Raw genomic sequence first — 71,648 nt, forward strand, 5'->3', positions numbered from 1 at the left:
TATAAGAACTGACCATTGTTTTTTTCTACTTGTTAGAAATGGGATCTTAAAAGACTTGTAAAGTGTAATATTATCCTATATCTCTAAAAGGCTCCAGTAAAATGGTTTTATGTGAGGTATGGATATAGTATGGGATGTCTTCTTTAAGAACTGACCTTTAATTGCTTCTTTCTCATCATAAAAAAGTGTCTTCTAAATCAATGAATGTCCCATATCTCGTTTTCTACTAATAATTGTAATGCTTTGAAAGGCTGAAAATTATAGTAATACAGAGCAGTCAAGGAAAACAATAAGTTACACGAATATTAGAGCAGATGGGCGAAAAAGGTCGTCATAGATCAAATCTGAACGTATAGATGAAAAGCGCTCTGAAAGCGCGTTCCCTCTCTGTTGTTCCTGCTATTGCCGTAATTATAGTAATACACGCGCATATAAATTTCACTCGCGGCTGGCTTGACGGTGTTTTTCTGAAGTGCGGCTGGCTTGACCGCAGTTTATGTTTGTACTGGCTACTGTACACAGGCCACCAGGGCACCATACAGACTTATTAAAGAGTTTGGTGATTTTACATCCGAGTTAGTTCTGGCTGCAGATAAAGTCTTAATAGTTGGTGATTTTAATATCCATGTTGATAATGAAAAAGATGCATTGGGATCAGCATTTATAGACATTCTGAACTCTATTGGTGTTAGACAACATGTTTCAGGACCTACTCATTGTCGAAATCATACTCTAGATTTAATACTGTCACATGGAATTGATGTTGATGGTGTTGAAATTATTCAGCCAAGTGATGATATCTCAGATCATTATTTAGTTCTGTGCGAACTTCATATAGCCAAAACTGTAAATTCTACTTCTTGTTACAAGTATGGAAGAACCATCACTTCTACCACAAAAGACTGCTTTTTAAGTTATCTTCCTGATGTATCCAAATTCCTTAGCATATCCAAAACCTCAGAACAACTTGATGATGTAACAGAAACTATGGACTCTCTCTTTTCTAGCACTTTAAATACAGTTGCTCCTTTACGCTTAAGGAAGGTTAAGGAAAACAGTTTGACACCATGGTATAATGAGCATACTCGCACCCTAAAGAGAGCAGCCCGAAAAATGGAGCACAGCTGGAGGAAAACAAAACTAGAGGTATTTCGTATTGCTTGGCAGGAAAGTAACCTATCCTACAGAAAACCATTAAAAACTGCTAGATCCAATTACTTTTCTCTTTTAGAAGAAAACAAACATAACCCCAGGTATTTATTCAATACAGTGGCTAAATTAACGAAAAATAAAGCCTCAACAAGTGTTGACATTTCCCAACATCACAGCAGTAATGACTTTATGAACAACTTTACTTCTAAAATCGATACTATTAGAGATAAAATTGCAACCATTCAGCCGTCAGCTACAGTATCGCATCAGACAGTGCACTATAGACCCCCTGAGGAACAGTTCCACTCATTCTCTACTATAGGAGAGGAAGAATTGTATAAACTTGTTAAATCATCTAAACCAACAACATGTATGTTAGACCCTATACCATCTAAGCTCCTAAAAGAGGTGCTTCCAGAAGTCATAGATCCTCTTCTGACTATTATTAATTCCTCATTGTCATTAGCAGTGTTGGGCAAGCTACTTGGAAAATGTAGTGAGCTAAGCTACCAGTTACTCTACAGTAAATGAAGCTTCACTACACTGAAGCTACCCCCTGGGAAATGTAGCAAGCTAAGCTACATCAACAGTAGCTTGCTACATCTAAGCTACTTTTAAAATTACATTTTTATGTTGAACACGTTTTATTACAAGTCAATGCTATCTCAGTGCTTAAAACTATCAGTCAAACAGATAGGCAGGTGTAATTGTTTAGTTTAATAGTTTTTTGTGTTCCTTACCAATTTGGCAACAAAAAAAATCAAAATACATGTAATTAACAATGTGCGCACAAGTGTATGCACCTGTTGCATGGGCATGCTTAATATACTGTAGGCTTTTGCAGAACAAAATGCAAGACCTCCAAACAGTACAAAAAAAAAATGGCCAGGCTGGCCCTTATGAAAAGAAAATATATTGCAGTATATTGGGAAATATCATGTAATATATTAGGCATATATTCTTATATATATTTATTTTTTCCAATATATTGCAATATATTGAAAGCGGCAATCATTTGTATATTTTGCAATATATTATATAATATATGTATCATCAATATATTATTAAATGTATTCAAATATATAAAATATTAGAAATAAAAAGGAAAATAATGTATTACAATATATCACAATATATTTTAAGAAATATATTGGTAAATATATTTTCCTTTCGTAAGGGGGACCCTGATAATTTTTACAAGCAGCATCTGAAAACATATTTTCTCTCTGTTATCCCAGTCAGTGTCATGTACTTGTCTAGGTATGGCCACGCCGACTCACTCCTCGGGATTAACTGTTCTCCGACCTCATCCTATGCCATCATTTCATCAAATAATTTTTTGCGTGACTGGCCAAGGAGTGGTACCATCCGGTGCAGAAGGTGGCGGTAATGCATCATAAAGATGGTTGGTTCCTATCCACCGTAAACACGAACAAGATGAAGTAGCGCCGTCGCGTCACTACTGATCCAGGATCAGCGATCTTAGCAGTTGTATTTCCCGATTTGAGTTTGAGCTTCAGAAATGCTTGCGAAAATGTAGCTTGTGTGGAAGCTACCGCACTACTTGGTAAAAAAAAAGAGCTTCGCTACTGAAAAGCTATTTGATTCAGAAAGTAGCGAAGCTACGACCAAGCTACTGAGAAATGTAGTTAAACTAGTAGCTTCGCTGCTTGTAGTGACGCTACTGCCCAACACTGGTCATTAGGATATGTCCCCAAAACCTTCAAACTGGCTGTTATTAAGCCACTCCACAACCACAACTTGACCCCAAAGAACAAGTTAATTATGGACCAATCTCGAATCTCCCTTTTCTGTCTAAGATACTAGAAAAGGTGGTATCCTTACAATTATATTCCTTCTTAGAGAAAAATGGTATATGTGAGGATTTCCAGTCAGGATTTAGACCGTTTCATAGTACTGAGACCGCTCTCCTTAGGGTTACAAATGATCTGCTCTTATCATCTGATCGTGGGTGTATCTCTCTATTAGTTTTATTGGATCTTAGTGCTGCGTTTGACACAATTGACCACGACATTCTTTTGCAAAGACTTGAACACTTTGTTGGCATTAATGGAAGTGCATTAGCATGGTTTAAATCGTACTTATATGACCGCCATCAGTTCGTAGCAGTGAATGAAGATGTATCATATCGATCACAAGTGCAGTATGGAGTACCTCAAGGCTCAGTAGTAGGGCCGCTACTCTTCATGCTTTATATGTTACCCTTGGGAGATATCATCAGGAAACATGGTGTTAGCTTTCACTGTTATGCTGATGATACTCAGCTCTATATTTCTTTGCAGTCCGGGGAAACACACCAATTTGAAAAACTAATGGAATAGTCGATATAAAAAACTGGATGACGAGTAATTTCTTACTACTAAATTCTGAAAAAAACAGAGGTGTTAATTATAGGACCTAAAAACCCTGCTTGTAATAACCTAGAACACTGTCTAAGACTTGATGGTTCTCTCTGTCAATTCTTCGTCATCAGCTAGGAACCTAGGTGTGCTATTTGATTGCAATCTTTCCTTAGAATGCCACATTTCTAGTATTTGTAAAACTGAATTTTTCCATCTGAAATATATATATCTAAATTACGGCCCATGCTTTCAATGTCAAATGCAGAAATGTTAATCCATGCATTTATGACCTCAAGGTTAGATTATTGTAATGCTTTATTGGGTAGTTGTTCTGAATGAGCTCCTTTTACATTATAATCCTCTACGTCCGCTACGTTCTCAAAACTCAGGCAATTTGATAATACCTAGAATATCAAAATCAACTGCGGGCGGCAGATCCTTTTCCTATTTGGCGCATAAACTCTGGAATAACCTACCTAACATTGTTCGGGAGGCAGACACACTCTTGCAGTTTAAATCTAGATTAAAGACCCATCTCTTTAAACTGGCTTACACATAACATACTAATATGCTTTTAATATCCAAATCCGTTAAAGGATTTTTACGCTGCATTAATTAGGTAAACCGGAACCGGGAACACTTCCCATAACACCCGATGTACTTGCTACGTATCCAGACCAGATGGTGGATCAGCACCTAGAAAGGACCTCTACATCCCTGAAAGACAGCGGAGACCAGGACAACTAGAGCCCCAGATACAGATCCCCTGTAAAGACCTTGTCTCAGACGACCACAAGGACAAGACCACAGGAAACAGATGATTCTTCTGACTTTGCTTGCAGTCAGGAATTGAACTACTGGTTTCGTCTGGTCAGAGGAGAACTGACCCCCAACTGAGCCTGGTTTCTCCCAAGGTTGTTTTCTCCATTCTGTCACCGATGGAGTTTCGGTTCCTTGCCGCTGTCGCCTATGGCTTGCTTAGTTGTGGTCACTTCATCTACAGCGATGTCTTTGACTTGATTGCAAATAAATGCACAGACACTATTTAAACTGAACAGAGATGACATCACTGAATTCAATGATGAACTGCCTTTAACTATCATTCTGCATTATTGACACTGTTTTCGTAATGAATGTTGTTCAGTTGCTTTGACGCAATGCATTTTGTTTAAAGCGCTATATAAATAAAGGTGACTTGACTTGACTAATGCAGAATAATTGTTTTTTTAGATTTAACTGTCAATATCAAAGTACTAGATGCTATAAAATGACATTTTTGCTCCAGTCTGGTTTGTATTGTGATGTAATCTCCTGGAGAATCTGGGTTTAGCTGGTTAGTTTCAGGTGTTAGTCCCTGCTGGTCAACGACTGATTAAAAACTGATTAAAAACAGCTGTATGTTTTTATGATAATTTATGTTTTTGCTAGCATTTACAAATGGTTTCCTTAAAAAAATGTCTATGTGGGGGGAAAAATATGTTATAATAAGCAAAACAAATCGGAAAATATCACAATGTTTTTCGAGACATTGTGGGTTATGTTGATGGGCCACTGTCTGATGTGCAAGGCTTTTATTTTGACGGCCCGCTGTCTGAGGCTCAAGGCTTTTATTTTGATGGGCCACTGTCTGAGGCTCAAGTCTTTTATTTTGACGGGCCGCTGTCTGAGGCTCAAGGCTTTTATTTTGACGGGCCGCTGTCTGAGGCTCAAGGCTTTTATTTTGACTGACCTCTGTCTGATGTTCAAGGCTTTTTTTTTGACCGGCCGCTGTCTGAGGCTCAAGGCTTTTATTTTGACGGGCCACTGCCTGATGTTCAAGGTTTTTATTTTGATGGGCCTCTCTCTGATGTTCAGGCTTTTATTTTGATGGGCCTCTGTTTGATGTTCAAGGCTGTTATTTTGATGGGCCGTGTCAGATGTTCAAGACTTTTATTTTGACGGCCCGCTGTCTGATGTTCAAGACTTTTATTTTGATGGGCCATGTCAGATGTTCAAGGCTGTTATTTTGACGGGCCACTGTCTGATGTTCAAGGCTTTTATTCTGAAGGGCCGTGTCAGATGTTCAAGGCTTTTATTTTGACGGGCCGCTGTTTGATGTGCAAGGCTTTGATGTTGACGGGCCACTGTCTGAGGTTCAAGGCTTTTATTTTGACGGGCCTCTGTCTGATGTTCAAGGCTTTTATTTTGACGGTTCGCTGTCTGATGCTCAAGGCTTTTATTTTGACGGGCCTCTGTCTGATGTTCAAGGCTTTTATTTTGAGGGCCTCTGACTGATCTTCAAGACTTTTATTTTGACGGCCCGCTGTCTGAGACTCAAGGCTTTTATTTTTTTGGGCTTCTGTCGGATGTTCAAGGCTTTTATTTTGACGTACCGCTGTCTGATGCTCAAGGCTTTTATTTTGACGGGCCACTGTCTGATGTTCAAGGCTTTTATTTTGATGGAACGCTGTATGATGCTCAAGGCTTTTATTTTGACGGGCCTCTGTCTGATGTTCAATGCTTTTATTTTGACGGGCTTCTGACTGATGTTCAAGACTTTTATTTTGACGGCCTGCTGTCTGAGACTCAAGGCTTTTATTTTTATGTGCTTCTGTCTGATGTTCAAGGCTTTTATTTAGACGTACTGCTGTCTGATGCTCAAGGCTTTTATTTTGACAGCCCGCTGTCTGAGTCTCAAGGCTTTTATTTTTATGGGCTTCTGTCTGATGTTCAAGGCGTTTATTTTGACTGGCCGCTGTCTGATGTTCAAGGCTTTTATTTTGACAGGCCGCTGTCCGATGTTCAAGGGTTTTATTTTGACTGGCCTCTGTCTTATGTTCAAGGCTTTTATTTTGACAGGCCGCTGTCCGATGTTCAAGGCTTTTATTTTGACGGGCCGCTGTCTGATGTTCAAGGCTTTTATTTTGACGGGCCTCTGTCTGATGTTCAAGGCTGTTATTTTGACGGGCCACTGTCTGATGTTCAAGGCTTTTATTCTGATGGTCCGTGTCAGATGTTCAAGGCTTTTATTTTGACAGGCCTCTGTCTGATTTTCAAGGCTTTTATTTTGATGGGCCGTGTCAGATGTTCAAGGCTTTTATTTTGACGGGCCGCTGTTTGATGTTCAAGGCTTTGATGTTGACGGGCCACTGTCTGAGGTTCAAGGCTTTAATTTTGACGGGCCTCTGTCTGATGTTCAAGGCTTTTCTTTTGACGGATCGCTGTCTGATGCTCAAGGCTTTTATTTTGACGGGCCTCTGTCTGATGTTCAAGGCTTTTATTTTGACGGGCCTCTGACTGATGTTCAAGACTTTTATTTTGACGGCCCGCTGTCTGAGACTCAAGGCTTTTATTTTGACGGGCCTCTGTATGATGTTCAAGGCTTTTATTTTGATGGATCGCTGTCTGATGCTCAAGGCTTTTATTTTGATGGGCCTCTGTCTGATGTTCAAGGCTTTTATTTTGACGGGCCTCTGTCTGATGTTCAAGGCTTTTATTTTGACGGGCCTCTGACTGATGTTCAAGACTTTTATTTTGACGGCCCGCTGTCTGAGACTCAAGGCTTTTATTTTGACGGGCCTCTGTCTGATGTTCAAGGCTTTTATTTTGATGGATCGCTGTCTGATGCTCAAGGCTTTTATTTTGACGGGCCTCTGTCTGATGTTCAAGGCTTTTATTTTGACGGGTTTTTGACTGATGTTCAAGGCTTTTATTTTGACGTACCGCTGTCTGATGCTCAAGGCTTTTATTTTGACGGCCCGCTGTCTGAGTCTCAAGGCTTTTATTTTTATGGGCTTCTGTATGATGTTCAAGGCTTTTATTTTGACAGGCCGCTGTCTGATGTTCAAGGCTTTTATTTTGACAGGCCGCTGTCCGATGTTCAAGGCTTTTATTTTGACAGGCCGCTTTCCGATGTTCAAGGCTTTTATTTTGACAGGCCGCTGGCTGATGTTCAAGGCTTTTATTTTGACAGGCCGCTGTCCGATGTTCAAGGCTTTTATTTTGACGGTTCGCTGTCTGATGTTCAAGGCTTTTATTTTGACGGGCCGCTGTCCGATGTTCAAGGATTTTATTTTGACGGGCCGCTTTCTGAGGCTCAAGGCTTTTATTTTGACGGGCCTCTGGCCGATGTTCAAGGCTTTTATTTTGAAGGGGTGTTTGCGGATATCGGGCCCGTGAGCGCAGAGCAGCTTCTGTCCGTCGCGAATTTTCGCAAATAAATCCGAGATCGATATTAAAGCAGTAATGATCAGTGTCCGTGAACTTTAAACGCATCTGCAGGTGAGCTTACAGCAGCACTATAGATGTTAGGCTAAACAATAAACATGTCGAGCACAAAAGATTCATTCTGCATGCATATAGTGTTCATTAAATGTGACAAACAGTAGACACGGAGCTCCAGTTGAACATAGTGGTTAAAGTGTTATATGATCCTGAAAGTGTGTGTGTGTGTGTGTGTGTGTGTGTGTGTGTGTGTCTCTCTCTCTCTCTCTCTCTCTCTGTGTGTGTGTGTGTGTGTGTGTGTGTGTGTGTCTCTCTCTCTCTCTGTGTGTGTGTGTGTGTGTGTGTGTGTGTGTGTGTGTGTGTGTGTGTGTGTCTCTCTCTCTCTCTCTCTGTGTGTGTGTGTGTGTGTGTGTGTCTCTCTCTCTCTCTCTCTCTCTCTGTGTGTGTGTGTGTGTGTGTGTGTGTGTGTGTCTCTCTCTCTGTGTGTGTGTGTGTGTCTCTCTCTGTGTGTGTGTGTGTGTGTGTGTGTGTGTGTGTGTGTGTGTGTGTGTGTATGTCTCTCTCTCTCTCTCTCTCTCTCTCTCTCTCTGTGTGTCTGTGTGTGTGTGTGTCTCTCTCTCTGTGTGTGTGTGTGTGTGTGTGTGTGTGTGTGTGTGTGTGTGTGTGTGTGTGTGTGTGTGTGTGTGTGTGTGTGTACGTAAAGTGTCCGGCGGGGTCATGGCGTCAGGTTCGGAGGCCGTCCACTACATCCACCTCCATAACTCCAGTCAGTCTGTGCTGGAGGCGCTGAGGTCTCAGAGGCGTAAAGGTCTGTTCTGTGACGTGACGGTGCGCATCCACGACGCGTCTCTGCGCGCTCACGCCTGTGTGCTGGCAGCCGGCAGCCCCTTCTTCCAGGACAAGCTGCTGCTGGGTCACTCGGAGATCTCTGTGCCGCCGCTGGTTCCTGCAGAGACGGTCAAGCAGCTGGTGGACTTCATGTACAGCGGCTCGCTGGTGGTGCTCCACTCACAGGCGCTCTGCATCCTCACCGCCGCCTCCATCCTGCAGATCAAGACCGTCATCGACGAGTGCACACAGATCATCTCTCAGAGACGCGCCGCTGTGGCTGGAGCCGTGGGGGCGCTGGGGAGCGCACTGCCCAAACAAGAGGAGGGCGGAGAGGGCAAGGACCAGGAGAACGTGGCGCTGCAGGGCTTCACTTACAGCATGGGCGGAGACTGCGGCCCAGACATGGCCGCTGCGCTGGGGGGCGGAGCTCAGGGGGAGGGCGGCGGCCTGGAGGGGGGCGGGGTCGGCTCACTGATGCCCCTTGGTGAGGTGGGAGGCGGGGCCATGTGTAGAGGGGAGGGTCTGGGTGTGACAGGGGGCGGGGCCATGTGTAGAGGGGATGGTCTGGGTGTGGCGGGGGGCGGGGCCACCAGCTGCTCACAGGAGATCAACTACATGCTGAACCCGGAGCGCGGTGCGAATGTGAGCGCGCAGAACATCGCCGCCAACGAGCGCGGTCACATGGGATCTCCGAGCGGCTTGGGCCTGGAGCTGGTGGAGCGGTTCAGTGAAGACGACGAGAGAGACGCTCATGATGTGGACCGAGACAGACAGACGGCGCACACACGCAAACAGAGACAGCCGCTAAGACTGCAGGTGACGAAACACAGCACTGTTGACTGGTCTGCTCTGTTGTGGGGTTCACACACTGTATCTGGGGGGTGTTGCTGACTGTGTTCAGGTGCTGGGTGGAGAGCAGGTGGTGGTGAAGAACGAGGGAATGCAGGATGGAGACGCTCTGTTTGAGATGGACGAGAGAGGAAACACATCGCATCAACACACCTACACACAGGTAAAGACAGACGGCTCCTCTCAGAAGAGACTTTCACAGGATATGGAGGAATCCTGAGGTGAATCTGATGCTACAAATAACCCATAATTCTTTGCATCAGCGCGAACCTAGAAAAAGAGGTGGCTAAGGTGTATTATCTCAGTAGATCAGTGTTCAGTGATTTGTACACTCAATTTTTAGTGTTCGTTGTTTGCTCATGTTACCTATTGTGTGTACTGATGTTAATGGGCACAACATTACTGTAAGAGATGCACATTTTAGCTTGTTTTTTGTCAAGAAAAGCTTATAGTTTTTATTAAATTTGGTGTACAGCAATGTTAACCTAAAACTTTTACATCAAATGTGATATTTTGCCCTTCTTTATCTCTAGAAAAGGTTTTGTTGGACGTACATTAGAATTCCTCAAATAGCAAATAAAGTAATATGTTTACGGCCATAAAATACATTTTCTTTTTAGTATTTGACACTCCTCCTAATCAGCTCAGAGATCTCTTTCCTTCAGAGAGAGGCGTGAGTGTGTAATGTGATGTAGTTCTGCTGGACTGTCAGTAGAGGGCGCTCTGTTCGCTGCGTCCTGCAGACCGTGTGCCCCATCTCGAAGCAGACAGCTGTGAAACCTGTGTGTGTGTGTGTGTTTCAGGGGGGGTTCTACGAGGACTCGGCCGTGTTCTCGAGTGGTTTCTGGTCTCAGGCGGATCCGCAGGCGTCTCTGGGCTCAAACCCTCGCGGTCGGGGTATCAAGCCCCTCTCTCCTCCAGCGCCGGGCTCCCAGAACCTCAACAGTCAGGTCTGACGCACCTCGTCACAGTCAGGAGGAGCGTGACACTGCCATCTGTTAACATCTGTCTGTCTGTCTGTGTCCTCAGATGCTTTTCCAGTTCCCTGCCAGCGAATCACAGCAGCCCTCCTTCTTTGTGGGCGGACCCATGGTGATCGACAACCTGGCTGAGTGCCAGCAGGCTCCGCCCCCTGCCTCCCTGACCCCGGCCCCGCCCCCCTCCACCCCAGCATGCCTCGCGGGGCCGAGCTTCACCCCACAGGGCTCCGAGACGTCCTTCGACTGCAGTCACTGCGGAAAGTCACTGCGCTCCCGCAAGAACTACAGCAAGCACATGTTCATCCACTCCGGTACGCCCCCAGTGACCCCGACACCAGAGTAGTTCAGGTGTAGCACAGGTCACACACACACACACACACACACACTCCAGAGAACCGCTGAATTGATTATGAATCAGATTTAATCTGCTGCTCTCTGAACCGGCAGCGTTACTAAACCAGTGCCCTTGTGCTTCACTTCTGCAGTGTGTTAAATCTGCCTGTGTATGAAGACTGAATGTGTGTGTGTGTGTGTGTGTGTGTGCAGGTCAGAAGCCGCATCAGTGCAGCATCTGCTGGCGCTCGTTCTCTCTGCGTGACTATCTGCTGAAGCACATGGTGGTGCACACGGGTGTGCGTGCGTTCCAGTGCTCCGTCTGCAGCAAGCGCTTCACGCAGAAGAGCTCTCTGAACGTTCACATGCGCACACACCGGGTGGAGCGCACCTTCACCTGCAGCGTGTGTCACCGCGCCTTCACCCACCGCACACTGCTGGAGAGACACGCCCTGCAGCACCACACGCCCCCCAAACCACCCACCAATCAGCTGCAGCAGGGCGGGGCCAGCGCACCCGGCTCCGCCTCCTAGAGACGAGTGAGGAGAGGAGAAACAATCAGACTGAATCCCAGGAGCTTTAACACACACACACACACACACACAAAGAAAATGACATGCACATAAACACGCAATCACACACACACACACACACATATATACACAGTACTCACACGTACACACACACAAACACACTTACTCATGCAATCACATGCGCACACACACACTTTCTCTCACTAGCGTGTCTGGTGGGTCGCGACGCCTCTTCAACCCAGAAAACCTCATAAACACACAAACCTCATCGAGCGACTCACACTAAAGACAAAGCCAGTCCTGCGTGTGACGCCGGGACTTTAACGTCGTCTTCAGTGTTGTAGTGTTTAGTCTGTTTTGTACATGTCTTCATGACCTCATCAGAAACCTCAGTGACCTCAGGACCAGAAGAGACTTCAGAGCGCATTACCTCCATTTTTATTTCAACATTAACCTCCATTTTTACATTTTTTATCAATTATATGCATAAATCTTAATGCTATTTTTATGGTGAAACGATATGTAAGAGTTTTATGTCTTGGCTTAAGTGCTGTGCGTGCGGGAGATCTGTATTCTGCTCTGCTTGGTTTGGTATCTAGCATGTGCTCGCTTTACGCTGCATGAAGCTGCATTAAATGCATTGTGACGTTTCACGTTGTCCACTCCTTTATTTAGCTTTTCTGCACCTGTTTAATGGCAGGTACATGAAGACTGGTTGATGTTGTTTTTTTAGGTTCTGTAGTGCCACTGTTAGCAGTTTGAGATCTTCAGTAATTATTCTGTAATAGCACACAGCATTAGTAAACTACAGCATTCATGAGCTCTGATAAAGATGATGCACAATAACATTTAGTTTGGGTTAGCTGTAAATATCAAAGTACTGGACTAGAGGTTATAAAAGGAGACTGTATAACCCTCCCGCTCAAAATACCTGGGATTTTCCCAAAATATCCCCTTTATGAGACTCCCAAATGGTGTCTTAACCAATTACATATTGTCTTTGCTCGGGGTGTTGTATATTTCTCCTAATTCATGAATCAGACATTATCTTATCAGTCACATGGTCTGAATTCTTCCACTCTTGCAGAGAATAATTTTGGACATAATTTATAACAACAATATGATACATTTACAAAGTATTGATTGATAGAAACGTTTAAATCATTTATCATTTATTTATCATTACTATATGTATGAACATAGATTTATATCTGACTTTATAGACCTGGACAATAATAATTACATTTTTCCACTGCTTAATCAAATGTGAGTGTTAGATATAAATGTGAGTGTGAGCAGTGTTGAGATGGGAAGTGTGTGTGTGTGTGTGTGTGTGAGAGAGAGAGAGAGTGTGTGTGTGTGTGTGTGTGTGTGTGTGTGTGTGTGTGTGTGTGTGTGTGTGTTCTGCGTTCTTCTGGAGGAACACACAAAAACACACCAGACGACTGCAGTTAGATGTGATTCTGTTTATCCAGAGCTTTGCTCACTTAGAATGAGAATCCTAATCTAACATGACTGTGGTTGCAGATAAAGCAAATTCAAGCCCTAACTTGGAAGGTGAACTAGTTTGAGATCAAATGTTGGTCACTTCTTGGGTGTGGTTGAATATTTCTTTGTGCACCTAAAATAATTGATTATCATTTCAACAGATGATGATTTTAATGGTTGGCTATAAGAATAAATGAATATGTATTAGTTTGTTGACCTGAGGCTGTTGAAAGTGTGTGTCTGTATCTCCGCTGATGTCCAGGGACTCGTGAACACGTTCATATGTGGCAGTGACTCCATTTTCTGAGCAGATGCAGAGCTTTGTGTTTGTGGAGAAGTGTTGAGATGGAGGAACGGACGGACAGAAACACCGCTCGTGTTCGGTTATATGAGCCAAGCGATCGATAAACACTCCAGCTTCATCCTCATCAGCCTCCTCTTCTCCTCTAAAGTTCATGTGTGTGTGTGACCTTTGGGCTCTTCCGCAGTTCTTTCAGTTGATTTGACCATTGTGAGCACGTGCCTGTGACCTTTGACCTGCTGTTAGCACACAGACGCTTCATCATAAAGCTTCTCATCATCTCAGTTCAGCTGCAAACCTGACAGGAATCTCCGACCTGTGGCTCTTCACAAACGTGATGCTCTCACTCTTTATGTTAGTCTTGTTTTTCTAGTACAGATGTCTAAAGATTCTTAAATGAAGATGCATTTACTTCAGATGTAAAATGACAGACAACATGATGAAAAAAGGTATCTAAATGAAGTGAGCTTATGATTCCAATGAGAACAAATACTGTGCCAGTGGAGTCAGACAGTTCAAGTGAATTCAAAGGGAAACAAGCTGATTTTTCTGAACTCGTTGACAGATATTATTAAAGGGTTAATTCACCCAATAATCTAAATTATGTCGTTCCAAACCCGTGAGATCTCCGTTCATCTTCAGAACACAGTTTAAGATATTTTAGATTTAGTCCGAGAGCTCTCAGTCCCTCCATTGAAGCTGTGTGTACTGTTTACTGTCCATGTCCAGAAAGAGAAGAAAAACATCATCAAAGTAGTCCATGTGACATCATCGAATGATTCGTTCATGAACCGGATATCACAAACTGCTTTGTTTTGAACTCTCTCTCACAACAGACACGGAAGAGAAGACAATGCTGAATAAAGTCGTAGTTTTTGCTATTTTTGAACCAAAATGTATTTTCGATGCTTCAGAATATTCTACCTGACCCTCTGATGTCACATGGACTACTCTGATGATGTTTTTCTTACCTTTCTGGACATGGGCAGTATACCACACACACAGCTTCAATGGAGGGACTGAGAGCTCTCGGACTAAATCTAAAATATCTTAAACTGTGTTCTGAAGATAAAAGGAGGTCTCACGGGTTTGTAACGACATGAGGGTGAGTTATTAATGACATAATTTTGATTATTGAGTGAACTTACCCTTTGTAGAAACAATCTATTTTAAAGAAGGCAAGACTTAATATCTGGATGTTTAGATGCTTTTACTGGAAAACGAGAAAAATACTGCGGAAGAATGTTTTTTTTGCAAACAGCATTTGTTTGTTCACACTCATTTGTCACGTGAACTGCTGAAGACGACTGAATTGAGCGAGAGTTGATGTCGGCGTGTGTGTGTGTGTGTGTGTGTGTGTGTGTGTGTGTCAGTAAAGCACTGCTCTGAACGGAGAATGAAGGCCTGAATCATTGATGAGGGTCGTGCTGTAATCCAGTACAGTCTGATAAGATCAGCGAGAGAGCGTCCGTCTGTCTCTCACTGCAACACTGACCCAGGTCATGCTGGGGATTCAGATGCGTTCACTCTTTTATCAAATAAAGAACTAGAACCCGAGTGTGTTGAGTGTGCGGCACGAGAGAGATGTGTGCTGTATATTAATAGTGTGTGTGTGTGTGTGTGTGTTTCAGGTCATGAACTCACTTCACTGTCATTGATCAGAATCTTCCAGACCAGCTGAGGCCCAAATCTCTCTCTCTCTCTCTATTTCTCTCTCTCTCTCTCTCTCTATTTCTCTCTCTCTATCTCTCTCTCTATTTCTCTCTCTCTCTCTATTTCTCTCTCTCTCTCTCTCTCTTTCTCTGTCTCTCTCTCTCTGTCTATTTCTCTCCGTCGTTCTCTCTGTCTGTCGGAAAGTTTTCAGTTTTAATATGTGTGTGCTTTTATAGCATGACTAAATCATAGAAAAGGCCAGATTTATAACTGACTAAAGAAGATGAAAAGGTGTGGACACGGTTATTTCTACAGCTGAGCTTCTTGCATTTTGAATGCAACATTTATGTGAGGAAAGGATTTAAATGAAGTATTTTCTAAGGTTTGTGCTAGTCAGTTTTCTGGCATTAACACCCAATAAAAGCTCGTCTGCGCCCGTTCTGCTCTTGTCAGGACTGCGTTCCTCGATCTGGAAACTGTCAGTCGATCAGTAAGACTTTTAAAGCAAAAATATTGGTTTTGCAGCTGATTCTGCAGGACACATACAAGCAATGCAGAGTCATAATTAGTATTCCTAGTGTTTGTTCTCAATATTTCTTTGTGGATTTAAATTCAGTTCCTTCTGTCTTTCTTTTCCTCTTCTTTTATTTTTAGAAACTTTTCTGCATAAAGCGACTGAAAATGTGAATGATCGTAGAGACTGAAGTAGAAAAGCTCTTGAACAGAAGCTTCTCTGTTCGGCCCGTCTCGTCTCGTCTCGGCCGCCGAAGGTCACTTTCTCTGAGCTGTGCTCTCTAAGGTCCTGTAGCGGCTGCAGTGGAGTGAATGTGTTTAATCCGGGAATAAGGGAAGAGTGGAAATGAAACTGATACAGGAGAACAGAAGCTTGAGTCTCTTTTCCAGCTGCGCGGAGTCGTTCCCGCGGGACGCCGCTGTTTTCTTAACGTCTGTAGTTAAGTAGATTGGGGAAGTCGGGCTGCTCGGTAATTATGGAACAGATTAAAATAAGGAAATGTATTTTAGTTGGGCTCCCTCCTCTGAGCGCCAGAGAAAGAAAGCAGTGGATGTGAAAATACAATCTGAAAATGAGAGAGCAATATCAAAGCGCTCCCTCATTCCCCGACGCAATTACCCGCCATTCTCCTTCATTAGCGTTAACTGATGACGCGCGAGACATGCGTGACCTCTGACCCCAGACTGCACACACAGAAAGTGTTGGACAAAACTGAGTGAATTATGAGATCAGAGTTGTAGTCAGGTTCTTCTGCTTTCATGAGCGAGCCGACCTGTTAGCACTGTATCAGTTATTCATTTTAGAATTCAAACAACATTAAACATGGTTTAAATCATGGTTAAAATGTTTAAAATAATTTAAGGATGAGAGAGAAATGAATGATTTGTTTATTGGTTTTTGTTGTTGTTGTTGTTGTTAAACTACAATGACTGTTTTTTTTTTCTTAAATGTCTATTAATTATTTTTCTTTGAATTATTACATTTGTAACTGATTCCTTCAATTTATTTTCACGCGTCACTCCTAACCCTTGATGCAGCTCCAGCTCCACTTAGACATTCATGAACTTCTGAGAACAACCTAAACTCTAAACATCATATTAGTGCATTAACCGAGCCACGACAGCAGAAGCAGAAGTGCTCATTGCGTGCTGTGAACTGTTACTCAGCAAAATAATAAAGTAGGAGAATGAACTGAAACGAACGTAATAAAACATTTTACGCGTAATGGAAGAGACCTCAAGCAAAGCGCTTTCCGTTATTGATCAAATCACACGAAATATATGAGATGGAAATCTTTGTTTTCTTTCACACGCACAGACAAAGCAATTTGGCCAAATGATGCGCGCGTGTGGAGAGGCGCGGACACTACGGAGACCCGCAGGGGACGATCTGATCCGCGGGCACGAGAGAGTTCATCTTCTGTCTTAAAGAAAGAGATGACTGTCGCATAGCCAGAATATAATCGATCGCGCGACTGTAGGACATTACTGATCTCATGAATAATTCAGACGCGCTGCGGCGAGTAACGCAATATTCACTGGTATGTGTTTCACGCATGGCGCGCTGAGCCATATGTAAGTGTGTGTGTGTGTGTGTGTGTGTGTGTGTGTGTGTGTGTGTGAGAGAGAGAGAGAGAGAGAGAGAGAGAGAGAGTGTGTGCTCTTGTTTTTGTATCATATCAGGACACAACTCTGTATAATGACATGGGTATGACACAGGTATTACAAGGAAAGGGTGACTTATGAGGACATAACCCATGTCCCCATTTTTCAAAACACTTATAAATCATACAGAATGAGTTTTTTTGAGAAAGTAAAAATGCACAAAGTTTCCTGTGAGGGTTAGGGTTAGGTGTAGGGTTGGTGAAGGGCCATAGAATATACAGTTTGTACAGAATAAAAACCATTACACCTATGGGATGAACACACTTTACACAAAAACAAACATGTGTGTGTGTGAGTGAGTGTGCGTGTCTCTGTGTGTGTGTGTGAGTGTGTGTGTGTGTGTGTGTGAGTGTGCATGCGTGCGTGCGTGTGTGTGTGTGTATGTCTGTGTCTGTTTGGGCTGCGAGTGTTTGAGAGCAAGTGTGTGTGCATTTGTGTGAGTCAGAGTGTGCATACGTGTGTGTGTGTGTGTTCTTCATTTGCTTCATATCTTCATTGTGTTTCTCTCACACATTCACTCTCTTATCAAAGCAGCAGCTCGTCTGCTCTCATTACCGCCGCAGAGCCTTTAAAACAGAGATTAGGGTAAAACACACACACACACACACACACACACTCACTCAGGAGGAGCGAACCAGTAAGTGTGATAAGCAGGAAGAGGACAGTGATGAAAGAGGTCGAAAACTGTGTGTGTGTGTGTGTGTGTGTGTGTGTGAGCAGTGGAAGAGAACACACTTGGAGCATCCTGCAGGCATACAGGTCTGTCTATGTTAATGTGTGTAAGTGTGTGTGTTTGTTGTGTGTTTGTGAATGTGTGTCTCAGTTGTACTTCAGTGTCGATTAAAAATAATCTGTCGATTGCTTCAGCGGTTGCCATGGTGACACTGTCTCCACTTGCATTATGTTCCCATGGTGACGCCGGTAAATGACAGATGAGTTCTGTTGCTGTGTGTGAGACTAACACACACACACACACACACACACACACACACACACACAACAACAGCAGAAACAGCTGAAGAGATACAGCAATGAGTTCCTCTGCAGAAGCTTCTAGACACACACACACACACACGGAGCTGCGCCATCAGGCGTCTCTGTGGAAACAAACAACTCATTATGCATCTGAGTGCAGATTGATGGAGAAGCTCAGCAGACTGATGCGTATCACACACGCACACACACACACACTTGCGCGTGCTCAGGTGAGGGAATTGCGCTGAGATCCGCCTGCAGGGAGACACACATGGTTAATGTAATCCATCAGTCTGATCTCTCTGTCTGTTTACTCTCTCCATCACAGACGCACCGCATCACTCTCACTCCTGTGTGTCTGTGGCCCACGGGAACACACACACACACACACACTTCAGCACCAACCAGTTCAGAGTGCTCTCTCTCTCTCTCACACACACACACACACACACACACACTTCAGCACCAACCAGTTCAGAGTGCTCTCTCTCTCTCTCTCTCTCTCTCTCTCTCTCTCACACACACACACACACACACACATGCTTCAGCACCAACCAGTTCAGAGTGCTCTCTCTCTCTCTCACACACACACACACACACACACACACACACTTCAGCACCAACCAGTTCAGAGTGCTCTCTCTCTCTCTCACACACACACACACACACACACACACACACTTCAGCACCAACCAGTTCAGAGTGCTCTCTCTCTCTCTCTCTCTCTCTCTCTCTCTCACACACACACACACACACACACATGCTTCAGCACCAACCAGTTCAGAGTGCTCTCTCTCTCTCTCTCTCTCTCTCTCTCTCTCTCTCACACACACACACACACACACACATGCTTCAGCACCAACCAGTTCAGAGTGCTCTCTCTCTCTGTCTCTCTCTCTCTCTCTTACACACACACACACACACACACTGGTCAATTGTCTGCTCATGCTGTCTATTCCTTTATTACAGCACAATCGTCCTGTAGTGGAAATAGTGTGGTGCTGTTGTGATCTGATTTAGTGCTGGATTTGCTGCTGCAGGCTTACGTGTGTGTGTGTGTGTGTTTAAGAACTGTCGGCTAATAATAAAGGGTTTTTTCCTCTCTGCAGAAAGGCTATTCATCTTGTATGCCCTTGTGAAGGTTTTTCTTGTCAAGGAGAGATGAAGAGAGAGAGACGTGCTGGAGCTGCTGGATGAGAGAAACAGGATCTGCTGATGTGGACGAGAGATATGGAGAAGAGCTGGAGTTATCAGGAGCTCTCCAGTTAACAAAAGCCTCTTTAATAAAACACTGCTGCCAAAAGCACAGAGACGCTAGATCTGTATCACACACACTCGGCCGGCCGTGAGAGGTTCCAGCTTCCGTCTGCTCATTTAAGACCATTGCACTAATGAAGACGCTGACAGATCTGAATCAGGTCAAACATGCATCCCACGATACGACAGTCGAGAGCATCATGTGTGATTCATCATTCAGAACATGTCTCACATCATGCCTGGATTTTCTCTGATTCACCGAGTTAGTGCAGTCTAGCCTCAGCTATGTGTTGTTTGACTCGATAAGGCTCTCGTCTCGGTGAAATCTGTTTTTACACTCAGAAATCAGACGTGATAACACAGGTCTTATATTTTGCTCTTCTGCTGTGATAAAAGGATAAAAATCCTCTGAATGAATATGATGGGCTTATTGCTTCAGTTATAAACTCAATTGTATACTCATTTCTTCCCGACATGACAAACATTTCTCCAAAGATCAAAGCATAAGCTTATTGAAGGTCACTGGAAAACATCGACTCTTTTCCTTTATTTTCTTTTAATGTCTTTCGATAAAAGTGTCTGTTAGATGAAAGAATGAGTCTGTTTCCTCACAAACACCCTGACTTCGTTTCTCTCCTGTGAAAGCACAGGAACTGAAGGTTTTCGGCTGTAAATGTCAAGAGCAATGATGAATATAAAGCACTGTGATTTTTTGATGGCTTTAGTCCTTCCTCTCTCCTGATCGTACTCGTCTGCTTCTGTTTTAAAATAATTACCTGATACACTCTCATTTTAAACTTAATTGTCTTGTGATTACGGCCGTGTGAGGTGGTGTGTGTGTGTGTGTGTTGGCCTGAGGGTCCAGTATCTCAGCGCTGCTATAATTCAGATTGCTCCTCTGTCTAATTGCTTTCGATCGGTTTGCCCTGCCGTGTCATGTGATATTTTCTTCCCAGTATTTAACAGTGGACGACTTACTGATTAAATGCAAGCAGCGTGAAATCACCAAGACACACACACTCTCTCTCCCTCTCCTTCTCTCTCACACACACACACACACACACACACACACACACACACTCAATTCAATTCAAATAGCTTTATTGACATGCAAAAAATACTATTAAAATAGTATTGCCAAAACATTAAGACAACAAAGAGAATGGTTTAACATCTGAACATTTACACACAGACAGACACACACACACACACACACACACACACACACATATATATATATATATATGTATATATATATATATATATATATATATATATTATAACTAATATTTACAGTTTTTGCCCGTTGCTTGAACACTATAGACCCATGCTTAGACTAAAGTAACACAACTTGAAGCTTTTGTTACCATACCTCAAACACATGTACCCATACCTTAGACAAAAGCGCTGCTTTGCACTCTAGTTGCAATTCTGCTACACACTTACTCCTTTATGCAACACACTTGGTCCTGCATACTACACTCTATTTCATACATAAGACACTTCGTTCAAAAATGAAATCTCAGAGTGCCATTTGGAAAACACATGTATCCAAAATAAAAAACACATCAGGTAATTGCTACCACTCAAATACACAACTGAAGACACTTACTTGCAAAACTGAACACCAATCAGCCAGCTACAAAAAGCCCTCAGTTTAGCCATTTCAAGAACTTTGCATGCATGGATGGAGGGAGAGGAAGAGGAAGAGGAGGAGCAAGAGGAAGAGCAGGAAGTGGAAGAGGAGGAGGAGGAGGAAGAGGAGGAGGAGGAGGTTGAAGAGGAAGAGGATGAGGATGATGATGATGAGGAAGAGCAGGAAGAGGAAGAGGAGGAGGAAGAGGAGGAGGAAGAGGAAGAGGAGGAAAAGGAGGAAGAGGAAGATGAGGAGGAAGAGGAGGAGGAGGAGGAAGAGGAGGAGGTCGAAGAGGCCATGCACGGACCCCTATTTCTGATGATATAAGAGCAGCTTTGGTGGAGCATGTGATCAACCATGGCCTGACTGAGGGAAGCTGGGCAGAGAGTCCACACACACGCCGCACGTCTCTTCTGCAGGTGATGGACCTGTGACGACATTCAGGTGACAGCAATCCATGGATGGTTTCCACATGCAAGGGGATATTTTCCCTGGTGCCTAGGGGGAGAAGACATTACTTGAGATGTGGATGAGGCCAACAGACGGCGGGATCCATGAGCCCAGGAATGCACAATTGCCATGATTTTCTGTATTAACAGTATAGTGTTTTTTATATTATATATTTTTTTGCTTTATCTGAGTTCATGTTACTGCATTGTACAGTGCTACAATGTACAATATTGAGCAGGCATATTTGCTTTTTTGGTTGTTTGAAAATGTGCCTCCTGAAAATATGCCTTCTGAATAAAGAGTGAAAATCAAAGACTGCAGTGTTTTATATAAAGTAGACTAGTGTGTTCTACTTCTTCTTCTACAATTCTTCAATTTGACACAGATGTGAATGGTATATTTCCCAGTGTTGTGTCATGTTTACTTGTGTGTAGAGTTTTGGCACAATGAGCGAAGTTTTGCGAAATGTGTTCAAGCAACAGGCAAAAACTGTAATATATAACTAATATGGAAATGTCATATATGCCCATAGATACATATAGCGGAATAAATAAATGAATCAAAACCCAAAATAATAAAAACCCTTTTCCTGCAGCGACTGCGTGACTGAGAGTGTAACGTGTAGAGTGTGTCTTGGTCTGTGAGTGTGAGTGTGTGTCCATCCATGCTGTGTTTCTGGGTTGGGTTTGTCCCTCAGGTCAGGAACGATGCTATGAATTTTGCAGTGATTTCACCAAGAATATAAGAAATTGGAAGAAATATATTTCACTGGGAAATATTTAGTTTATTTTGTGAAAGTAGTGGTTTCTGATGGTTTGGTATTTGGGGCATTGTGTGAGGAAGTGCAGCTCTGTTTCAATCTCTCCCAGAATGCAGTGGGAGCAGAGTCTCTCGTCACGGGAGAGCAAGGTTTGTCTGCCCCAGCCAGTCTCTACAACCAGACTGTGTGTATGTGTGTGTGTTAGTGAGAGAGTGTGTGTGTGTTAGTGTGGGCATGTTTTTGTATCATATCAGGACACAACTCTGTATAATGACATGGGTATGACACAGGTATTACAAGGAGAGGGTGACTTATGAGGACATAACCCATGTCCCCATTTTTCAAAACACTTATAAATCATACAGAATGAGTTTTTTTGAGAAAGTAAAAATGCACAAAGTTTCCTGTGAGGGTTAGGGTTAGGTGTAGGGTTGGTGAAGGGACATAGAATATACAGTTTCTACAGAATAAAAACCATTACACCTATGGGATGAACACACTTTACACAAAAACAAACATGTGTGTGTGTGTGTGTGTGTGTGTGTGCAGGCAGCAGGTTTCTGGTGTCACAGACCAGTGCTTCCACACTAATGTGAAATTCTAGCAATTCTACACAAGATTCTCTTCCACTCTTCTTTTGCTCTTCTTTTGAACTTTCCACCTGATTCTGGTGGCCAGAGAATCAGCTCACATTAGGCTGAACTCCTGCTTCTGTCAGTCCACGCACAAGAACATGATCGATCACAGTAGCTCTGGTTTCATCTGAAATAACTGTTCTTGGTCTTGGTCTTGGTCTTCTTCGTCCTCCTCTTCCTCAGGGGGTTAGGAAGATGCACCCATGCCATCTATTTTGCAATCTACATATGCCATCTATATATTTTGTACATTCACATAATTATAAACAAGTGTGAACAGTTTTGAATTATTGTGTGTAAATGATGACAGCCGTGTTGCAGTTGAGCTTAACTTTTTAACTGTTTATCACAGTTTAGATAGAAATAATATTTTGCCAATTCCGTCTTATTGCTGTTCTTTTATCCACACACGCACACACACACACACACACACACACACACACACACACACACACACACACACACACACAAGCACACACACACACACACACACACACACAAGCACACACACACGCACACACACACACAAGCACACGCACACACACACACACACACACACACACAAGCACACGCACACACACACACACACACACACACACACAAGCACACGCACACACACACACACACACACACACACACAAGCACACACACACACACACACACACAAGCACACACACACACACACACACACACACAAGCACACGCACACACACACACACACACACACAAGCACACGCACACACACTGTAAAAAAAAAAAAAGGTTGCGTCAACTTTAAAAAATAAGGCAACTTATTGCAAGCGCTTTTTTGAGTAAACTTAAGAAACGGGACTAAAGTCCACCCAACTTAATATAATAACTTAATATCACAAGTTGTCTCAACAGAAATAGTCATGTTTACCTAATGAATAACAGATCAAAATATTTTTGTTTACTGAACACAAATAGGCCTATTATCTATAAGCATACACAATTTTTTATATTATTCAAGTCGTCCAAATAAATAAAAGACCATAACACGGGTCAAATAACTATTTCTATTATTGAAAGTTTGTGTCCAAAGCACAAGGACATACCAAGTCTTGTATATTACCTTCTTTACTCAATGCATTTTACACTGAACTCAACACATGGTACATAATGCATGTTAAATAAATACAGTGTTAATTATACCTTCATACGTTAGCAGTCTTGTGGCATGAAGTCACATGTATTTAACATTTTTGTTTGTTTTTAAAGGAACTATTACGTGAAAATTGCTATATTGCGTATTTTAACATCAACCTAAGAATTCCTCAAATCTAAGTTACAATTTTGTCCAAGAACCCAAAACAAGTGCAAGCATCAGAGTAAACCACAAATATTACTCAGTTATTGTAAATGCAATGTACATTTTTGTCAGAACATCGACATTGAAACTACAATTACAATGATATGCCTCTGATCCACTCTTGCCCTTGGACGTACTAGTGTCTACATAGAATCAAATATTAATATATCAGCCTGAAGAAAAGAAAAAAAAAGATTACAATTTAAAAAAAATTAAACTAAAAGCAATTGAAAAATCGCAATGTGTTGTTAATGTTAAGTACTCACTTTTTAACAAACCTTTGCCTTGTTCACACAAAAATGAAAGTTCTTTCATCATTTACTCGTCTATGTTGTTCTAAACCTGTGAGAACTTGGACAAACTTGGCTCACTGTGTTCAAAAGTACCCACTGAGTAAAATTAGGTGTTGGACCTGTTTTTATGTCTTTGGAGACATTGAAAAGACGTCAACTGAGGAGACAGAAAGTTTTTATGGCGTAGTTTTTAATGTTTTCTGTACATCCGATTTAAACGTTCAGAGAACCTCCTTACAAGGTTAAAAACTAGTTCAAAAGTGGTCAGTGGACATATTTTCAACATCATTTAAGGTTCATTTAGGCATAATTTATACTGTTTCTGGACCAAATCAACACTCTCAGGATTTAGACTTGTGTTATTTCAATGTAATTTCTAGACACTGTGTTTGTCCTAAAATCAATAAAATAAAATAATCTTTATGAAATAATAAAATAAATGACGATTGAGCATGTGGTAAAATCAACTTCAAATCAAAGACATTAAATCTCTGAAGATCTCAGCAGAGGAGGATCAAACATCTCCACAAACAGCTTCATCAGCTTCACTCATTAGATTGACTTTATTCTGTCGGACATATAGATAAGCTCTTATTGAGAATTAACAGAGGTTTAAATGTTGATATTTGATAAATTTGAAGTCACCATTGTGGTGATCAGTGTTTGGTTTAGTTGGGATCTTGGTCCAGTTACTTCCTGTGCTAGCTTATCTCTGGCCATTGAAACTGTGTGTAATAAAACACTCTCATTGTGGCAGAGAGCGTTGAGATCAAGCGTACACATCTTGATTTTAATGGAGATGAGTTATAGCAAAATAAGATGTTAATGTATTGTTGCAACTATGGATTTATTTTCATGGATAGAAGCTTGTGGGAAAAAATAATGTACCAATTTTTAGAAAACTGGTGACAATCAAAACAAAAAAGGCTGGAAAAATAAGGATAAGTTTGTGCCATGAAGCTGATTTGTTTGTTTTGATTGTCACATTTGTTGTGATGCATATGCTAAATATAGATACCTGTGTGCCAGTACATCATGCTTCTACTCAAAATATTTCAAACGCATGCATTTTGTCCATCATCAAAATAAACAAGTATTTTGCCCTTGATGCCTGTACTATAGAGTAAAAAGGTTTGGTGTCTATAAAAAAAAAAAAAAAACTAATTTTATGACCTCAGATACTTATTATGGGAAGACCTGAGCTCTCTTAATTTTGTCGTCCTTTGCCACAAAAACAAAAAAATAAAATAAAATAAAATAGAATATGGTACTACACTCCCTCCCTCCCTCCCTCCCTCCCTCTCTCTCTCTCTCTCTCTCTCTCTCTCCCTCTCCCCAGACGCGAGTCACGCCCGCTGAAGTCGGGCAGCAGGAGTCAGAGTCGCGCGCGCGGTGAGTCGTCGGTCGCGGGGATGGAAGCGGCGGATAAGCGGTGAGCGGCAGCGGCTCCGTGATGCGGCGGTGTGTGACTTTACTGCTGATCGCACTGACGGCGGGTGAGTGGATATTAAATGACTGATTCATGCTGAAAAACAGCAGCAGCGACTTTACTGAAGATCATTTAAATGACTAAATTATAATGAGCGGCCTGTGATTTTAATGAGCTTTAATCTTATGGCAAATTACACGCTGAAATAACAATAAAATAAAAAAAAAATCCCAATTTTAATTAGGACAGTTAAATGACTGAGTTTTTTTGTATTCATTGGTTGAAAAGAAGAAAATATTGAGACTAAGAGATTAATTGTGCCTTCATTTGATAAAATAACGTCTTATCTAATATTTTAACGTCTAATTTTAATATTTTAAAGGAAATTAATAAATCTAAATGAATAGATTTATCGATGATGATTGAAACAGTGAAATATTAATTTAGTTATTGTGCGATTCACTTGTAAATTGGAAAGACGTTAATGATTTTTGTTTTTAAAGCAACTGTTCATGTGGAATGTTCAGTATTCAAAGCTAATTCAAATTACACGATAAAACACTCGACAGTATGGCTCATATTTCACCTTTTAAATAATGAAATATATTAATATATAAATATATTTTACTTACAATTAAACAAATTTCTCAGTTTACTTTGGAGTTTGATAGATTAGATTAAAACTACTCTTATGCTTTAAATCATCTTGTCCAAACTTAAATAAATAAACAAGCAAACAAAATAATAAAAATATTGATACTAATAAATAAAATGTTTTTATTACTCAAATCAGTATAAATTAAGGCAGTAAACAAATTCTACAATGATTTCCTGTTAAAGTAGGTTTTGATTCTGTTCTTCATGCAGAATTGTGGGAAATTATTTTAAATTATGCTCATTGAGTGGAGAAAGCCAAAATCATGAGTTTAGAACAATTTGACCATCTATTTTGTTTAAAGTCTCTAGGAGAACTACATCCGATTTCAGAGCAGCTGCAATATGAGTTATTCAGCTTATCATACTTTTTTTTTTATGAAGGAATGCAATGAATTCTAGAGATTACAAATAAACAACAAATTAATGAAATATATGTGTAATTTCTATTCATCAATTAAACAGTAAACAAATACAGTTCTCCTACACGGTCTGCCCGCGTCATTAAACAGAATTCACTGGATCAAATGAAATAAAAATCACTGTGTAAAAGTTAGGTGTGTGTATGTTTGTGTGTATCTCTGTGTGGGTGTGTGTGTGTGTGTGAGGGAGAGAGAGGGAGAGAGAGTGAGAGAGAGAGAGAGAGAGAGAAAGAGAGATGTATGTGTGTGTGTGTGTCTGTGTCTATTTGTGTCTGTCTGTGTCTGTGTGTGTGTATGTTTGTGTGTATCTCTGTGTGTGTGTGTGTGTGTGTGTGTGTGTAAGGGAGAGAGTGTGAGAGAGAGAGAGAGAGAGAGAGAGAGTGTGTATGTGTGTGTGTGAAGGTGTGTGTGTGTGTGTGTGTGTGTATCTGTGTCTGTTTGTATATATCTGTGTCTGTTTGTGTGTATCTGTGTGTGTCTGTGTGAGTGTGTGTATCTGTATCTGTTTGTGTGTATCTGTGTGTGTGTGTTTGTGTATCTGTGTCTGTGTTTATCTGTTTGTGTGTGTGTGTGTGTGTGTGTGAGAGAGAGAGAGAGAGTGCAGAAATCACAGCTGATGATGATGATGATGATGTGTGTGTGTGTGTGTTTGTGCAGGCATGAGCGTGGCACTACAGATCCAGTGCTATCAGTGTGAAGACGTTAGGCAGGATGACTGCACCTCGCCAGAGTTCATTGTCAACTGCACAGTCAACGTGCAGGACATGTGTCAGAAGGAAGTGCTGGTCATGGAGGATGGTAAGGATGCCGCATCACTTCCTGTGCTGCCTGTTGCTATGGTGGACTGCTAGTCTCATTAGCTGACTGATGATGATGATCATGGTGATGATGATCGTATGTGCAATGAAGACTGCTGTTCACGTAAAAAATCACTTTTATATTAATAAAATAATGAATCACTAAAAGAAAAGAATGCAATAAATGAGAGTGAGACAAATGACAGGCTGACATAGGCTGCCTTCATCTGCCCCCCGCCGCTCCTTCATCTGCTCCTTGCCACTCCTTCATCTGCTCCTCGCTGCTCCTTCATCTACTCTCAACACTCCTTCATCTGCTCCTCGCTGCTCCTTCATTTGCTCTCACCACTCCTTCATCTACTCCTCACCACTCCTTCATCTGCTCCTTCATCTACTCCTCAACACTCCTTCATCTGCTCCTCGCTGCTCCTTCATCTACTCTCACCAATCCTTCATCTACTCTCAACACTCCTTCATCTGCCCCCCGCCGCTCCTTCATCTGCTTTCACCACTCCTTCATCTACTCCTCACCACTTCTTCGTCTGCTCCTTGCTGCCCCTTCTCACCATTCCCTTATCTGCTCCTCACCACTTCTTCATCTGCTCTCACCAATCCTTCATCTATTCCTCACCACTCCTTCATCTGCTCCTTTATCTACTCCTCAACACTCCTTCATCTGCTCCTCGCTGCTCCTTCATCTGCTCCTCGCTGCTCCTTCATCTGCTCCTCACCACTCCTTCATCTGCTCCTCGCTGCTCCTTCATCTGCTCCTCACCACTCCTTCATCTGCTCCTCACCGCTCCTTCATCTGCTCCTCGCTGCTACTTCATTTGCTCTCACCACTCCTTCATCCACTCCTCACCACTCCTTCATCTGCTCCTTCATCTACTCCTCACCACTCCTTCATCTGCTCCTTCATCTACTCTCACCACTCCTTCATCTGTTCCTTGCCGCTCCTTCATCTACTCTCACCACTCCTTCATCTGTTCCTCACCACTCCTTCATCTGCTCCTCACCGCTCCTTCATCTGCTCCTCGCCACTCCTTCATCTGCTCCTTGCTGCTCCTTCTCGCCGTTCCCTTATCTGCTCCTCACCACTTCTTCATCTGCTCCTCATCTGCACTTCTGCATCTGCTCCTCGCTGCTCCTTCTCGCTACTCCTTCATCTGCTCCTCACCACTCCTTCATCTGCTCCTCACCACTCCTTCATCTGCTCCTTGCTGCTCCTTCTCGCCGTTCCCTTATCTGCTCCTCACCACTTCTTCATCTGCTCCTCATCTGTACTTCTTCATCTGCTCCTTGCCACTCCTTCTCACCACTTCTCTTCATCTGCTCCTCGCCACTCCTTCATCTACTCATCACCACTCCTTCATCCGCTCCTTCATCTGCTCCTCACCAGTCCTTCATCTGCTCCTCGCCACTCACTGCTGCTTTAACTGCTCTCACCGCTCCTTCATCTGCTCCTCGACACTCCTTCATCTGCTCCTTGCCACTCCTTCATCTACTCCTCACCGCTCCTTCATCTGCTCCTTGCTGCTCCTTCTTGCCGTTCCTTCATCTGCTCCTCGCCACTCCTTCATCTGCACCTCATCCGCTCCTTCATCTGCTCATCAAATCTTCTTCATCTGCTCCTCGCCACTACTTAATCTGCTCCTCACCACTCCCTCATCTGCTCCTCAACATTCCTTCATCTGCTCCTTGCCACTCCTTCATCTGCTCCTTACCACTTCTTCATCTGCTCCTCGCTGCTCCTTCTTGCCGCTCCTTCATCTTCTCCTTACCACTCCTTCATCTGCTCCTTACCACTTCTTCATCTGCTCCTTCTCGCCGCTCCTTCATCTTCTCCTTACCACTCCTTCATCTGCTCCTTACCACTTCTTCATCTGCTCCTCACCACTCCTTCATCTGCTCATCACCACTCCTTCATCTGCTCCTCGCCTCTCCTTCATCTTCTCTCGCAGCTCCTTCATCTGCTCCTCGCCACTCCTTCATCTGCTCCTCACAACACCTTCATCCGCTCTCACAGCGCCTTCATCTGGTCCTCACCGCTCCTTCATCTGCTCCTCGCCGCTCCTTCATCTGCTCCTCGCCACTCCTTCATCTGCTCCTTGCCACTCCTTCATCTGCTCCTCGCCACTCCTTCATCTGCTCCTTGCCACTCCTTCATCTGCTCCTCGCCACTCCTTCATCTGCTCCTTGCCACTCCTTCATCTGCTCCTCGCCACTCCTTCATCTGCTCCTTGCCACTCCTTCACCTGCTCCTCGCCACTCCTTCATCTGCTCCTCGCCACTCCTTCATCTGCTCCTTGCCACTCCTTCATCTGCTCCTCGCTGCTCCTTCATCTGCTCCTCAACACTCCTTCATCTGCTCCTTGACACTCCTTCATCTGCTTCTCGCCACTCCTTCATCTGCTCCTTGCCACTCCTTCATCTGCTCCTCGCCGCTCCTTCATCTTCTCTCGCAGCTCCTTCATCTGCTCCTTACCACTCCTTCATCTGCTCCTCGCCACTCCTTCATCTGCTCCTCGCTGCTCCTTCGTCTTCTCTCGCAGCTCCTTCATCTGCTCCTCGCCACTCCTTCATCTGCTCCTTGCCACTCCTTCATTTGCTCTCACCGCTCCTTCATCTGCTCCTCATCCCTCCTTCATCTGCTTCTCGCCAGTCCTCCATCTGCTCCTCGCCGCTCCTCTCTGCTCCTTCATCTGCTCTCACCACTCCTTCATCTGGTCCTCGCTGCTCTTCTATCCTCTTCTTTATCTGCTCCTCACTCAAAAACATCAGAATTAATGAGTCCTGGTGGACTTTGACTGCAGTGCGTGCTGAAAACTGATGAAAGCTTGTGTTCATTTCAGTGAGCTTTACGCTGGAGTTATGCTACTGCTCACGCAACGCTTCTTCAGATGCTGATCTGAGTTCAGCTCATGTGAGTTCCATTCCCTGTAAGAAAGCAGTCCAGACTACTGATGATGTACAGTCTACCTGTTACAGTAAAAAAAAAATAGCTGGACATGAGTGCTTGTGTCATACTGCCATCAAATAATCCATCAGTACGAACTACATTCACCTTCAAATTTTACCAAAATTATAATAATATATCAGAGAGGCAAAAAGATAAACACAAGTTTTTTTTTCTCAAATCAATCAATAAGTCTAAGGCAAACAACAGCCTGTCTTTTTTATTTGATTAAATTTTATTTGTATTTGGTAGTTCTGTTTGTTGTTTCCGGGTTGGGATCATCTCTTCTCAGGTGTACTGGATCCAGACTGAAGTTTGTGTAATTTCTAGTTAACATGAGATTTCAATCCCAGCAGAAACAGAAAAAAACAAATAGAGAAACAAGTTACTCAGTTTTTGTCTTTTGATAAAAATATTCTCAATATTTCATTAGATTCTGTTCATTAATATTATTCCATTTTACTCTTACTAAAATGCCATGGTAATTTCATTAATGTTTAAATTAATATGCTTGAATATTTGATTTATTTCTGAATTCCCTTGTCAACCAAAATATAATTGTTTCAGCTGAAGTAAGTGCAGTGCCTTTTGTTTATGTGATTTGCCCTCTAGTGGACTGTCGATGTTAAACAGCAGCTGTGGATCTTTTTAGATTTAATATTTAGAATTGAAATTTAATTCAAATTTTAATTAATTAATTAATTAATAATAAATACATAATAAATTGGTCACAAATTTAGGCTCTATTGATGGATCTAATTCAAACACTGTGTACGTCAAGCACTATTTAATCTCTATATTTCTGGAAACATTCAGGACAGATGTGAGCTGTATTCGTGTTATTTCTGAGATTCACATTATCGTGAGAGTATGCGTGAGCATACCAGCACACCTCCTGTCTGTAGGGTCACTATTGTGAATGTGTGTTTGTGCAGGGATTCACTACAGGAAGTCATGTGCGTCTTCAGGGGCATGTCTGATCGCATCGTCAGGCTACCAGCAGTTCTGCACGGGGAAGCTGAACTCCGTCTGCATCACCTGCTGCAACACGGCGCTCTGCAATGGCCCACGGCACAAGCGGAGAGCCGCATCCCATGCCGGCGCCACAGCCTCCATCAGCCACTACATCGCCCCTCTGCTCGGCCTTTTCCAGCTCTACCTCTGCTCGCACTGACCAGCACACGTCTGATGTGTGTCTGTGTATGTGAAAGAGAGACTCACGGGACGGAGCGGAGTGACAGAGACATCTGCTGGCAGGAGCAGCTCTCACAAATTACAGATCCTGTCTTCGTGCTTTCCTTCATTCTCATTATTAATGGACATTTGGGCGGGCATTCCTCATTTAATCCCACCAATCACAGCACATACACAGAGAAAAACACCCGTGCTTAACTGAGAGCAGGACAATCCTCATCATCAAACATCATCAGCTAGAATTATCTCTAGACATTACTCAACTATAATTTATATCATTATAGTTCTCAATTACATTATAAATTCTACATTTAATTCTATATTTATATTGTAACAGAGCCATGTATAACAATATATATATATATAGAATTCAATGTATCATTTATCATAGCCATGTATAGGCACCTTTAAAATCCAAGGACAAAAGATGCAGTTCACTGAACACACATGGGCATATGGGGCATGTTGTCACACTATTGGGTAAATTGAGTCACAATGAGGACACGTGATGATCTGGCCCACATGCAGCGTGGAATCATGGCACTTGGGCAGACCGCTCCTGTTTGCCAGATTTGAGCCACAAGCAGGCCATAGCAATGCCACATGTCAGCCAAGAGTAAAGAAATTAACCAGAAATGGACCTTATCTGAGCCAAAAAGGCAAACACACCGTCAGAGTAGCTAAAAAAATACAAAAGATAGTATAAGAGTTAAGAGCCCAACTAATTTAAACACTAATCACTGTTATGGTGAAACACAGTGGAGTTAAACCTCTGTTAATTCTCAATAAAAACTTTTGTAGATGTCTAACAGAAATAAAGTCAGTCTGGTTAGTAAAAAGTGAAGCTGGTAAAGGTGTTTGTGGAGTTGTTTAATCCTCCTCTGGTGAGATCTCCAGAGATTTAATGTCTTCTTTTATCTACAGTTGATTTCATCTAAGGTTGTGGCTGAAGTCAGTTGTACTTCTTGTGTTTCTGCTCATCTCTTTTTCTGTTCTCTTCTTTCCTTCAGTGATTCTGCTTGTTAACAGGCTTATTAAGGCTGATATTACTTCATATTTATTATATACACATATTTTGTGGCTCAGATAAGGTCCAGTTCTGGTTAATTTCTTTACTCCTGGCTGACATGTGGCATTGCTATGGCCTGCTTGTGGCTCAAATCTGGCAAACAGAAGTGGTCCGCCCAAGTCCCATGATTCCACGCTGCACGTGGGCCAGATCATCTTTCCACGGGTGCCAGATGTGGGCCGGATCTGGGCCGACACAATGTTGCTACGTGGGGAACCAGTCATAGTTTTGGAGATTATATATATTTAATCAAATGTGTTTGATTACATGTGTGTGAGGGATAATATACAGTCATTGTCTCTAAATATTGGCTTCTCAAATAAAATCATGGACAGCATTTGATTTGAGTTTAAATTATTTTCTGACTTCACACATATAAAGTTATGCTCTTCCTCAATATTTTGTCCTTATTTCCATCACAATGTCTAAAGATCATATACTGTATTGCAGAATAACTTAGGAATTGTTAACCTTATTTAGATTTTAATTTAAGTTGATTTTATCCCCTCATTTTAAGCATTAGGTCGATCAATTTTTTTACTTTAAATTTTCCAGAAATTAAAATTGAACATATCATTATACTTCTCCAAACACATGCACATGCACTAAAGCAATAATGTTGTCAGCATTACTTTATTAATCTTAAATACAAGCTTTATAGCTTTAGGGAGTGTGTATGTGTTTGTCAGTGAATGAGTGACTTTGTGTGTGTGTGTGTGTGTGTGTGTGTGTGTGTGTGTGTGTTTCTCGGACTGCAGCTCTACTGCTGGAAACCCAGAGGGCTTCATTAAAGCAAACTCTACAGGAAATGTGAGAGAAACCGTCATATAAATGCAGGGACACTGGTCTATTTTTATCTCAGTATTTTATAACTGGATCTGAATGGAGCCGCAGCTGTAAGATCTAAAGCTGCTGTTAATCACAAGTGGCTTCTCATCACGTGTAAGTGCTCTGATCTTATGAGTGTGTGTCAGTCGCTGTGTTCGAAACTGCATACTTCCCTTCTATATGGTAGGCAAAAAGCAATAGGTGAATCAATAATTATGACACTTTTCAATCCCGGGAGGCCATGTGAGAGGATGCGTCATCATCGAATATGAAAGAGAACAGTGATGAGGGGGTTTACACATGTGAGTATTAGAAACCAAAAACACGGTTTCTTGTGTTAAAATAACATTTCTTGAGTGACTGTAGAGTGAACTGTTGAATTGCTGAAGGTGTAGAGATGCTAAAGTGTCTAGTATATCCATGATTGTGCTGTAAAAACACATTTTATTGTGCATAGCTTACTGAGCTCCAGTAAGCACATGTACATCTCCAAAGTGGATTTACACAAAAGCATATACAGTACATCTTAAAGACACTTACTTAATGTCTATTTAACATCTGACAGGAAAACATTCGATAAGAATTGCAGATAAGCTCATCCCAACACGAGTCAGGCATCAGAGTGAGAGATGTATGTGTGTGTGTGATGAGCAGGCCGGTGGAGTAAATGATAACAAGTAAGTAAAAGAAAGAATCTGAATGTAAGTAATGTAAAAAAACAAAACAAATCTACATAAAGTAACTAAACACAAGTTGTCGATTTTATCTGTCCATTAGTACTTTTGATAAATTGAGGAGCATTTGTGTTGGACAAAAGCCAGTAAACACAACATATTGTTAAATTTTCACACAAGGGACATGTTTTAACCGCTCTATTTATTACAGTGATTTAATGAATTATAGAGTTTTAATTGGTTTTCATGTTTCTTATGTGCATTTTATGCCTCTTAACCATTTTAGTGTGTGTATGTCTTTTAGAAATGTATGGTGGCCTGTCAGATGATCAGTCATATAAATCAGGCCCATGCCCAGGCCATTCACAGCTTCCAATCACACTCGGACTGTGGAGTTTCGTTTTCATTGGACTTACCTTTCTGGATCACTTACAGCAACTTGGACACTGCTGGACACTCAGGACTCAATGACATACTGGGATTCTTGGACTGTTTTTAAGGTATGGACAAAAAACCTGTATTCTTTTAACAGACTGAGTTTACTTGGTTTAATAGTGTTGTTTTTACGTCTTTTTATTTGAACCTGTAAATACACCATTCTTATTAATAGGGCTATATGATTAATCACATGCAGTTGTCATGATGTCGTGATCAGTACTTAGGCAGTATGAGTCTTTTCAGTGTTACTGTTCATTTAACTGATGTAACTTATTTTGTTACAGCAAAAACTGAGAAAAATGTCATCAGTTGATGTACATCAGGTTGACGTACTCTCTCTCTCAGCCGTGTGTCTTAATTTGATTAATAAAAAATCTATTTCAAGGGCTGCAAGATTAATTGCATGCGATTGTCATGCGTGTCTCGTCAGTAAAGATGGTTTTGTGATTAGCGGTAGACATTTTTAGAATGTTTTCAGAGAATGTTATCCTATCTTTTGAGAGAATGTTCTGGGAACAAAAACAAAACTACCCACTAAAACCATTAGCAATCCATGTTCTTAGAACATTTTAGAACAAAACAAAATCTAGCTGGAAAGTGCCGCTCCATTTGAAACCAAGTAATGGACATTTACTGCTAATCACAGAACCGGCTTTAGTGAAGAGACACGCATGACAATCGCATGCGATTAATTGTCCAGCCCTAATTTCAACCAAGGTAAATTGTTGCTGTATTGTGTATTATAGACTTTTAATTGGTTTTCATGTTTCTAATGTCCATTTTATGTCTCTTAAAGGCAGGGTAGGTAAGAAATTTATAAACAACTTTCTTCCAAATTTGTTTAAACTTTCTATATATATCAATGCATAATTAAAATGTAAGTACTCTGATAAAAAAAGAGTATAAAAATCGAGTGACTCTAGACCGTTTAATCTGTATTAAACACAGCTCATTATTTCCATTCGGCACGAAACATAGGATTGGCTTAGGCGACTGTCACTCTCTCGCAACCATGGCAACCACCCTTTTGCCACACATGACCTGCCCACTTGCGCACGCACGTTTGATTTGAGGAAATTTAAGAGGCACGGATCCTAGGAATACCAAAACAATGGCAGAGAAACAGCAAACAAAATTCACAGTACCGGCCTATGCAGTTAGTGAAGGCAAACCAGGCAAAAAAAAGGAAGACAGTAACAGTACAAGAAAAGGCAATGAACAAAAAGTATTTGGATAAACAAAGAAATAAAATGCGAGTTAATATCGGCGTGGCTTTCCAGCGATGGCGAGAACTGAGGGAACTCAAGTGCTCCTTGCCCTGCACTTCGACCACCCCGTCCTCGGCGTCTACTTCCTCGGACCCTAGTTGCACGGCCTCTTGCACGACCTCCTCTGCTTCGCCCTCGACCCCGGACCTGTCCTCGAGCTGACGATGCGGTACTTGTCTCTGGAGTGTAGTCCTCATCAGAGTCAACAATGCTTTCATCATGGAAACTTACATGCAGAACAACGTATATGTTATGAATCTTACACGAAATTCATCTTCATCACAGTGTAAATGATGATAATGGAAAAACGTGTATCATGCAACCTGTTTTTAGCTTGGCCTTATAGACAACTAGCTCGTTAGCGAATCAAAAAATATATATTTTAAACTTTACCAATATCAATATGCTAGCTTGATAGTTAGTACTAAAATACATCTTGTTTGTTTATCGTCATAATTATTACATGTGATTCTGACACGATGTCACTACATGCACTGTGCTCCTTCCTCTCCGCTCGTCTCAGGTAAATAATGCGTCTTCCAGCTCAGTGGTCGGAGTCGCGCATTCATGTGTTTTGGGGCGTGGCTTTGGAAGGAGCCCAGAAGGGAGGGGGTGGAGTGAATGGAAATAATGAGCTGTCTTTAAAACAGTCGTGAGAGGTCTACAGACACTCGATTTTTATACTTTCTTTTTCAGAGTACATACATTTTAATTATGTATTGATATAAAAATAAAGTTTAAACAAATATGGAAAAAAAGTTTTTTTATACATTTTTTACCTACCCTGCCTTTAACCATTTTAGTGTGTGTATGTCTTCAAGAACTGTATGGTTGGCCTGTCAGGTGATCAATGCTTGGGTTGCTTTGCAGCTCCTGGGTCGAATGTAACAACCCAATGTTTGGCTAGTTTTTGTATTACTCAGATCTTGGGTCAGATGTAACCCAGCAGTTGAATTATCGCTGGGATTTTGATTCTCTTCTGGAGAGAGCAGTTATAATTGTTGTATTCATCGGTAAATTACATGTTAGTATAAATTTTATTTTATCTATAAAATGGCTACTATGCTGTATATAGTTGAATTTTATGCAGAGCAACATGGATCGCAACCTTTAATGATTGTCGCAGTCTTTTCTCGTGATGGAAAAGCCTGATACTTTGCATAAAATAAACAATTTTATTCACAAGCATACAGAATAAAAATACTTTGGATGTTAAAATATTTCCTCAGAGATTTTCTCTGTTTGATTTTGGGCAGGTTATAAAGGCAGGCGCAGTATATTTCGGCTATGACTGAAATGCAGGAGGGCAGTCTCAGTCGTGAGCAGTTCCCCGCCAAACAAGACTCTAGCTCGGGCATGAGAACACAGCGTAACGCAGCGCAGTTATGGTGGAAATAGAATAACAGAGACTGGTTAATAACATAACATGTTCATAACATGAGAAGGCAGTTCTCCTTTGACCAGACAAAACCAGCAGTTCAATTCCAGGCTGCAGCAAAGTCAGATTGTGCAGAAGAATCATCTGTTTCCTGTGGTCTTGTCCTGGTGCTCCTCTGAGACAAGGTCTTTACAGGGGATCTGTATCTGGGGCTCTAGTTGTCCTGGTCTCCGCTGTCTTTCAGGGCAGTAGAGGTCCTTTCTAGGTGCTGATCCACCATCTGGTCTGGATACATACTGGATCCGGGTGACTGCAGTGACCCTCTGATCTGGACACAGACTGGATCTGGTGGCCACGGTGACCTCGGAACAAGAGAGAAACAGACTAATATTAGCGTAGATGCCATTCTTCTAATGATGTAGCAAGTACATCGGGTGGTATGGGAAGTGTTTCCGGGTTCCAGTTTACCTAATTAATGCAGCCTAAAAATCCTTTAACGGATTTGGATATTAAAAGTATATTAGTATGTTATGTGTAAGCAAGGTTAAAGAGATGGGTCTTTAATCTAGATTTAAACTGCAAGAGTGTGTCTGCCTCCCGAACAATGTTAGGTAGGTTATTCCAGAGTTTAGGCGCCAAATAGGAAAAGGATCTGCCGCCCGCAGTAGATTTTGATATTCTAGGTACTGTGAAATTGCCTGAGTTTTGAGAACGCAGGCCGTAATTTTGATAAATTTTTGAGATGGAAAAATTCTGTTTTACAAATGCAAGAACTTGGCTTTCTAAGGAAAGATTGCTATCAAATAGCACATCTAGGTTCCTAACTGATGACGAAGAATTGACAGAGCAGCCATCAAGTCTTAGATAGAGTTCTAAGAGTTTTTAGGTCCTATAATTAACACCTGTGTTTGTTTTTTTTTCAGAATTTAGCAGTATGAAATTACTCTTCATCCAGTTTTTTATATCAACTATGCATTCCGTTAGTTTTACAAATTGGTATGTTTCACCGGGCAAAAAGAAATATAGAGCTTAATATCATCAGCATAACAGTGAAAGCTAACACCGTGTTTCCTGATGATATCTCCCAAGGGTAACATATAAAGCGTGAAGAGTAGCGGCCCTATCGTGGGTGTATCTCTCTATTAGTTTTATTGGATCTTAGTGCTGCGTTTGACACAATTGACCACAACATTCTTTTGCATAGACTTGATCACTTTGTTGGCATCAGTGGAAGTGCATTAGCATGGTTTAAATCATACTTATATGACCGCCATCAGTTCGTAGCAGTGAATGAAGATGTATCATATCGATCACAGTATGTGCAGTATGGAGTACCTCAAGGCCAGATGGTGGATCAGCACCTAGAAAGGACCTCTACATCCCTGAAAGACAGCGGAGACCAGGACAACTAGAGCCCAGATACAGATCCCCTGTAAAGACCTTGTCTCAGAGGAGCACCAGGACAAGACCACAGGAAACAGATGATTCTTCTGCACAATCTGACTTTGCTGCAGCCTGGAATTGAACTACTGGTTTCGTCTGGTCAGAGGAGAACTGACCCCAACTGAGCCTGGTTTCTCCCAAGGTTTTTTTCTCCATTCTGTCACTGATGGAGTTTCGGTTCCTTGCCGCTGTCGCCTCTGGCTTGCTTAGTTGGGGTCACTTCATTTACAGCGATATCGTTGACTTGATTGAAAATAAATGCACAGACACTATTTAAACTGAACAGAGATGACATCACTGAATTCAATGATGAACTGCCTTTAACTATCATTTTGCATTATTGAGACACTGTTTTCCAAATTAATGTTGTTCAGTTGCTTTGATTATTTTTTTTTTCATAGATCATTAGGAAATAGGAAGGTGGAAGTCAAATTATGTCATCAGTGTGATTTTTATTACAAAATGACAGTTATACAAATCCTGCGGACCACTGTTTTCACTATATATTTTATAATATTTATTGAATATTTTATTTTATTATGCCATTTATACCTTGATTTTGACTGCAAAATAAAGCACTTTCCCTGTGTACGTGGCTGTGGGGACAAGCGGTTTTGTGACTCTTGGAATTCTTTATAATTAATTAAAAACAAATATGGCCACATTTATGGTGCAAGAATGTCTAATTGTTCAAATAACAAATAGTTTTATTTTAAAATATAAAAAAATTGTAACCCTAATTTGTTTTTCGATATTAATATTTCTGTAAAGTCTAAGGACAAAAAAATGGTCGTTTCTGTAGAATGACCCAGCTGCATAAATCCAACATATGCAAGATCACTAATAATGAACACAACATTTTCATCTCAATTAAAGCTAGCAAAACCCTCATCTTCCTCATTTAATATTATAAATGCATTTATTAAAGATAAATAAGTTCTTTGTAACAGTAAATGTGAAATGTGCGTCATGATATGATTTGGTTTTTACATGTTGAGTTTTTGATCAGATGGTCCAGTTCTGATTAAACAGGTGTTCAAGATCAGAACTGGGTCTCACTGAACTTAATTATTATACAAATGATTCCAATAAAACATAGCAAAAGGTGAGATATTTTCTTTTAGGCGTAAATCTCTTATTTGATAGGTTTTCGTATTTTATAGTCTTATTTCATATAACTTATAATTGTTCAGTCATGGTTCAGTATACACACTTAAACAGACCTGATGCAAAGTTATTGGTTTAATAATAATAAATAATAATAATAATAATAATAATAATAATAATAATAATAATAATAACTCGACAGGCTTGAATTCGGCTCCAGACAGTGACGTCCCGCTGATTCGTCGCGCTCGGTGATGACCTCACGGTAAGCGGAAGTGAAGAGAGTTCCAGAAAGAGCTCGGGTGCGCGAGACACAACAACAAGAACTCCGATAACAGTAACAGCAGCCAAACTTTATAACGGACTCAGACGCCTAACTGACAGAATCGTCATCTTCGTGTGTTTATTGAGTGTCCGTCATGACGACCATCGATTACAGTGTGTGGGATCATATCGAGGTGTCCGATGATGAAGACGACACACACCCGAACATCGACACACCGAGCCTGTTCCGCTGGAGACACCAGGTGTGTGTGTGTGTGTGTGTGTGTGTGTGTGTGTGTGTGTGTGTGTGTGTGTGTGTGTGTGTGTGTGTGTGTGTGTGTCTGTGTGTGTGTCTGTGTGTGTGTGTGTGTGTGTGTGTCTGTGTGTGTGTGTGTGTCTGTGTGTGTGTCTGTGTGTGTGTGTGTATTTTTATATGAAAGAGAAGGAGAGAGAGAGAGAGAAAAAGAGTGTGTGTGTGTGTGTGAGAGAGAGAGAGAGAGAGAGAGATTGTTTGTGATCTAGAGTGTGTGTGTCTCTCTCGTCTCAGGCTCGTGTGGAGCGGATGGAGGCCTTCATGAAGAAGGGAGAGGAGCTGGAGAAGAGTCTGGCAGAGAGCCGCAGGAAGCTGGCGGAGGCACAGCGGCGTGTTCAGGAGCTCTCCTCAGCGTCCACACCGGAGGCTAAAGCTGATCTGACCAAAGCTCAGGAGGAGGAGAAGCAGCTGAAGAAGCAGGAGAGGTCGTGGGAGAAGAAGATGCAGGAGCATCGCACTGAGGAGAAGAAGATGCCCTGGAACGTGGACACGCTCAGCAAGGAGGGCTTTAGTAAGGTGCGTCACGCCTCCAGCACACGCTAGTGCTCCAGAGACACGCGACTGACGCTCTGCTGTCTGTCTTTCAGAGCGTGGTCAACGTCAAGCCGGAGAAGGAGGAGACGGAGGAGGAGAAAGAGGAGAAACACAAAACTTTTGTGGAGAAATATGAGAAACAGATCAAACACTTCGGTGAGTGGCTCTTCAGTGTGTCACGCGTGTGAAAGTCTCTACTAGTGTCACAATGATAATGTAGTCAATACCAACACCTTGATTCTCTTTACCATAGAAAAACTACTGTTTTATTTACTCTAAATGTTTTAATGTAACTTTTAATTGTAGTTTAATAATGGATTATAATGTTAGCACATAGCCTTCAAATACTCTATACTCTAAGATGTAAACATTGCATTAAAAAGATCAAATGAAAGTAACAAAATAAGAAACACTTTAGCGGTAACAGAATGAGTTGCATGAGTAAATAAAACGGCATCAGGAAGAATGAACGAGTGCTTTGACCACATTTACACGGCAGCATTTCAAGACCTCTGCGTGCAACACAAGTTGGTCGCAATTTACACTCACTGCAGTCTTCATGACGTGTGTGTGTGTGTGTGTGTGTGTGTGCGCGCAGGGATGCTGCGGCGCTGGGATGACTCTCAGAAGTATCTGTCTGACAATCCTCACCTGGTCTGTGAGGAAACGGCGAATTATCTGGTCATCATGTGCATCGATCTGGAGGTGGAGGAGGTAACGCTGTGTGTGTGAGCGTGTGTGAGTGTGTTGTTATGTGAGATATGTGATTTACCCATGAATGTGTGTGTGTGTGTGTGTGTCAGAAACACGCTCTCATGGAGCAGGTGGCCCATCAGACCATTGTCATGCAGTTCATCCTGGAGCTCGCCAAGAGTCTGAAAGTCGATCCACGTGGCTGCTTTCGCCAGTTCTTCGCCAAAATCAAGGTGTGTTTGTGTGTGTGTTTTCTCAAGGTCTGTGTGTGGAGGGATTTATCACAGCGACCATATAGAGTGTGTATTGATGGGAATTCTGTTATTTCATATGTATGCATGTTGGACGTGTTAGACAGATAAGAGCTGATAAAGAGAAACACGTCCTGCTCTTCATGTCAAATTGACTGTCAAATAAGACAATCTTCCTCCATGCTGTGTGTTCAGACCGCAGACCAGCAGTATCAGGACGCTTTCAATGACGAGCTGGAGTCCTTTAAGGAGCGAGTGCGTGGTCGAGCCAAGATCCGCATCGAGAAAGCCATGAAAGAGTACGAGGAGGAGGAGAAACAGAAGCGCCTGGGTCCCGGCGGACTGGATCCGGTGGAGGTGTATGAGACGCTGCCTCCGGTGAGACGCACACACGACACGGTGCACAGACCGTGCTTCTGATCACCTCCAGCAGAGTCGCTTTTCAGCACACGATAACATTATATGATAACAGTTTGTTTAATGGGATTAAATAAAGAATGAAAGAAATAATTAGCAGTATAAACACTAGAAGTGATATTGCAGTCAGTTTGTGCTCACTGGAATCACAGAAAGTCGGAGCAGGTGAAGTGTGGATGATTCAGAAGACTACACAGGGTAGTTGTACGGCTGAGCAAATCAAAGTGAAAGTGAGGTGACATTAAGCCAAGTATGGTGACCCATACTCAGGATTCGTGCTCTGCATAGCTTACCTGCTAACGCTTCCTGTGGTCATCGCAGTGATGTTTTGGTAAAAGCTTCTTCCTTCATCCCTGCAGGAAATGCAGAAGTGTTTCGACGATAAAGACATTCAGATGCTGCAGGATGCCATCAGCAAAATGGACCCGACGGTCAGTGTGTGTGTTGTGTGATGCCAGAGTCGAGATTGCATGGATGCTTGTCTGATGACGTTTGACTCTTGCAGGAGGCCAAATACCACATGAAGCGCTGCATCGACTCGGGATTGTGGGTCCCTAACGCACGAGCGGACGAAGAGGGAGATAAAGAGGAAGGCGATGAGCCGCAGTATGAGGAAGTTAAGAAAGAGGATCAGTGACCCTGGGTGTGACACCTGACCCCGTCCTCACCCGTAACGGAGGTCAGAGCAGATTCAGAGTTTGACCCCAGAGCCACCGTGATGAAATAAGTGCTGAAGACACTGGAGCAGATCTTGAGCACGTCTCTCTCTTCCTCTGTACTCTCATTATCACTGTTTGTTATTTATGCAGTTGCCTGTAGACTCTCTCCCAGCGTTTCCGCTTTCTTACGCCATCCTCCAGCTCATCTAAAGTGAGATTGTGGGTTTTGGGCTTGATTGGCTATTACTCACATGTGAATGAAGATCTGAAGTATTATAGATAGAGGAAGAAGTCCAGATGAATACTAATAATGAACTGATTTAGTTGTCGGATGCTGGTTTTGTGTCTTTTTGTTAATATTATTCACACTGCTCTGTTAATACTGTATGTTCAGTTTGTTTCAGAATAAAGATGTAGGCTGATGGGAAATCTTAGTCTGATTATGGCATACATTTATCTGTACGTGTGTCTCCTGATACTCAAGCTGCAGTAATGATGGCATTATCACAGTAATGACAAGATAATGGTAGAAATGTCTATATTTGTTAAATCTAGTTTTCAAAATGAACCAAACAAAAGAAGGCCTCACTGCTGCTGGATTATAAATTACAAAAATATAGAACATGTTTTAAGTATTTATAATTCCCTAAAATGGATTAAATCTATTTTTTATACATAAAGTTATATATATATATATATATACACACACACACAGTACAGACCAAAAGTTTGGACACACTTCTCATTCAAAGAGTTTTCTTTATTTTCATGACTATGTAAATTGTAGAGTCACGCTGAAGGCATCAAGGGCTATTTGACCAAGAAGGAGAGTGATGGGGTGCTGCGCCAGATGACCTGACCTCCACAGTCACCGGACCTGAACCCAATCGAGATGGTTTAGGGGTGAGCTGGACCGCAGACAGAAGGCAAAAGGTGCCAACAAGTGCTAAGCATCTCTCGAGGAACTCCTTCAAGAGTGTTGAAAACCATTTCAGGTGACTACCTCTTGAAGCTCATCAAGAGAATGCCAAGAGTGTGCAAAGCAGTAATCAAAGCAAAAGGTGGCTACTTTGAAGAACCTACAATATGACACATTTTCAGTTGTTTCACACTTTTTTGTTATGTATATAATTCCACATGTGGAATTATATACATATAACTCTAACCCTAACCCTAATTCATAGTTTTGATGTCCTCAGTGTGAATCTACAATTTACATTTTTATTTGTAAAGCGCTTTTTACAAAACAAATCGTTACAAAGCAACTTTACAGAAAATTATGTTTCTACAATATTTAGTAGTAGCTAGTAGTTTGTGCACATTTGACAGGATTTTAGAAATAATAATAATAATAATAATAATAATAATACAAGACGTAGTCAGCTAGACGATGAACTATCAATATTAATAATTAAGTTATTATATGATTCAGTCACACATTTAGCAATAATTGTTAGTTCTGTTTGTTGATTCAGGGTTAGCATCATCTGAGGTCCTCTGAGGGTCAGCATCATCTCTTCTCAGGTGTTCTGGATCCAGACTGGAGCTTGTGTAAATCCTAGTTACCACGGGATGTAAATCCCGTGGCGAAACATAGAAACAAAATACAGACATCATTAGCATAGCTGCTGATCCAACAAAGTAAAATTAGTTTAACCCAAGCTAATGAATAAAAAAGCACCTTTGATCAAATGCAACTACACTCACAATTTAAAAGATACATTATTCGAATGCTTGGCGAAAGAGATGTGTTTTTAATCTAGATTTAAACAGAGAGAGTGTGTCTGAACCCCGAACATTATCAGGAAGGCTATTCCAGAGTTTGGGAGCCAAATGTGAGAAAGCTCTACCTCCTTTAGTGGACTTTGCTATCCTAGGAACGACCAAAAGTCCAGCGTTTTGTGACCTTAGGGTGCGTGATGGGTTGTAACGTGGTAGAAGGCTAGTTAGGTACGCTGGAGCTAAACCATTTAGGGCCTTATAGGTAAGTAATGATAATTTGTAACTGATACGGAACTTAATAGGTAGCCAGTGCAGAGACTGTAAAATTGGGGTAATATGATCATATTTTCTTGACCTGGTAAGGACTCTAGCTGCTGCATTTTGGACTACCTGTAGCTTGTTTATTGACGAAGCAGGACAACCACCTAGAAGTGCATTACAATAGTCCAGTCTAGAGGTCATGAATGCATGAACTAGCTTTTCTGCATTCTTCCATCTTAGAAACATTGCCAAGCTACGAAACATGTTATCTGTTTCTGATATGGAAGAATGCAGTTTTTGTAACATTGGAAATATGATTTTCAAAAGGCAAATTGCTGTCTAATATAACACCCAGATTTCTGACTGTAGAGGAAGTAACAGTACATCCGTCTAGTTGCAGATTGTAATCTACAAGATTCTGTGTAGTGTTTTTTGGTCCAATAATTAGTATCTCTGTCTTATCCGAATTTAATTGGAGAAAATTTTTTGTCATCCAATCTTTTACATTTTTAACACACTCTGTTAGCTTAGATAATTGGGAAGTTTCATCTGGTCTCGTTGAGATATATAGCTGAGTATCATCAGCATAACAGTGGAAGCTAATTCCGTATTTTCTAATAATATTACCAAGGGGCAACATGTATATTGAAAATAGAAGGGACCTAGGACGGATCCTTGTGGCACTCCATATTTTACTGATGATAAATGAGATGACTCCCCATTTAAGTAAACAAAATGGTAGCGATCGGACAGGTAGGATCTAAACCATCTTAGAGCCTGCCCTTGAATACCTGTATAGTTTTGTAATCGATCTATGAGTATGTCATGATCTATGGTGTCGAACGCAGCACTAAGATCAAGTAAGACTAGAAAACTCTTTGAATGAGGTGTGTCCAAACTGTTGGTCTGTACTGTATATATATATATATATATATACAGTATTGTTCAAAATAATAGCAGTACAATGTGACTAACCAGAATAATCAAGGTTTTTCGTATATTTTTTTATTGCTACGTGGCAAACAAGTTACCAGTAGGTTCAGTAGATTCTCAGAAAACAAATGAGACCCAGCATTCATGATATGCACGCTCTTAAGGCTGTGCAATTGGGCAATTAGTTGAATTAGTTGAAAGGGGTGTGTTAAAAAAAATAGCAGTGTGGCATTCAATCACTGAGGTCATCAATTTTGTGAAGAAACAGGTGTGAATCAGGTGGCCCCTATTTAAGGATGAAGCCAACACTTGTTGAACATGCATTTGAAAGCTGAGGAAAATGGGTCGTTCAAGACATTGTTCAGAAGAACAGCGTACTTTGATTAAAAAGTTGATTAGAGAGGGGAAAACCTATAAAGAGGTGCAAAAAATGATAGGCTGTTCAGCTAAAATGATCTCCAATGCCTTAAAATGGAGAGCAAAACCAGAGAGACGTGGAAGAAAACGGAAGACAACCATCAAAATGGATAGAAGAATAACCAGAATGGCAAAGGCTCAGCCAATGATCACCTCCAGGATGATCAAAGACAGTCTGGAGTTACCTGTAAGTACTGTGACAGTTAGAAGACGTCTGTGTGAAGCTAATCTATTTTCAAGAATCCCCCGCAAAGTCCCTCTGTTAAAAAAAAGGCATGTGCAGAAGAGGTTACAATTTGCCAAAGAACACATCAACTGGCCTAAAGAGAAATGGAGGAACATTTTGTGGACTGATGAGAGTAAAATTGTTCTTTTTGGGTCCAAGGGCCACAGGCAGTTTGTGAGACGACCCCCAAACTCTGAATTCAAGCCACAGTACACAGTGAAGACAGTGAAGCATGGAGGTGCAAGCATCATGATATGGGCATGTTTCTCCTACTATGGTGTTGGGCCTATTTATCGCATACCAGGGATCATGGATCAGTTTGCATATGTTAAAATACTTGAAGAGGTCATGTTGCCCTATGCTGAAGAGGACATGCCCTTGAAATGGTTGTTTCAACAAGACAATGACCCAAAACACACTAGTAAACGGGCAAAGTCTTGGTTCCAAACCAACAAAATTAATGTTATGGAGTGGCCAGCCCAATCTCCAGACCTTAATCCAATTGAGAACTTGTGGGGTGATATCAAAAATGCTGTTTCTGAAGCAAAACCAAGAAATGTGAATGAATTGTGGAATGTTGTTAAAGAATCATGGAGTGGAATAACAGCTGAGAGGTGCCACAAGTTGGTTGACTCCATGCCACACAGATGTCAAGCAGTTTTAAAAAACTGTGGTCATACAACTAAATATTAGTTTAGTGATTCACAGGATTGCTAAATCCCAGAAAAAAAAAAAATGTTTGTACGAAATAGTTTTGAGTTTGTACAGTCAAAGGTAGACACTGCTATTTTTTTGAACACACCCCTTTCAACTAATTGCCCAATTACACAGCCTTAAGAGCGTGCATATCATGAATGCTGGGTCTTGTTTGTTTTCTGACAATCTACTGAACCTACTGGTAACTTGTTTGCCACGTAGCAATAAAAAATATACTAAAAACCTTGATTATTCTGGTTAGTCACATTGTACTGCTATTATTTTGAACAATACTGTATATATATATATATATATATATATATATATATATTCACTCGACTAAAACATATAAAAGTATACACAACAAATCAACCTCCAGGCCTTGTTCTTGTCTTACCCTGAATTATTACAGTAACTTGGTGAAACGTTAACTGTCAGGACGCTATTCACATACATACGCTATTCACCCTTGCTTGTCTCATGTCCATAAACAGAAAAATAATTGACAATGAGTGAGAAATATTGACCATGGAAAATGGTAAATAACAGTGTGTAAAGAGAAACTCCAAACAGAGCAAAGCCTGCAAGCAGAAAGTGATAGTGTAATAATACCTGAATCAAAAAATGTTTTTAAAGTTTGGGCTCATAAATATTAGCCCAACACACCCACAACATTTATTGTAAATTAAATGATAATAGATAATACTTTTGATGCAATCTGCTTGAATGAAACCTGGCTAAAACAAAATGATTATTTTGGTCTAAACGAGTCTACTCCACCAAAATACTGTTATAAGCATGAGCCCCGTCAGACTGGTCAACAATATATAGTGATATTCTCAATGTTACCCAGAAAACAGGATACATACAGATTTAACTCATTCAAAATACTTTTGCTTAATGTTTCACTGTCAGACATGCAAAAGAAATCTAATGTATCTCTTGCTCTGGCTACTGTGTATAGACCACCTGGGCCGTAAACAGAATTCCTAAAATAATTTGCAGATTTCCTCTCAGACCTTCTGGTTACTGTTGATAAAGCGCTAATCATTGATAATAAAAATGATGCATTAGGACTTACGTTTACTGACCTAATAAACTCTGCTTTTGGAGTCAAGCAAAATGTCACCGGGCCCACTCATCGTTTTAATCATACACTAGATTTAATTATATCGCATGGAATCGATCTTACTGCTATAGATATCGTACCTCAAAGGGATGATATTACAGACCATTTCCTTGTATCGTGCATGCTGCGTATAACTGATATTAACTATATGTCGCAGCGATACCGTCTGGGCAGAACTATTGTTCTAGTAACCAAAGAAAGATTCGCAAATAACCTGCCTGATCTATCTCAACTGCTATTTGTACCCAAAAATACACATGAATTAGATGAAATGACTGGCAACATGGGCACTATTTTCTCTAATACATTAGAAACTGTTGCCCCCATCAAATTGAAAAAGGTTAGAGAAAAACGTACTGTGCCATGGTATAACAGTAATACTCACTCTCTCATGAAAGAAACTCGTAGTCTTGAAGGCAAATGGAGAAAAACTAACTTGGAAGTTATTAGAATTGCATGGAAAAACAGTATGTCCAGCTATAGACAGGCTCTAAAAACTGCTAGGGCAGAGCATATCCACAAACTCATAGAAAATAACCAAAACAACCCAAGGTTTTTATTTAGCACAGTGGCTAAGTTAACAAATTACCAGACGCCACCTGATTCAAATATTCCATCAACGTTTAAAAGTAATGCCCTTATGAATTTCTTCACTGATAAACTAGATGACATTAGAAATACAATAGCGAATGTAGATTCTACAGTGTCTAACACTTCAGTTTCATCCATCGCACCCAAAGATAAACTGCAGTGCTTTACAACCATAGGACAGGAAGAGCTAAATAAACTTATCACTGTATCTAAACCAACAACATGTTTATTAGATCCTATACCTGTACCTGTAGCCGAAGAACTGCTTCTCAATATCATTAACTCGTCGTTATCTTTAGGTCACGTCCCAAAACCATTCAAGCTGGTGGTTATTAAGCCTCTTAAGAAACCAAAACTAGATCCTAGTGAACTGGTAAATTATTGGCCTATTTCAAATCTTCCATTTATGTCTAAAACTTTTGAAAAAAGTTGTATCTGCTCAATTGAGCTCCTTCCTGTAAAAAAGATCTGTATGAAGAATTTCACCATAGCACAGAAACTGCATTTGTTAAAATTACAAATGACCTGCTCCTTGCGTCAGATCAAGGCTGCATCTCATTGCTAGTCTTACTTGATCTTAGTGCTGCGTTTGACACCATAGATCATGACATACTCATAGAGAGATTACAAACCTATACAGGTATTCAAGGGCAGGCTCTAAGATGGTTTAGATCTTACCTGTCCGATTGCTACTATTTTATTAATTTAAATGGGGTGTCATCTCATTTATCATCAGTAAAATATGGAGTGCCACAAGGATCGGTCCTAGGTCCCCTTCTCTTTTCAATATACATGTTGCCCCTTGGTAATATTATTAGAAAATACGGAATAAGCTTCCACTGTTATGCTGATGATACTCAGCTATATATCTCAACGAGACCAGATGAAACTTCTAAATTATCTAAGCGAACAGAGTTTGTTAACAATTTAAAAGATTGGAAGACCAATAATTTCCTCCCATTAAATTCAGATAAGACAGAGATATTAATTATTGGACCACAAAACAGTACACAGAATATTGTAGATTACAATTTGCTACTAGACAGATGTACTGTTGCAATAATGAATTTTTTTGCCATTTGTATTAATTTTAGTGAAATGTTTTGACACAATTCCCCATTAAATTCTGATCTGACAACAGTTTAAAAAGAAATCGAATTAGAAGTAAGTTATTGATTGCATTTGAAGCAGGAAGTTTTACATTCAATCACAGTAATGATAATAACACATAAATCAGACAATGGACCAGTAATTTAGTTATCCCCCGCAGCTGTGGTCTTGACTGGTGTAAATCATCTTCAGAAAAAGTCTTAAGACCAATCTCTAGCTACAACACTATAATTTAGTGACAACATGTCAGAAAAGTGTTGGCAAATAATTAGTTGGGATTTGTGCAGGTTTCTGTTCACATGGCAATGACTTTATATGATAGTGGTTAGGTGTGATGACACGGTGAGTGGTTACCAGTTTGACAGGCTCTCATTTGAGGTATTTCAAAGTGCTTTTAGGCAAGTCGTGCCACTCGGCCGCCATCTTGGCAACACCTCCACAGGTTGTACTTTTACTACGCATTCGCAAGGGTTCCAACACGCTCCTGCTGGAACACGACCCATCAAGCGACAGGAAGTGAGTGGATGGCAGATCCAGTCTGAGAGAAACTCACCTCATGTGCAGTGCAGACCTGCGCAGCTGCTTCTGTTTGGATGCGTGTTCGTTAATCAGCTCACTGGTTTTCTTGTTGTGTTTAACCCTAACCTAACCTAACCCTAACCCAAAATACATTGCGTCAAAGCAACTGAACAACATTCATTAGGAAAACAGTGTGTCAATAATGCAAAATGATAAAGGCAGTTCATCATTGAATTCAGTGATGTCATCTCTGTTCAGTTAAATAGTGTCTGTGCATTTATTTGCAATCAAGTCAACGATATCACTGTAGATGAAGTGACCCCAACTAAGCAAGCCAGAGGCGACAGCCACAAGGAACCGAAACTCCATCGGTGACACAATGGAGAAAAAAACCTTGGGAGAAACCAGGCTCAGTTGGGGGGCCAGTTCTCCTCTGACCAGACGAAACCAGTAGTTCAATTCCAGGCTGCAGCAAAGTCAGATTGTACAGAAGAATCATCTGTTTCCTGTGGTCTTGTCATGGTGCTCCTCTGAGACAGGTTTTTACAGGGGATCTGTATCTGGGGCTCTAGTTGTCCTGGTCTCCGCTGTCTTTCAGGGCTGTAGAGGTCCTTTCTAGGTGCTGATCCACCATCTGGTCTGGATACGTGCTGGATCCGGGTGACTGCAGTGACCCTCTGATCTGGATACAGACTGGATCTGGTGGCTACGGTGAGCTCGGAATAAGAGAGAAACAGACAAATATTAGCATAGATGCCATTCTTCTAATGATGTAGCAAGTACATCGGGTGTTATGGGAAGTGTTTCCGGTTCCGGTTTACCTAATTAATGCAGCTGAAAAATCCTTTAACGGATTGGGATATTAAAAGCATATTAGTATGTTATGTGTAGATTTAAACTGCAAGAGTGTGTCTGCCTCCTGAACAATGTTAGGTAGGTTATTCCAGAGTTTAGGCGCCAAATAGGAAAAGGATCTGCCACCCGCAGTTGATTTTGATATTCTAGGTATTATCAAATTGCCTGAGTTTTGAGAACGTAGCGGACGTAGGGGATTATAATCTAAAAGGAGCTCATTCAAATACTGAAAGTGCTAAACCATTCAGGGCTTTATAAGTAATAAGCAATATTTTAAAATCTATACGATGTTTGATAGGGAGCCAGTGCAGCGTTGACAGGACCGGGCTAATATGGTCATACTTCCTGGTTCTAGTAAGAACTCTTGCTGCTGCATTTTTTGGACTAGCTGTAGTTTGTTTACTAAGCGTGCAGAACAACCACCAAATAAAGCATTACAATAATCTAACCTTGAGGTCATAAATGCATGGTTTAACATTTCTGCATTTGACATTGAGAGCATAGGCCGTAATTTAGATATATTTTTGAGATGGAAAATGCAGTTTTACAAATGCTAGAAATGTGGCTTTCTAAGGAATGATTGCTGTCAAATAGCACACCTAGGTTCCTAACTGATGTCGAAGAATTGACAGAGCAACCATCAAGTCTTAGACAGTGTTCTAGGTTATTAAAAGCAGAGTTTTTAGGTCCTATAATTAACACCTCTGTTTTTTCAGAATTTAGCAGTAAGAAATTACTCGTCATCCAATACTGCTATCTCAAACACTGAGAGGCTTCTTTGTGATCTCAACTAACAGATTCTACAAAAATCGCTTCGTTCTCATTTTGCTTGAAAGTTGTGCTGCCGACTTGTGTCAATAGTTTCTGTAACAGGTCACATATATAACCATCATTGAAATGTGATGTTTACTGTAGAATTAAATATAGAACATTAAAATGTGCATGAAAGTACACTGTAGTCTTAAATATTAAGATACCTAGGGATTTACAAGAACCAATGTGCATATGTGCATTATACTTTAGCCTTAAATATTAAGACACACAGGAATGTACAAGAGGCAAATGTGCAAACCGGCTGCATCCTCCACTCTTGACCTTTGATATCTTAGGAGCATTCTAGGCCAAATGTAATGCTTCAGAACTATTTGGTTTATTGTACAGCAATTTTTTTTTATCACTGTAACATGCACTCCAAATAAATTCTTATCATTAGAATCTAATCAACCTCTTTATTAATGACTGGTGTAAGTTGAAAACACGTATTAATATTAAAACTCAAGACAGAATTTAACTATGCAATTGTGGATCTGGTCAAGCTCGATTAGCAATTTATGACAAGACACACGCTTGGGGTTGACAATACATGATGGTGTATAGTGTTTAAAGGCCAAAACACTCTTTGGTCCTTAGGTACACTACTGAAGAGGTTTTCTTGAATATTTCCCTCAATTTAACCCTTCTAAAAAAATATAATATTTCAAATGACCTTCTATTTTTGTGCTTTTGCGTGAACTTTTATATGATAGTGAGTGCAAAATTATTTTTGAGCTTAGACTCAACTTGTGCTTCTACAAATATGTCTGGCAAGACAATATTGTTTTTTACAGGAAATTTTCATTGATAATTAGCTGTTTCTAGCATTAAAAGTCAGCTTTCTTGACAGCTAATTAAAAATGCGAATTCAATGTATAATGACATTTAAAGTCCTATTTTCTGGGGATTAAAGTTTATATGGTAACAATAAAAAGTTCTACCTCTACTCCAAGGCCTACACTAAACCCTACACTTGCACTACACTAAACCTTACCCTAATCTACCCCTACCCCTACCCCTACCCCTATCACCACCCCTACTCTAAAACCTATCCTAAACCCTACCCAATCCCTACCCCTAACCCTACCCCTACCCCTAACCCTAACCCTAACCCTAACCCTAACTCTAGCCCTAACCTATCCTAAACCCTACCCAATTCCTAACTCTAACCTAACCCTAACTCTAACCCTAACCCTAACTCTAGGGTTAGGTTTGGAAAAGTACAACAGCTCCCCCCAACCTAGCCCTCGTCTAGGCCGGTTTGGGATAGGGAGACTGAGGGAAAGGTGCACGGGCCCACGCTTGTCAGACTATACCATATCGCATGAGATCATCTCCGGTCTAGGAGCTGTGCTTGTCTAAGCATTGGGCCTAAAAAAGTGAAAATTATGTTTTTGGTTAAATTTAGGCTCTGAATTTTTTCACCCTTAAGTTTCACAGTGCTCGAGTTGAACCGGCTGGGTTCATAATTGCTGAGGTTATGGCGGTTAGCTTGAGAGTGCAGTTTGTTCCAGCACTCAATCTAGATCTAAGTAGATATGAGAACACAAAGTTCTTGACTGAACTTGTTCCAGATCGGCGAACCAGACCACAACTCGAAGGTCGCAGACCGGTAATCCCGACCCAGCATCGTGCTCTGCCAAAAAGTATTGTTTCAGCCAGACTGCCATGTTATCAAAGACGGTTAATGTCATAGTTAAATTATAATCATTGGGTCTGTGATTGTTAAGTTTAGGGTTAGGGTTAGGTTTGGAAAAGTACAACAGCTCCTTTAGGGTTAGGGTTAGGGTTAGAGGGTTAGGTTATAGGGATAAATGCGAAGATTGATCACCTTTGTATTGATCGACCCCCCCTATCTTGTGATCCGTATCTGCTAGAGAGCTGAAACGTGGTTTATTGTACTCCTTGCGTCCTCCCCAGTCGATTGCGCTTGGTTTCATCGGTCTAGCGCCACCAGGTGCTGAGATATGGTATTGCACCCTTAGTTCTTTTGCACCTAGAGGTCTGAAATTTGGTGTGTATACTAATTAGAGGACGCCCAGTTGATTGCACTTGGTTTCATCGCTCTAGCTCTTCCAGGGGCCGAGATATGGTACTGCACCCTTGCTTGAGTTTCGCCGTCCAGCTGGTCAGTCCTAAGGCTGAGTTTCTCCATACAGCTGTTTTTTATGCAAATGGACACATTGGTTTCACAGTGGATTCGAACCCGGGTCGCTCACTCCAAAGTCATGTGTCTTACCCACTGCGCCATCAACACCCGTGTGAGTTAACTTAGTGTTTTTGGGTGTAGTGAACATAGTCAAATGGGTTGGACTTAGTGTTTTTTGCTCAGGTTGCACTGGTTTTGAGTGGGTCTGTGTTGGTTTTGAGGGTCCCTGAGTGTTAGGGTTAGGGTTAGGTTAGGTTAGGGTTAGAGTTAGGGTTAGAGTTAGGGTTAGGGTTAGAGTTAGGTTAGGTTAGGTTAGGTTAGGGTTAGGTTTGGAAAAGTACAACAGCTCCCCCCAACCTAGCCCTCGTCTAGGCCGGTTTGGGATAGGGAGACTGAGGGAAAGGTGCACGGGCCCACGCTTGTCAGACTATACCATATCGCATGAGATCATCTCCGGTCTAGGAGCTGTGCTTGTCTAAGCATTGGGCCTAAAAAAGTGAAAGTTATGTTTTTGGTTAAATTTAGGCTCTGAATTTTTTCACCCTTAAGTTTCACAGTGCTCGAGTTGAACCGGCTGGGTTCATAATTGCTGAGGTTATGGCGGTTAGCTTGAGAGTGCAGTTTGTTCCAGCACTCAATCTAGATCTAAGTAGATATGAGAACACAAAGTTCTTGACTGAACTTGTTCCAGATCGGCGAACCAGACCACAACTCGAAGGTCGCAGACCGGTAATCCCGACCCAGCATCGTGCTCTGCCAAAAAGTATTGTTTCAGCCAGACTGCCATGTTATCAAAGACGGTTAATGTCATAGTTAAATTATAATCATTGGGTCTGTGATTGTTAAGTTTAGGGTGTGTTTTAGTTCAGCCTTAAATTTAGCTGTGTTAGAATTACACCGACTAGGTTTGTAAACCGCTGGGTCTGTGACGGTTAAGTTTAGGGTGTGGTTTGGTTCAGCCTTAAATTTAGCTGTGTTAGAATTAAACCGGCTAGGTTTTTAAACCGCTAGGTCTGTGACGGTTAAGTTTAGGGTGTGGTTTGGTTCAGCCTTAAATTTAGCAGTACTCACCAGACCACAGCTCGAAATTCAGAGTCCGACGATCCCGACCCAGCATGGCGTTCCGCCATGAAGTCCTGTTTCAGCCAGACTGCCTTGTCCCAAAGACGGTAAGTGTCATCGTTAGACTATAAACACTGGGTCTATGATGGTTAAGTTTAGGGTGTGTTTTAGTTCAGCCTTAAATTTAGCTGTGTTAGAATTAAACCGGCTAGGTTTTTAAACCGCTGGGTCTGTGACGGTTAAGAGTTAGGGTTAGGGTTAGGGTTAGGGTTAGGGTTAGGTTAGAGTTAGGTTAGGTATATAGATAAAAACGAGTTTCACCCTCATTAATTCCACCCTCGTTAGCATATGCGATCTGATTGGCCAAAGCTTACCTGTCCGTATCTTTTGAAGCGTAGGTCCGATGTGCACATAACTGGTATCGTTGGATTCAGAAGGCGGCCTTCTTTCAGGTAGCGTGGATCTATGGAAGAAAGGATGTCGTTTTCAAATCCAATGTGACCGTACATCAGTCTAAAGCGTGACAAAAAGGAAGCCAGTCATCGATAAAAACAAGAAATACATCCAAACGAAATAACCCGTGAAATCATTTGTCTTTTTAGGAACAAGGTATCACTAGCCTGAATAAAAATAGTTTTCCAGCCAGTTCGTGTGCGTCTGTGTGTTTTGACTGCATATGCGTGTGAGTGTGCACACGTGCGTGTGAGTGTGCACAGGAGTGTATGTGTGTGTTTGTGAAAGAGAGAGAGAGTGCATCATTAAAATTAGACTGGAAAGATGTCTTTGAGTGAAGTCATCCGCTCAAGAGCTCCGCCTGGAGTGTCAAATCCTGCTAAAATATTGGAATCCTAATCAGTTTTTTACACATGGCTATTCACAGTTTTATCCAGGAGAGGGCGACCGAGAAGCCAAGGGTTATATCCTGGAGAATATGATATTAGTTTTATGATATTTCTGTACAGAATTTGATGAAGCGTCTGGTTGATAAAGGTTTACAGAGTCTAGGGACTGGCACGTTTAAAAACGGTGGGGCCAGGGGTCAGTGGGTTACGGTCAGTGGGGCTAAGGCTAGCAGTTTTGTTTGGGGCTAAGGCTAGCAGTTTTGAGGGTTAAGGTTTAGGGGCTAGTTTGGGGTCAGTTGCAGCTAGGTATATAGATAAAAACGAGTTTCACCCTCATTAATTCCACCCTCGTTAGCATATGCGATCTGATTGGCCAAAGCTTACCTGTCCGTATCTTTTGAAGCGTAGGTCCGATGTGCACATAACTGGTATCGTTGGATTCAGAAGGCGGCCTTCTTTCAGGTAGCGTGGATCTATGGAAGAAAGGATGTCGTTTTCAAATCCAATGTGACCGTACATCAGTCTAAAGCGTGACAAAAAGGAAGCCAGTCATCGATAAAAACAAGAAATACATCCAAACGAAATAACCCGTGAAATCATTTGTCTTTTTAGGAACAAGGTATCACTAGCCTGAATAAAAATAGTTTTCCAGCCAGTTCGTGTGCGTCTGTGTGTTTTGACTGCATATGCGTGTGAGTGTGCACACGTGCGTGTGAGTGTGCACAGGAGTGTATGTGTGTGTTTGTGAAAGAGAGAGAGAGTGCATCATTAAAATTAGACTGGAAAGATGTCTTTGAGTGAAGTCATCCGCTCAAGAGCTCCGCCTGGAGTGTCAAATCCTGCTAAAATATTGGAATCCTAATCAGTTTTTTACACATGGCTATTCACAGTTTTATCCAGGAGAGGGCGACCGAGAAGCCAAGGGTTATATCCTGGAGAATATGATATTAGTTTTATGATATTTCTGTACAGAATTTGATGAAGCGTCTGGTTGATAAAGGTTTACAGAGTCTAGGGACTGGCACGTTTAAAAACGGTGGGGCCAGGGGTCAGTGGGTTACGGTCAGTGGGGCTAAGGCTAGCAGTTTTGTTTGGGGCTAAGGCTAGCAGTTTTGAGGGTTAAGGTTTAGGGGCTAGTTTGGGGTCAGTTGCAGCTAGGTATATAGATAAAAACGAGTTTCACCCTCATTAATTCCACCCTCGTTAGCATATGCGATCTGATTGGCCAAAGCTTACCTGTCCGTATCTTTTGAAGCGTAGGTCCGATGTGCACATAACTGGTATCGTTGGATTCAGAAGGCGGCCTTCTTTCAGGTAGCGTGGATCTATGGAAGAAAGGATGTCGTTTTCAAATCCAATGTGACCGTACATCAGTCTAAAGCGTGACAAAAAGGAAGCCAGTCATCGATAAAAACAAGAAATACATCCAAACGAAATAACCCGTGAAATCATTTGTCTTTTTAGGAACAAGGTATCACTAGCCTGAATAAAAATAGTTTTCCAGCCAGTTCGTGTGCGTCTGTGTGTTTTGACTGCATATGCGTGTGAGTGTGCACACGTGCGTGTGAGTGTGCACAGGAGTGTATGTGTGTGTTTGTGAAAGAGAGAGAGAGTGCATCATTAAAATTAGACTGGAAAGATGTCTTTGAGTGAAGTCATCCGCTCAAGAGCTCCGCCTGGAGTGTCAAATCCTGCTAAAATATTGGAATCCTAATCAGTTTTTTACACATGGCTATTCACAGTTTTATCCAGGAGAGGGCGACCGAGAAGCCAAGGGTTATATCCTGGAGAATATGATATTAGTTTTATGATATTTCTGTACAGAATTTGATGAAGCGTCTGGTTGATAAAGGTTTACAGAGTCTAGGGACTGGCACGTTTAAAAACGGTGGGGCCAGGGGTCAGTGGGTTACGGTCAGTGGGGCTAAGGCTAGCAGTTTTGTTTGGGGCTAAGGCTAGCAGTTTTGAGGGTTAAGGTTTAGGGGCTAGTTTGGGGTCAGTTGCAGCTAGGTATATAGATAAAAACGAGTTTCACCCTCATTAATTCCACCCTCGTTAGCATATGCGATCTGATTGGCCAAAGCTTACCTGTCCGTATCTTTTGAAGCGTAGGTCCGATGTGCACATAACTGGTATCGTTGGATTCAGAAGGCGGCCTTCTTTCAGGTAGCGTGGATCTATGGAAGAAAGGATGTCGTTTTCAAATCCAATGTGACCGTACATCAGTCTAAAGCGTGACAAAAAGGAAGCCAGTCATCGATAAAAACAAGAAATACATCCAAACGAAATAACCCGTGAAATCATTTGTCTTTTTAGGAACAAGGTATCACTAGCCTGAATAAAAATAGTTTTCCAGCCAGTTCGTGTGCGTCTGTGTGTTTTGACTGCATATGCGTGTGAGTGTGCACACGTGCGTGTGAGTGTGCACAGGAGTGTATGTGTGTGTTTGTGAAAGAGAGAGAGAGTGCATCATTAAAATTAGACTGGAAAGATGTCTTTGAGTGAAGTCATCCGCTCAAGAGCTCCGCCTGGAGTGTCAAATCCTGCTAAAATATTGGAATCCTAATCAGTTTTTTACACATGGCTATTCACAGTTTTATCCAGGAGAGGGCGACCGAGAAGCCAAGGGTTATATCCTGGAGAATATGATATTAGTTTTATGATATTTCTGTACAGAATTTGATGAAGCGTCTGGTTGATAAAGGTTTACAGAGTCTAGGGACTGGCACGTTTAAAAACGGTGGGGCCAGGGGTCAGTGGGTTACGGTCAGTGGGGCTAAGGCTAGCAGTTTTGTTTGGGGCTAAGGCTAGCAGTTTTGAGGGTTAAGGTTTAGGGGCTAGTTTGGGGTCAGTTGCAGCTAGGTATATAGATAAAAACGAGTTTCACCCTCATTAATTCCACCCTCGTTAGCATATGCGATCTGATTGGCCAAAGCTTACCTGTCCGTATCTTTTGAAGCGTAGGTCCGATGTGCACATAACTGGTATCGTTGGATTCAGAAGGCGGCCTTCTTTCAGGTAGCGTGGATCTATGGAAGAAAGGATGTCGTTTTCAAATCCAATGTGACCGTACATCAGTCTAAAGCGTGACAAAAAGGAAGCCAGTCATCGATAAAAACAAGAAATACATCCAAACGAAATAACCCGTGAAATCATTTGTCTTTTTAGGAACAAGGTATCACTAGCCTGAATAAAAATAGTTTTCCAGCCAGTTCGTGTGCGTCTGTGTGTTTTGACTGCATATGCGTGTGAGTGTGCACACGTGCGTGTGAGTGTGCACAGGAGTGTATGTGTGTGTTTGTGAAAGAGAGAGAGAGTGCATCATTAAAATTAGACTGGAAAGATGTCTTTGAGTGAAGTCATCCGCTCAAGAGCTCCGCCTGGAGTGTCAAATCCTGCTAAAATATTGGAATCCTAATCAGTTTTTTACACATGGCTATTCACAGTTTTATCCAGGAGAGGGCGACCGAGAAGCCAAGGGTTATATCCTGGAGAATATGATATTAGTTTTATGATATTTCTGTACAGAATTTGATGAAGCGTCTGGTTGATAAAGGTTTACAGAGTCTAGGGACTGGCACGTTTAAAAACGGTGGGGCCAGGGGTCAGTGGGTTACGGTCAGTGGGGCTAAGGCTAGCAGTTTTGTTTGGGGCTAAGGCTAGCAGTTTTGAGGGTTAAGGTTTAGGGGCTAGTTTGGGGTCAGTTGCAGCTAGGTATATAGATAAAAACGAGTTTCACCCTCATTAATTCCACCCTCGTTAGCATATGCGATCTGATTGGCCAAAGCTTACCTGTCCGTATCTTTTGAAGCGTAGGTCCGATGTGCACATAACTGGTATCGTTGGATTCAGAAGGCGGCCTTCTTTCAGGTAGCGTGGATCTATGGAAGAAAGGATGTCGTTTTCAAATCCAATGTGACCGTACATCAGTCTAAAGCGTGACAAAAAGGAAGCCAGTCATCGATAAAAACAAGAAATACATCCAAACGAAATAACCCGTGAAATCATTTGTCTTTTTAGGAACAAGGTATCACTAGCCTGAATAAAAATAGTTTTCCAGCCAGTTCGTGTGCGTCTGTGTGTTTTGACTGCATATGCGTGTGAGTGTGCACACGTGCGTGTGAGTGTGCACAGGAGTGTATGTGTGTGTTTGTGAAAGAGAGAGAGAGTGCATCATTAAAATTAGACTGGAAAGATGTCTTTGAGTGAAGTCATCCGCTCAAGAGCTCCGCCTGGAGTGTCAAATCCTGCTAAAATATTGGAATCCTAATCAGTTTTTTACACATGGCTATTCACAGTTTTATCCAGGAGAGGGCGACCGAGAAGCCAAGGGTTATATCCTGGAGAATATGATATTAGTTTTATGATATTTCTGTACAGAATTTGATGAAGCGTCTGGTTGATAAAGGTTTACAGAGTCTAGGGACTGGCACGTTTAAAAACGGTGGGGCCAGGGGTCAGTGGGTTACGGTCAGTGGGGCTAAGGCTAGCAGTTTTGTTTGGGGCTAAGGCTAGCAGTTTTGAGGGTTAAGGTTTAGGGGCTAGTTTGGGGTCAGTTGCAGCTAGGTATATAGATAAAAACGAGTTTCACCCTCATTAATTCCACCCTCGTTAGCATATGCGATCTGATTGGCCAAAGCTTACCTGTCCGTATCTTTTGAAGCGTAGGTCCGATGTGCACATAACTGGTATCGTTGGATTCAGAAGGCGGCCTTCTTTCAGGTAGCGTGGATCTATGGAAGAAAGGATGTCGTTTTCAAATCCAATGTGACCGTACATCAGTCTAAAGCGTGACAAAAAGGAAGCCAGTCATCGATAAAAACAAGAAATACATCCAAACGAAATAACCCGTGAAATCATTTGTCTTTTTAGGAACAAGGTATCACTAGCCTGAATAAAAATAGTTTTCCAGCCAGTTCGTGTGCGTCTGTGTGTTTTGACTGCATATGCGTGTGAGTGTGCACACGTGCGTGTGAGTGTGCACAGGAGTGTATGTGTGTGTTTGTGAAAGAGAGAGAGAGTGCATCATTAAAATTAGACTGGAAAGATGTCTTTGAGTGAAGTCATCCGCTCAAGAGCTCCGCCTGGAGTGTCAAATCCTGCTAAAATATTGGAATCCTAATCAGTTTTTTACACATGGCTATTCACAGTTTTATCCAGGAGAGGGCGACCGAGAAGCCAAGGGTTATATCCTGGAGAATATGATATTAGTTTTATGATATTTCTGTACAGAATTTGATGAAGCGTCTGGTTGATAAAGGTTTACAGAGTCTAGGGACTGGCACGTTTAAAAACGGTGGGGCCAGGGGTCAGTGGGTTACGGTCAGTGGGGCTAAGGCTAGCAGTTTTGTTTGGGGCTAAGGCTAGCAGTTTTGAGGGTTAAGGTTTAGGGGCTAGTTTGGGGTCAGTTGCAGCTAGGTATATAGATAAAAACGAGTTTCACCCTCATTAATTCCACCCTCGTTAGCATATGCGATCTGATTGGCCAAAGCTTACCTGTCCGTATCTTTTGAAGCGTAGGTCCGATGTGCACATAACTGGTATCGTTGGATTCAGAAGGCGGCCTTCTTTCAGGTAGCGTGGATCTATGGAAGAAAGGATGTCGTTTTCAAATCCAATGTGACCGTACATCAGTCTAAAGCGTGACAAAAAGGAAGCCAGTCATCGATAAAAACAAGAAATACATCCAAACGAAATAACCCGTGAAATCATTTGTCTTTTTAGGAACAAGGTATCACTAGCCTGAATAAAAATAGTTTTCCAGCCAGTTCGTGTGCGTCTGTGTGTTTTGACTGCATATGCGTGTGAGTGTGCACACGTGCGTGTGAGTGTGCACAGGAGTGTATGTGTGTGTTTGTGAAAGAGAGAGAGAGTGCATCATTAAAATTAGACTGGAAAGATGTCTTTGAGTGAAGTCATCCGCTCAAGAGCTCCGCCTGGAGTGTCAAATCCTGCTAAAATATTGGAATCCTAATCAGTTTTTTACACATGGCTATTCACAGTTTTATCCAGGAGAGGGCGACCGAGAAGCCAAGGGTTATATCCTGGAGAATATGATATTAGTTTTATGATATTTCTGTACAGAATTTGATGAAGCGTCTGGTTGATAAAGGTTTACAGAGTCTAGGGACTGGCACGTTTAAAAACGGTGGGGCCAGGGGTCAGTGGGTTACGGTCAGTGGGGCTAAGGCTAGCAGTTTTGTTTGGGGCTAAGGCTAGCAGTTTTGAGGGTTAAGGTTTAGGGGCTAGTTTGGGGTCAGTTGCAGCTAGGTATATAGATAAAAACGAGTTTCACCCTCATTAATTCCACCCTCGTTAGCATATGCGATCTGATTGGCCAAAGCTTACCTGTCCGTATCTTTTGAAGCGTAGGTCCGATGTGCACATAACTGGTATCGTTGGATTCAGAAGGCGGCCTTCTTTCAGGTAGCGTGGATCTATGGAAGAAAGGATGTCGTTTTCAAATCCAATGTGACCGTACATCAGTCTAAAGCGTGACAAAAAGGAAGCCAGTCATCGATAAAAACAAGAAATACATCCAAACGAAATAACCCGTGAAATCATTTGTCTTTTTAGGAACAAGGTATCACTAGCCTGAATAAAAATAGTTTTCCAGCCAGTTCGTGTGCGTCTGTGTGTTTTGACTGCATATGCGTGTGAGTGTGCACACGTGCGTGTGAGTGTGCACAGGAGTGTATGTGTGTGTTTGTGAAAGAGAGAGAGAGTGCATCATTAAAATTAGACTGGAAAGATGTCTTTGAGTGAAGTCATCCGCTCAAGAGCTCCGCCTGGAGTGTCAAATCCTGCTAAAATATTGGAATCCTAATCAGTTTTTTACACATGGCTATTCACAGTTTTATCCAGGAGAGGGCGACCGAGAAGCCAAGGGTTATATCCTGGAGAATATGATATTAGTTTTATGATATTTCTGTACAGAATTTGATGAAGCGTCTGGTTGATAAAGGTTTACAGAGTCTAGGGACTGGCACGTTTAAAAACGGTGGGGCCAGGGGTCAGTGGGTTACGGTCAGTGGGGCTAAGGCTAGCAGTTTTGTTTGGGGCTAAGGCTAGCAGTTTTGAGGGTTAAGGTTTAGGGGCTAGTTTGGGGTCAGTTGCAGCTAGGTATATAGATAAAAACGAGTTTCACCCTCATTAATTCCACCCTCGTTAGCATATGCGATCTGATTGGCCAAAGCTTACCTGTCCGTATCTTTTGAAGCGTAGGTCCGATGTGCACATAACTGGTATCGTTGGATTCAGAAGGCGGCCTTCTTTCAGGTAGCGTGGATCTATGGAAGAAAGGATGTCGTTTTCAAATCCAATGTGACCGTACATCAGTCTAAAGCGTGACAAAAAGGAAGCCAGTCATCGATAAAAACAAGAAATACATCCAAACGAAATAACCCGTGAAATCATTTGTCTTTTTAGGAACAAGGTATCACTAGCCTGAATAAAAATAGTTTTCCAGCCAGTTCGTGTGCGTCTGTGTGTTTTGACTGCATATGCGTGTGAGTGTGCACACGTGCGTGTGAGTGTGCACAGGAGTGTATGTGTGTGTTTGTGAAAGAGAGAGAGAGTGCATCATTAAAATTAGACTGGAAAGATGTCTTTGAGTGAAGTCATCCGCTCAAGAGCTCCGCCTGGAGTGTCAAATCCTGCTAAAATATTGGAATCCTAATCAGTTTTTTACACATGGCTATTCACAGTTTTATCCAGGAGAGGGCGACCGAGAAGCCAAGGGTTATATCCTGGAGAATATGATATTAGTTTTATGATATTTCTGTACAGAATTTGATGAAGCGTCTGGTTGATAAAGGTTTACAGAGTCTAGGGACTGGCACGTTTAAAAACGGTGGGGCCAGGGGTCAGTGGGTTACGGTCAGTGGGGCTAAGGCTAGCAGTTTTGTTTGGGGCTAAGGCTAGCAGTTTTGAGGGTTAAGGTTTAGGGGCTAGTTTGGGGTCAGTTGCAGCTAGGTATATAGATAAAAACGAGTTTCACCCTCATTAATTCCACCCTCGTTAGCATATGCGATCTGATTGGCCAAAGCTTACCTGTCCGTATCTTTTGAAGCGTAGGTCCGATGTGCACATAACTGGTATCGTTGGATTCAGAAGGCGGCCTTCTTTCAGGTAGCGTGGATCTATGGAAGAAAGGATGTCGTTTTCAAATCCAATGTGACCGTACATCAGTCTAAAGCGTGACAAAAAGGAAGCCAGTCATCGATAAAAACAAGAAATACATCCAAACGAAATAACCCGTGAAATCATTTGTCTTTTTAGGAACAAGGTATCACTAGCCTGAATAAAAATAGTTTTCCAGCCAGTTCGTGTGCGTCTGTGTGTTTTGACTGCATATGCGTGTGAGTGTGCACACGTGCGTGTGAGTGTGCACAGGAGTGTATGTGTGTGTTTGTGAAAGAGAGAGAGAGTGCATCATTAAAATTAGACTGGAAAGATGTCTTTGAGTGAAGTCATCCGCTCAAGAGCTCCGCCTGGAGTGTCAAATCCTGCTAAAATATTGGAATCCTAATCAGTTTTTTACACATGGCTATTCACAGTTTTATCCAGGAGAGGGCGACCGAGAAGCCAAGGGTTATATCCTGGAGAATATGATATTAGTTTTATGATATTTCTGTACAGAATTTGATGAAGCGTCTGGTTGATAAAGGTTTACAGAGTCTAGGGACTGGCACGTTTAAAAACGGTGGGGCCAGGGGTCAGTGGGTTACGGTCAGTGGGGCTAAGGCTAGCAGTTTTGTTTGGGGCTAAGGCTAGCAGTTTTGAGGGTTAAGGTTTAGGGGCTAGTTTGGGGTCAGTTGCAGCTAGGTATATAGATAAAAACGAGTTTCACCCTCATTAATTCCACCCTCGTTAGCATATGCGATCTGATTGGCCAAAGCTTACCTGTCCGTATCTTTTGAAGCGTAGGTCCGATGTGCACATAACTGGTATCGTTGGATTCAGAAGGCGGCCTTCTTTCAGGTAGCGTGGATCTATGGAAGAAAGGATGTCGTTTTCAAATCCAATGTGACCGTACATCAGTCTAAAGCGTGACAAAAAGGAAGCCAGTCATCGATAAAAACAAGAAATACATCCAAACGAAATAACCCGTGAAATCATTTGTCTTTTTAGGAACAAGGTATCACTAGCCTGAATAAAAATAGTTTTCCAGCCAGTTCGTGTGCGTCTGTGTGTTTTGACTGCATATGCGTGTGAGTGTGCACACGTGCGTGTGAGTGTGCACAGGAGTGTATGTGTGTGTTTGTGAAAGAGAGAGAGAGTGCATCATTAAAATTAGACTGGAAAGATGTCTTTGAGTGAAGTCATCCGCTCAAGAGCTCCGCCTGGAGTGTCAAATCCTGCTAAAATATTGGAATCCTAATCAGTTTTTTACACATGGCTATTCACAGTTTTATCCAGGAGAGGGCGACCGAGAAGCCAAGGGTTATATCCTGGAGAATATGATATTAGTTTTATGATATTTCTGTACAGAATTTGATGAAGCGTCTGGTTGATAAAGGTTTACAGAGTCTAGGGACTGGCACGTTTAAAAACGGTGGGGCCAGGGGTCAGTGGGTTACGGTCAGTGGGGCTAAGGCTAGCAGTTTTGTTTGGGGCTAAGGCTAGCAGTTTTGAGGGTTAAGGTTTAGGGGCTAGTTTGGGGTCAGTTGCAGCTAGGTATATAGATAAAAACGAGTTTCACCCTCATTAATTCCACCCTCGTTAGCATATGCGATCTGATTGGCCAAAGCTTACCTGTCCGTATCTTTTGAAGCGTAGGTCCGATGTGCACATAACTGGTATCGTTGGATTCAGAAGGCGGCCTTCTTTCAGGTAGCGTGGATCTATGGAAGAAAGGATGTCGTTTTCAAATCCAATGTGACCGTACATCAGTCTAAAGCGTGACAAAAAGGAAGCCAGTCATCGATAAAAACAAGAAATACATCCAAACGAAATAACCCGTGAAATCATTTGTCTTTTTAGGAACAAGGTATCACTAGCCTGAATAAAAATAGTTTTCCAGCCAGTTCGTGTGCGTCTGTGTGTTTTGACTGCATATGCGTGTGAGTGTGCACACGTGCGTGTGAGTGTGCACAGGAGTGTATGTGTGTGTTTGTGAAAGAGAGAGAGAGTGCATCATTAAAATTAGACTGGAAAGATGTCTTTGAGTGAAGTCATCCGCTCAAGAGCTCCGCCTGGAGTGTCAAATCCTGCTAAAATATTGGAATCCTAATCAGTTTTTTACACATGGCTATTCACAGTTTTATCCAGGAGAGGGCGACCGAGAAGCCAAGGGTTATATCCTGGAGAATATGATATTAGTTTTATGATATTTCTGTACAGAATTTGATGAAGCGTCTGGTTGATAAAGGTTTACAGAGTCTAGGGACTGGCACGTTTAAAAACGGTGGGGCCAGGGGTCAGTGGGTTACGGTCAGTGGGGCTAAGGCTAGCAGTTTTGTTTGGGGCTAAGGCTAGCAGTTTTGAGGGTTAAGGTTTAGGGGCTAGTTTGGGGTCAGTTGCAGCTAGGTATATAGATAAAAACGAGTTTCACCCTCATTAATTCCACCCTCGTTAGCATATGCGATCTGATTGGCCAAAGCTTACCTGTCCGTATCTTTTGAAGCGTAGGTCCGATGTGCACATAACTGGTATCGTTGGATTCAGAAGGCGGCCTTCTTTCAGGTAGCGTGGATCTATGGAAGAAAGGATGTCGTTTTCAAATCCAATGTGACCGTACATCAGTCTAAAGCGTGACAAAAAGGAAGCCAGTCATCGATAAAAACAAGAAATACATCCAAACGAAATAACCCGTGAAATCATTTGTCTTTTTAGGAACAAGGTATCACTAGCCTGAATAAAAATAGTTTTCCAGCCAGTTCGTGTGCGTCTGTGTGTTTTGACTGCATATGCGTGTGAGTGTGCACACGTGCGTGTGAGTGTGCACAGGAGTGTATGTGTGTGTTTGTGAAAGAGAGAGAGAGTGCATCATTAAAATTAGACTGGAAAGATGTCTTTGAGTGAAGTCATCCGCTCAAGAGCTCCGCCTGGAGTGTCAAATCCTGCTAAAATATTGGAATCCTAATCAGTTTTTTACACATGGCTATTCACAGTTTTATCCAGGAGAGGGCGACCGAGAAGCCAAGGGTTATATCCTGGAGAATATGATATTAGTTTTATGATATTTCTGTACAGAATTTGATGAAGCGTCTGGTTGATAAAGGTTTACAGAGTCTAGGGACTGGCACGTTTAAAAACGGTGGGGCCAGGGGTCAGTGGGTTACGGTCAGTGGGGCTAAGGCTAGCAGTTTTGTTTGGGGCTAAGGCTAGCAGTTTTGAGGGTTAAGGTTTAGGGGCTAGTTTGGGGTCAGTTGCAGCTAGGTATATAGATAAAAACGAGTTTCACCCTCATTAATTCCACCCTCGTTAGCATATGCGATCTGATTGGCCAAAGCTTACCTGTCCGTATCTTTTGAAGCGTAGGTCCGATGTGCACATAACTGGTATCGTTGGATTCAGAAGGCGGCCTTCTTTCAGGTAGCGTGGATCTATGGAAGAAAGGATGTCGTTTTCAAATCCAATGTGACCGTACATCAGTCTAAAGCGTGACAAAAAGGAAGCCAGTCATCGATAAAAACAAGAAATACATCCAAACGAAATAACCCGTGAAATCATTTGTCTTTTTAGGAACAAGGTATCACTAGCCTGAATAAAAATAGTTTTCCAGCCAGTTCGTGTGCGTCTGTGTGTTTTGACTGCATATGCGTGTGAGTGTGCACACGTGCGTGTGAGTGTGCACAGGAGTGTATGTGTGTGTTTGTGAAAGAGAGAGAGAGTGCATCATTAAAATTAGACTGGAAAGATGTCTTTGAGTGAAGTCATCCGCTCAAGAGCTCCGCCTGGAGTGTCAAATCCTGCTAAAATATTGGAATCCTAATCAGTTTTTTACACATGGCTATTCACAGTTTTATCCAGGAGAGGGCGACCGAGAAGCCAAGGGTTATATCCTGGAGAATATGATATTAGTTTTATGATATTTCTGTACAGAATTTGATGAAGCGTCTGGTTGATAAAGGTTTACAGAGTCTAGGGACTGGCACGTTTAAAAACGGTGGGGCCAGGGGTCAGTGGGTTACGGTCAGTGGGGCTAAGGCTAGCAGTTTTGTTTGGGGCTAAGGCTAGCAGTTTTGAGGGTTAAGGTTTAGGGGCTAGTTTGGGGTCAGTTGCAGCTAGGTATATAGATAAAAACGAGTTTCACCCTCATTAATTCCACCCTCGTTAGCATATGCGATCTGATTGGCCAAAGCTTACCTGTCCGTATCTTTTGAAGCGTAGGTCCGATGTGCACATAACTGGTATCGTTGGATTCAGAAGGCGGCCTTCTTTCAGGTAGCGTGGATCTATGGAAGAAAGGATGTCGTTTTCAAATCCAATGTGACCGTACATCAGTCTAAAGCGTGACAAAAAGGAAGCCAGTCATCGATAAAAACAAGAAATACATCCAAACGAAATAACCCGTGAAATCATTTGTCTTTTTAGGAACAAGGTATCACTAGCCTGAATAAAAATAGTTTTCCAGCCAGTTCGTGTGCGTCTGTGTGTTTTGACTGCATATGCGTGTGAGTGTGCACACGTGCGTGTGAGTGTGCACAGGAGTGTATGTGTGTGTTTGTGAAAGAGAGAGAGAGTGCATCATTAAAATTAGACTGGAAAGATGTCTTTGAGTGAAGTCATCCGCTCAAGAGCTCCGCCTGGAGTGTCAAATCCTGCTAAAATATTGGAATCCTAATCAGTTTTTTACACATGGCTATTCACAGTTTTATCCAGGAGAGGGCGACCGAGAAGCCAAGGGTTATATCCTGGAGAATATGATATTAGTTTTATGATATTTCTGTACAGAATTTGATGAAGCGTCTGGTTGATAAAGGTTTACAGAGTCTAGGGACTGGCACGTTTAAAAACGGTGGGGCCAGGGGTCAGTGGGTTACGGTCAGTGGGGCTAAGGCTAGCAGTTTTGTTTGGGGCTAAGGCTAGCAGTTTTGAGGGTTAAGGTTTAGGGGCTAGTTTGGGGTCAGTTGCAGCTAGGTATATAGATAAAAACGAGTTTCACCCTCATTAATTCCACCCTCGTTAGCATATGCGATCTGATTGGCCAAAGCTTACCTGTCCGTATCTTTTGAAGCGTAGGTCCGATGTGCACATAACTGGTATCGTTGGATTCAGAAGGCGGCCTTCTTTCAGGTAGCGTGGATCTATGGAAGAAAGGATGTCGTTTTCAAATCCAATGTGACCGTACATCAGTCTAAAGCGTGACAAAAAGGAAGCCAGTCATCGATAAAAACAAGAAATACATCCAAACGAAATAACCCGTGAAATCATTTGTCTTTTTAGGAACAAGGTATCACTAGCCTGAATAAAAATAGTTTTCCAGCCAGTTCGTGTGCGTCTGTGTGTTTTGACTGCATATGCGTGTGAGTGTGCACACGTGCGTGTGAGTGTGCACAGGAGTGTATGTGTGTGTTTGTGAAAGAGAGAGAGAGTGCATCATTAAAATTAGACTGGAAAGATGTCTTTGAGTGAAGTCATCCGCTCAAGAGCTCCGCCTGGAGTGTCAAATCCTGCTAAAATATTGGAATCCTAATCAGTTTTTTACACATGGCTATTCACAGTTTTATCCAGGAGAGGGCGACCGAGAAGCCAAGGGTTATATCCTGGAGAATATGATATTAGTTTTATGATATTTCTGTACAGAATTTGATGAAGCGTCTGGTTGATAAAGGTTTACAGAGTCTAGGGACTGGCACGTTTAAAAACGGTGGGGCCAGGGGTCAGTGGGTTACGGTCAGTGGGGCTAAGGCTAGCAGTTTTGTTTGGGGCTAAGGCTAGCAGTTTTGAGGGTTAAGGTTTAGGGGCTAGTTTGGGGTCAGTTGCAGCTAGGTATATAGATAAAAACGAGTTTCACCCTCATTAATTCCACCCTCGTTAGCATATGCGATCTGATTGGCCAAAGCTTACCTGTCCGTATCTTTTGAAGCGTAGGTCCGATGTGCACATAACTGGTATCGTTGGATTCAGAAGGCGGCCTTCTTTCAGGTAGCGTGGATCTATGGAAGAAAGGATGTCGTTTTCAAATCCAATGTGACCGTACATCAGTCTAAAGCGTGACAAAAAGGAAGCCAGTCATCGATAAAAACAAGAAATACATCCAAACGAAATAACCCGTGAAATCATTTGTCTTTTTAGGAACAAGGTATCACTAGCCTGAATAAAAATAGTTTTCCAGCCAGTTCGTGTGCGTCTGTGTGTTTTGACTGCATATGCGTGTGAGTGTGCACACGTGCGTGTGAGTGTGCACAGGAGTGTATGTGTGTGTTTGTGAAAGAGAGAGAGAGTGCATCATTAAAATTAGACTGGAAAGATGTCTTTGAGTGAAGTCATCCGCTCAAGAGCTCCGCCTGGAGTGTCAAATCCTGCTAAAATATTGGAATCCTAATCAGTTTTTTACACATGGCTATTCACAGTTTTATCCAGGAGAGGGCGACCGAGAAGCCAAGGGTTATATCCTGGAGAATATGATATTAGTTTTATGATATTTCTGTACAGAATTTGATGAAGCGTCTGGTTGATAAAGGTTTACAGAGTCTAGGGACTGGCACGTTTAAAAACGGTGGGGCCAGGGGTCAGTGGGTTACGGTCAGTGGGGCTAAGGCTAGCAGTTTTGTTTGGGGCTAAGGCTAGCAGTTTTGAGGGTTAAGGTTTAGGGGCTAGTTTGGGGTCAGTTGCAGCTAGGTATATAGATAAAAACGAGTTTCACCCTCATTAATTCCACCCTCGTTAGCATATGCGATCTGATTGGCCAAAGCTTACCTGTCCGTATCTTTTGAAGCGTAGGTCCGATGTGCACATAACTGGTATCGTTGGATTCAGAAGGCGGCCTTCTTTCAGGTAGCGTGGATCTATGGAAGAAAGGATGTCGTTTTCAAATCCAATGTGACCGTACATCAGTCTAAAGCGTGACAAAAAGGAAGCCAGTCATCGATAAAAACAAGAAATACATCCAAACGAAATAACCCGTGAAATCATTTGTCTTTTTAGGAACAAGGTATCACTAGCCTGAATAAAAATAGTTTTCCAGCCAGTTCGTGTGCGTCTGTGTGTTTTGACTGCATATGCGTGTGAGTGTGCACACGTGCGTGTGAGTGTGCACAGGAGTGTATGTGTGTGTTTGTGAAAGAGAGAGAGAGTGCATCATTAAAATTAGACTGGAAAGATGTCTTTGAGTGAAGTCATCCGCTCAAGAGCTCCGCCTGGAGTGTCAAATCCTGCTAAAATAT

General features: G+C 41.9%; 3 protein-coding genes across 4 annotated transcripts; all 3 read left to right on the plus strand.

Annotated features, from left to right (window-relative positions):
* Window positions 1-7,614: 7,614 nt before the first annotated feature.
* On the plus strand, window positions 7,615-11,894 carry LOC128018405 (zinc finger and BTB domain-containing protein 45). The gene is made up of 6 exons (XM_052603880.1): window positions 7,615-7,775; window positions 8,422-9,365; window positions 9,451-9,561; window positions 10,202-10,348; window positions 10,428-10,689; window positions 10,925-11,894. Exons 2-6 carry the CDS (start codon window positions 8,436-8,438, stop codon window positions 11,242-11,244), a joined length of 1,770 nt encoding a protein of 589 aa, XP_052459840.1. The 5' UTR covers window positions 7,615-7,775; window positions 8,422-8,435; the 3' UTR covers window positions 11,245-11,894.
* A 13,656-nt stretch (window positions 11,895-25,550) lies between these two features.
* Window positions 25,551-32,157, plus strand: LOC127946300 (ly6/PLAUR domain-containing protein 1-like). 2 transcript variants are annotated; one of them, XM_052542903.1, is made up of 4 exons: window positions 25,551-25,696; window positions 27,363-27,503; window positions 30,355-30,425; window positions 31,394-31,526. In XM_052542903.1, exons 1-4 carry the CDS (start codon window positions 25,654-25,656, stop codon window positions 31,436-31,438), a joined length of 300 nt encoding a protein of 99 aa, XP_052398863.1. In that variant the 5' UTR covers window positions 25,551-25,653; the 3' UTR covers window positions 31,439-31,526. The 2 variants fall into 2 exon arrangements, with proteins under 2 accessions (XP_052398863.1, XP_052398780.1); XM_052542820.1 differs by lacking the exon at window positions 30,355-30,425 and having other exon boundaries at window positions 31,394-32,157.
* A 7,923-nt stretch (window positions 32,158-40,080) lies between these two features.
* Window positions 40,081-43,417, plus strand: LOC128018419 (hsp90 co-chaperone Cdc37). Its single transcript, XM_052603901.1, has 8 exons — window positions 40,081-40,384; window positions 40,669-40,950; window positions 41,022-41,124; window positions 41,567-41,682; window positions 41,772-41,894; window positions 42,108-42,290; window positions 42,689-42,760; window positions 42,835-43,417. The coding sequence occupies exons 1-8, from the start codon at window positions 40,277-40,279 to the stop codon at window positions 42,964-42,966; spliced, it is 1,119 nt and encodes a 372-aa protein (XP_052459861.1). The 5' UTR covers window positions 40,081-40,276; the 3' UTR covers window positions 42,967-43,417.
* The last annotated feature ends 28,231 nt before the right edge of the window (window positions 43,418-71,648 follow it).

The sequence above is a fragment of the Carassius gibelio genome, chromosome A1, assembly GCF_023724105.1.
Source record: "Carassius gibelio isolate Cgi1373 ecotype wild population from Czech Republic chromosome A1, carGib1.2-hapl.c, whole genome shotgun sequence".
NCBI lineage: Eukaryota > Metazoa > Chordata > Actinopteri > Cypriniformes > Cyprinidae > Carassius > Carassius gibelio.

Excerpts from the sequence above, each read along its gene's own strand:
- LOC128018405 (XM_052603880.1), top strand. The coding sequence starts at position 8,436 with ATGGCGTCAGGTTCGGAGGCCGTCCACTACATCCACCTCCATAACTCC. Across the intron at positions 9,562-10,201 it reads ATCAACACACCTACACACAG|GGGGGGTTCTACGAGGACTC; the intron begins GTAAAGACAGAC and ends TGTGTGTTTCAG. Across the intron at positions 10,690-10,924 it reads GCACATGTTCATCCACTCCG|GTCAGAAGCCGCATCAGTGC; the intron begins GTACGCCCCCAG and ends GTGTGTGTGCAG.
- LOC127946300 (XM_052542820.1), top strand. The coding sequence starts at position 25,654 with ATGCGGCGGTGTGTGACTTTACTGCTGATCGCACTGACGGCGG. Across the intron at positions 25,697-27,362 it reads GCTGATCGCACTGACGGCGG|GCATGAGCGTGGCACTACAG; the intron begins GTGAGTGGATAT and ends GTGTTTGTGCAG. Across the intron at positions 27,504-31,393 it reads AGTGCTGGTCATGGAGGATG|GGATTCACTACAGGAAGTCA; the intron begins GTAAGGATGCCG and ends GTGTTTGTGCAG.
- LOC128018419 (XM_052603901.1), top strand. The coding sequence starts at position 40,277 with ATGACGACCATCGATTACAGTGTGTGGGATCATATCGAGGTGTCCGAT. Across the intron at positions 41,125-41,566 it reads GAAACAGATCAAACACTTCG|GGATGCTGCGGCGCTGGGAT; the intron begins GTGAGTGGCTCT and ends GTGTGCGCGCAG. Across the intron at positions 42,291-42,688 it reads TGTATGAGACGCTGCCTCCG|GAAATGCAGAAGTGTTTCGA; the intron begins GTGAGACGCACA and ends TCATCCCTGCAG.